The sequence below is a fragment of the Cebus imitator genome, unplaced genomic scaffold (assembly GCF_001604975.1).
Source record: "Cebus imitator isolate Cc_AM_T3 unplaced genomic scaffold, Cebus_imitator-1.0 Scaffold185, whole genome shotgun sequence".
Lineage (NCBI taxonomy): Eukaryota > Metazoa > Chordata > Mammalia > Primates > Cebidae > Cebus > Cebus imitator.
Window position 1 is genome coordinate 3,266,390 of NW_016107500.1, and position 72,089 is coordinate 3,338,478.

The window sequence follows — 72,089 nt, forward strand, 5'->3', positions numbered from 1 at the left end:
AAAGGGTGTCTCTTTCAGTGTCCCAGAGGAAGATCACCTGGTGATGGCCACAGAGAGGCACTCATGTGGTTACAAAAATCAAGTGGTCCAAGTGGAAACAAATGTTTGTGCATTTTAGAAAATTGCAAGTGGTTCCTCTTCTAGAGAGGCTGTTGGAGAAAGAGAAGACCAGAAAGGTGAGTAGAGCATGGGCCAGTGTTGTGCCTTTCACACATTCAGAATCTGACCAACACCTTGAGGGTAATGTGAGCTGTATTAAAGATTCTAATTGGGGAGAAGAGCATGATGCCATTTGCCTTGTAGAATGCCACTGGGGACGTGAAACACTTGCACAGGCAGGAAACTAGAGGCACATTAGGATGAGACAGCTCAGTGGACTCTGCAGAAGAGTGTGTGACATCAACCAAAGCAGTGCCCATGGGCATCAAGGTGGGGGATAAAACTTAAAGTTGCTTTTAATTTAGAATTGCCAGGTTGATGATTGTGTTAGGAAGTTGAGAAGGACACTATGGTCAAGGTAACATTCATATTTCTCTTTCAGCAACTACTGGGTAGAAAAGCATGTCATTGCAGAGTTGGAGAATATACTTAGGACCACCAGGAGGTTGGCAGAGAGTGCAGTTTCACTGTGAAGGGTAAAAAGTAGTAAGCTCAGGATGTATTAGGCAATAGAAAAATACTAAGCTTTAGGAGGTTCTGAGAGAGATTTTAAAGAACCAGAATTCATTATAACATCTTGATTAATGAGAAGTTGATGATTCCACCAGGATGCAGGAGTAGCTAACCACACCTAGAAAGATGGGTATTCAAAGAAAAACACTGGAGAAAGGTAATATTTGTGGTAGGGTGTCTCAAATATAGCCCCAGTGATATTTATGGCCTTGTATGATGCCCTCCCCATGTGTAACTTGCTTCTCACCAATAGAAGATGGCAAGACTCAGGAGATGTCACACTGAGATAGGAATAACACTGGGTGGACACGGGAGGATGGAAATACCCAAACAACTGATGAAACAAGAGCTAGCAAAGAAATCACAGGATAACAGAAAACCCAAAATGAGAGAAGGAAAATGTCCAAAACCCCAGTCAGGGTGACATGTCCGTAACTCTTCCAGGCAAACCCAAATAAGGGAAAAAGGGGGCAATAACCAGGGGTCCCCCAAATTTCTTTCTTTTCCAGAATGCGTAATGATTATTGTACCCCCTTATTCAAAGAAACACCCATGAAATAAGAATGCTGGGTGATCGTATGAGAAACAGAATAATATCAAGCAGTAATTTTACATAACAGCAAGGAAGGACAGGGATGAGCCTGGGCTGATAAGACCCTCACAGACAGGATGGGTGCTGGGCTGGTTGAGACGGGTTAGCTCCAGCATGACACTGAAATTGACCCATGCCCTATCCCAGAAATAATGACATGTTCAATACCATCCTAAATCCCATGTCCACCAGTGCCAGGACAGATGTGAGCATGCCTGTATTTAGTATGAAAATGAGTGGTACCCTAATTCTAAGAAATGTCCACCTTTTTCCTAGGAGACCTCATAATTATCTTACCCACTCATGAGAAGAGCCCATACAATTAGAAACCCAGACTACATTATGCATGGCCTCTTTCCTGTGTATGCCTGCCCTCCCACTCTTGGGTGTGTGCTTTTGCCGTGCAATAAAAGCTTCTTGCCTATCACTTCAGTCTGATTCATCCTAAATTCTTTCTCATGGTGGTGTTAAGAACCTGGATATTGGCTGGGGCTAGGGTCTCACTAGCATCTGGAGACCCTCATCAAGCACCTGGCAGCAGCATCTCTGACTGAGTAACGAATCAGACTGGCCCTCCCTCACCTGCTTGGCTTGGACACTGTAATAAGGCAGGTATCATGCTGGAGAGGGCCATGGGGTAAAGGATTAGGGTGGCCTTCAGCCAGCTTCCATCTAGACACTGAGGCATCCAGTCCAACAGCCAGCAAGGACCTGAATTCTGCTAACAGCCATTTCAGAGCTGCGGGGCACATCCCTCCACATCTGAGCCTTCTCAGCTCCTGCTGACATCTCAATTTGTGGCCTTGTGGGAAACTCAGAGAGAGAAACTCAGTGAGGTACTGCCCAGGTTCCTCACCCACAGTACATAAAGTAACACGTTTGTTCTTTTAGGCTGCAAAGTTTTGGGCTGATTGGTTATGCCTCAGTATATAAATAGTAAGGTTATTTAATTTAACAAAAATAGAAAATAGCGCATTTCAATACTTTTTAAAAGAATGAACAGAAAAAGAACAAGAGAAACACAAGACTTGGCACATTCTTAGCAACATGATGGAAGGAGAAAGGAATAGTATAATATCAGAGGTAGGTCAAAAGAATGAGGACTGAACATTTTCTGATTAACACCAAGTTGAATATGTTGCTTCCTCTGAATATATTAAACTTGAATATATTAAAGTTTCTTCCTTTAAAGGCTGTGGTTGTCTTACCCAAAGGAAGAATAAGGTTGTGGCAAAATAAGGAATAAGAAACAACAAGGGCATGGAAACAGGAAAATGGGGCCAGGAATGAGAGCAGCAGGTGGAGGGTTCGTTGAGCGTGCGATAGTGAACTCTCTGGGATGTCTCAAGTTAGGAATGACTTTACCATATTTATTGGTTCAAAGAACAGTGTTAGAGAGGGTGTGGGTTTGAAAACCTTAATTAAAGAAAAAAATTACAATTGTTGAAGCCGACCCGTTAGGTAGAATGGAGAAGCTTTGCAGATCTCTCCGGAAAAAGTGATGACCCATGTTGAGTCCTCACAGTCTATCCTGTGGGAGGCTGCTGTGCCTCTGTGGTGTTTATCGTCCATCAGATTCTCCAGAAACATAACGCGCGGAGGGCAGTGGATGGGATGACAACGGAAACCATCAGAATATGGCGCTAAAGGAACAGTTTGGCACCACCCTATCCTTTATCCCTTTCATGCTACCTGTTTGGCCCTTGACTCTTGGTTGCTTTAAGAAATGGTTGCTCAGTATGATTCATTTTCAGATTTTTTCCTGCCCTCATTCCTTTATGTCATATAGTCCAACTACAGTTTCTAGAAAAAGATATGCTTTTCATAAAATTGATGTAATTAAAAATTAATGTTACCATTATTAGAATTTTAAAACAGCATGTGCTTCCAATGTACGTTTGTGATAAAACTGGTTTTGTGATCTCTGGCTTGCTTTTCCCTCTAACAATGGTTATAAAATTAAAGAAAAAAAATGAGGAAGCTTTAACTTACTGGATTTGTTCTGATTTGCATGCAATGCTTTGCAAGAATAAGTAGATATTTATTTCTGCAGTTAACAATCCATTTATCTTAAAATTCTAGAGGGTATCATGAAGGAAGCATGCATACGTGTGACCCACAGGGCCTGTGGTTCTTTGACATCAAGTTGATTTTTCTGAACCCACAGCGTGATATTCTAGCACTTAATTTAGAAATGCAGCTTAAATCACAGAAGCCATAATATGTCAAATGATCCCACACTCGCAGGGGGAAACAGTAAGTAATGAAAAAGCTATGATTGCTTTTCTGTCCCTCCAAATGACAGTTATCACCTCAATGACCTGCTCCGGGCGGACCAGTCTAAACCTGACACACTAAGGGATAACGTCATCTAACAGGGTAGTTACAAAAATCAATACAAAACCCATTTCAGAGATACTCTGTGTAAGAATCCTGGTGTAATGTTCATTTATTGAATAGGCCTGGGGAAAAAAACACAACAACTTTTCTGATATATATGCCTTACCTCCCAAGCAAAGGAATTCTGTAGGTAAGCAATAATTGTATTTTCCAATCTATTACTTAAGCTTGCCATGGCTCAGGCTGGAATCTAATATATGGGTGATGGCTATAACTCAATTATGGGGCCTCCACAGAGTCCTGGTGTATTCAAAGGGTAAAGACACAGAACAGGACAGACCCCTGAGTTTCTCTTGGTGAATGCATGTGGCTGTGTGTGCCAGTGTGTATGTGAGTGTGTGTGTGCGCCCTTCTTTACAACCTCTCCTTGTTGCCTTTTTGGCTACTAAGGAATTTGAATATTTAGATATTACATTAAACTAATTAATATAATTTCCTTGAATTCCTTGCTCTTAACTTCTTGTCCCATGCATGTTAGATCTACAATGAGAGCTTTATTCCTGTTGAATAAACAGATGTGCAGAGGTCATGATTGGTTGGGAGGTCCTATTAAATGCTGGAGTCTGACAGCCCAAGCCGAGGGCAGCCACGGGCTCTTCCTCTTGCATAACGGCATGAGAGCAGCTAGGACAGAACCCCAGGCTTGGTAAACCTTGGGCTCAGCCAGAACAGCAATCATGAGAAATAGCTGAAAAACGGCACGTAGTGGGGACGCCCTCGATGACAACTTGCAAAGAAATATTCTGACAGCTGGTAAAAAGATTTTAGCTCAAATTAGTTCTACTCCTGGGAAATGCTAATGAAACCTGTTAAATCAACCTACACACCAGAATTCCAATCATCTTAACCTTCACACTTTATGACCATCACACAGTTTCATTACCTAGACGTTCTGATTCTAAATGAAGAGCCATCATGACATTCTTCAAATAACAGAATATTAACACGAGCATTGTGTGGTCAGGGTAATGCATTTTCAGATTCTTTATGCTAATTTCATAGGGCTAATATTCATTGACAATACTGCTTATTAAACCTAGTAATGAATTGGACTTTAATTATTTTTAGCTCCCGTAAAATTTTCTAAATAGGTATTTATGAAATGACCTAGAAAGCCTTATTATGACAGCTCTTGCTTGCTTGTTCAACAGGTTCCAAAATCTGGCTGATATTTTGGCTGCCATCCAAACATTATATGAATGTGGTTATTGGACCCAGAGTCACATTCAGATGCCTCATCTTACTGCAGTCAATTATAATCTGGATAGTTGTGATGAAGTCCCCACACGGGCAACAGACAACTAGACATGCATGCCTGCATGGAAAATCATAAGGTGAAAGCAAAATCCTATTCTCATGTAAAAGCCAATTTTCTATTATTACCGAGTTTGACACAATAATAACTTCACTTTAAGCTTCAGAGTGCTGCCCTCATTTCCTGAAGATTAACTTTGGATATCATTATTCTTTTAGTTTTGATGCTTGAGAGACAAACAGATTCTGGAGCCAGTTCAAATTATGGCTTCCACACACATTGCACGATGGGAAAATTAACCTCAGTTCTCGCTCCTAAAATGGGAGCAAAATAGCACTCAATTCACGGAGTTAGTGTGAGTCTCGGCTGAGTTAGCATGTGCAACACATTAAAGTCAGTATCTCCAACAGCACAACTCATTGCTATTTGAGGTAAAATATGAGATATTGTCTTCTTAAAAAAGCTTTTTAAAAAAACAAACAAACCAAAACCAAAACCAGTTACCTGAACTGCATAAGCATCTATTTCTTGGTATACACGATGAACCAGTAGGCTATTTGTCTGACTGTCAAGATCCCATCTAGGAGACAAAATGAGCAAGAATTAGAGTGTATGGCAAGAAATAAAGATGGCTGCCTGCATCCCTCCTGACTGCAGTGGCTAATGCTATAGGCTGCCTCAGCTCCAGCATGTGACCTAGTTATCCAGAACCTCCGTGAACATCCTTCTTTGGCCTCCAGAATTGGCATAACAAAACCCATGGGAACTGAACTTCGGACCGCTGCACCTGTGGACCTGGAGTTTTGCACTACTCTTACCATTATTGATAAAATATTTTGTATTTTTTATAGGTTTGAGGAAAATGGGTAGCTCAGGATTGATATAAAATAGAATGTGACCTAACACTCATATTTAGAATCTTCAAGCTACTTAGGTATTTTTTCTTTAAAGCTACATGAGATATATTCTGGTGTTATCAGTTTTTGCAAGAAAGAATTACCTTTGGACATGGAAGTCAACAAAAAGAGAATGGGTGGGTCAGGATTGATATAAAGCAGAATGTGACCTAACTCACATGTTTAGAATCTTCTAGTTACTTAGGTATTTTGTCTTTAAAGCTACATGAAATATATTCTGGAGTGATTTATTTATACAGGAAAGAATTATCTTTGGAAAGGGAAGTCAATCAAAGCAATCCAGATTGCACCTTTACAGTCTACCACACCCTAGGGATCAATAGTCAAACTAAGATAACATTGCATGACACTTTTTGCAAACACTTCTCTGTTAGAAATGCAAGTAATGCTTGAAAATGCTGCTAACTTGTTTGGAAATACAGATGACATCATCTCTGGAGAACAGTCATACTTGTAAGCCAAAAAAATGACAAGTACTAGTTTACTACCGTTAGTATATATGATTACTGGTTACTGTTGTTTTCATAGAAACAATCCAAATTTTCACCAGAGTAATGAACTACAATTTTTATGAGTATTTTGTCCCTCCCCCCAAAAAATTATTGGTTTTAAAACCACCATAATTGTGTACTTAAAAATCATCAAGAAGAAGGCCAAATAAATGAGGCATTAGTGTGATGGCAGCATTCACATAGTCCAATATGCCAGCTCTCTGGCGATTCACCCTTCAGGCTGGCACAGGAGTGGTACATGGTCTGAGCATGTTTGACCCGGCAAGAACACCGTGGAGAAAGACAGGGAACTGTTTGTGATACTATTTGCCTAATGATGCTGTTTAAACATGACATGCTTCAGTTTGAGACTATTTAAAGAAATAAACACGTATGTTATAAATGCAAAAAAATGATGCTCATAGCGCATCAGGAATGTAGCATGGTATTTAAAGGGTGTTTATCCTGGCAGTACTCAGGGGTTGGAGCAGACACTCTCCGTCCCCTCTCCAAAGGCCATGCAACCCACAGAATGGTCAAGTTTCAATGCCAGATGCTTCTGTGAAGTTCTGGTCTTTCTCCATTCTCGGAGTAAACTTTGCTTTTTCCAGGTTAATCATAATTGTTTCATACAACTTTGAAACAAGAGAAGTCATGGCTATTTCAAAGGATCCTTCAGCCATGTTATCTGGGGAATGCCCTGCATTCACTCAAGATACTTACTTGATCAGTAGATCTTAAGAATTAAAGTCAGTTGATCAACACTCCAGCTCTGGAAAGTTCTTAGAGGAACACTGCCAAGGTTTCTACCTGGGCAGCTCCTTTTCAAAGTATGATCTTAATATTAGGAAATGCTTAAAAATAAGGAAAATAAACTCTCATCTTGCCTTGCTGCTTACTGAGAGACTTATGGGAAAAAATACGTAAACACAAATGTCATGTCTTAAGGCATCAGAAAAAGCTGTCATTTTAGATGTTTACCTTGAATCTCTACAGCCAAGAAAGGTCAACAAAAGGAATAATTTTATTCCTTAATATGACCCTGAGATGCCTTCGTAGTAATTAACACTGGTCGTTGGAAAAAAATGAGTGTGAGCACAGCTCACCATTACAAGTTGTTATTCTTGACCTTAGATGATCCAAAAACAGAAAGAACACTTGCTAAATGTTGTATTTTGTAATTTAAATATTGTGCTACACTGGAGGATCAATTGTCGGTTGTAATTCTATCCTTCAATTTCATTATGTTTTATACATCGTGAGTAACTCATACTTTAGGAAAAAGTCATCCGCTTGCCTTCCCCAGCTCAGTGCACAGCACCGCCACCCACTTGGTGGCTCAAGACAATCATCAAGGAATCGTTTTTGATTCTACTCCTTCTGTCTTTCCCTGCAAGCACTTCCCTTCCGACTCCATTAGCCTTACTGGTGCCATGTGTGACAGAGTGCACATTTATCCAATAGTCAATGAATCAATTAGCTCCTGGGGCTTTCAGTGATGGAGCTGGAAAAATAGATGACAGTTTAAGCTCCTTCCCTAAGGGACATGGGGCTTTGTGCTGTGGAGACTTAAAGCAGGTTATGAGCAAGAGGAGTTAAGACTGAAGGGCGGGTCCTGTCCAGCTGCTTGTGAAAATAGTCCTGTTCATACGCAGCCTGAGTTCCAGAAACCTTCTGAACCACTGTACTCACTCTCAGGCCTTCATCAAATTCCCATCACTCATACACCTTGTAGGTGGTGTGTGAAAATTAGGAAGATGCTTAGAGCAGAGTGTTGGGACAAATTTCCCCTCCTGGATGTCACGAGGACACAGAAACAGGCCGTGAAGGGGCTGTGGTCAAGGTTTCCTGGTATGGATAGGAAGCCATAAGTGGCAGGGAGGCTGGCTCTGTGCAGAGTGGCTGGATAGGAAACTGAAGAGCATGGAGGTAGCCTGTGAAAAAAGCCATGTGCTCAAAGGAGCGCATGCATGCGCACACACACATACTCACGTGCACACACACACATGCACAAATGCAAACCCACACAAAAAACACAGCACACACAAACACACAGTACACATATACACACAAACATACACAACACATGCATACACACACAACACACATACACACACAACACACAACACACACAAACATACACAACACACACAAACACACATAACAAACACAGCACACACACCAAACGCAACACACAAACACAAGCACACACACAAAACACACACAAGCACACAACATATATACACACAGACACACACAATACACACAAACACAACACACAAAAAACACACACACAAACACACATCACACATATACACACAGACCAGACAACACACACAAGCACACACAACACATACAAACAACACACATTTAAACACACAAACACAACACACACAACAGACATACAAACACAGACACCAAACACATGACATACACATACATCCATGTGGGAGGCAGGCACACGCTGTGCAGAGCAGCCTGGCCTATTTTGATGTGACCAATGTTTTAGGAGGGATCAATCAATATTTGCATTTGTTGGTTAATAGCAAACTGTAGTGTTTGACTAGGGGCCAAAATATCTGGGTTTTTTTTAGCCTTTGGAGAAGATATGACCCTTTCACTCTGTAGTATTGGAATCTCAAATCACCATGCCCCTGTTCTCTAGGTCAGAGAAGAACCAGGAAAGAGAGAAGCTTCTGGCACAACTTTGCCAAGGTACCAGCTGGAGCCACGTTGTTGACTATTCCAGCTATTCTTGTACCTTTCTGCAACTGTAATGTTGATATTACTTAGATTTTATGCTTCCGGGACTATGACATACTTTATAAATATTCAAGGTGTGTGGTGGACTTTGACTCTTGCTTAAATTTAGACCCCAATTTGCCAGCCGAGGAAAAGGTTTGACCCTTCTGAGCGAAAGCAGAGGTGCAGAGGACAGGCCTGGATTGCCTTTTTAGAAACCGTTTGAAACTGCAAGGAACCGTCCCGGGTGACGAGGACCTGCCAGGGGGTAAACTGGGCACTTTCCACAGTCAGGGCTGGCACGTCCCAGCACATGTGCTGCATGGTTCTCACGGCAAGACTAGGGCAGGCCTCAGGAATCATGTGGAAAGCGTTTTGATCTCCTATGTTATTTATTTCCCGTAGCCAGTCCAGATTGTCACTTGGTATTATTTCATAGTGACTTATGGTGAGTTAAACTAAAAAAATGAAGTTTCCAGAACACTATTTCTTAGAGCTTTTATTTATCTATGAAGTTTTAATCAATGATTGCATTTGTTACTCTAAATAGGAAAAAAAAAAAAAAAAACCTTCTGTGATCTCTAAAATTATAGATTACCGGAGAAAATGTGCTTCACTCTTGCAGGTTTATTGTTTTATTTACTTTCAGAAACGATTTCTGATTTATTATTATTATTATTATTTTATTTTTAGAGACAGGGTCTTACTGTGTCACCCAGGTTGGAGTTCCGCAGTGCAATCAAGAATCACTGCAGTCTCAAACTCCCAGGCTCAAGTGATCCTCCCACCTCTGTCTCTCAAGTGGTTGGAACCACAGGGGTGCACCCACCATGCTCAGCTCTCTCTCTCTCTCATATACATATACATATATATATATTTAATAGGTGAAGCCTCACCTTGTTACTCAGGCTGTTCTTGAACTCCTGGGCTCAAGCAATCCTCTATCTTCTACCTTCCAAAGTGTTGGGATAATGGGCATGAGCCACTGTGTCCAGCTCTGATTTGATTTAGGATTGGTATTAAGTTCATATGTATACACACACACACACACACACACACACACACACACACACACAAATTATCCATTATCAAATGAAGAAGCAGTACTATTACCCAGGTCAGAGGTATAGAATGATAACAGATCTTTAAGTCCGTGTCTGAAACCATGAAAGATTAATTCATATGCTAGGAAATGCTGAAGAGCCCTACATTGAAAATATAACTCATTATTTTTAAGTAGGAAGAGACATATACAAAATCATTTAAAAGATAGATGTTAAAAGTACAACTCACTTTTCTTCGCAAACTGCATTATATTAATATGCCAGAAAACACACACACACACACAAACTCACGCACACATACACAGAGAGAGCCCAAGACAGGGCCAAAAAAGTCATTTGTTAACATATATTTTGTTAAGACAACAAGCTCTCCATATTTCTACCCCAATTCCCCGTGGGAGTCTTCAGTCCACAGAATGATCCTAATTGAATTTTCCCTGCCTAAATGGAGTCTGCCCTGATGTGAACTTGCTTTGAACATGATGACAGGGTGGGACGTCTCAGAGCTTCAGTTCCCTGAGACCTAGGGCCCTCCTTCTATTACCTCCGTTATCTAAACAAATAACCTTGGACAAATCAATTTACATTAATCCAACCTTGTGGTATGCAACTCCCTAGCTCCTTCAAAATGTCTCAATCAAGATTTAAATGAATTTGCTTCAATATTTAACTATAAGAGAACTTAATCTCCTACATAAAAGTCAAGTCCATTGAACATGATCTGCAAATAAATAATTCAGTATAAAAGAGTTAAAAATCTAAATGGAAAAAATAGAGATTGCGTAAAATTATATTTTAAGTTTAGAAGACTATAATTCAAAATGTCTTTATATGAAAACATAAACCAAAAGAGACAATGGCCTTCTAAATGTGTCAAGAGACGTTCTTTGTCATACATTGACAGCAGCCCTTTAGTTTCCAGGTAATTGTCTTGCATTTGTTGATGCTCAAGGCTGATTATGCTTAGCGTTAGCACAGTAAAATCTTGGCACATGTGGCAGCTTTGGATCTTGTTCAGAAATAGTCACCTTCTCACCCCTTCCAGGCTTCATGTTTTTGTTTTTGTTTTGTTTTGCTTTTAGCTTCGCCGTGTGCTTCGCATCACCTCTGAGCGGAGAACATGCCTTCCGTTTCTTGGTCCAGCTTGTGACTTGCCAGGGCCGGTGGGAAGTGAGTGGAGTCAATGCAAGCGGATGCCATTGTCATAAGAAAAGCATGGTGCCCCCTGACACGCTTTCAACCTCTGCCCACAATGGACGTATTCGAAACAGATCTAAACCAGATGCCCGGGGAAATTCTAGATCCAGCTGATGCACAGAAGATTCAACCAGCTGAGACCAGCCTATATCGACCCTCCCCCAGGGACATATAAACACAAGAGGAAAAAAGTAATAATCGCTGCTTAAGTCAATGAGTTTGGGGGAGGGGTGGTTAAGCAGAAAGGGCTAACCCATTAGGGTAGGTACGCTGCGCGCTGATGAGCAGCCCCATTTTCTTCATGCCACTAAGTCTCAGCCTTTCTTGGTCACACGCCCTCCTTTGACTACAGTCACACTCATCGTGTCTGGTGATTCAGAGATGGTCTGAATCAGGAATTCCGAATAACAAGTCTGAAACAAAGGATACAACTTCGAGAAAAAAAAATGTTTATGGGGAAGGCTTGAACCCATTTAGGATCTTAACACTGCAGTTAGTTACTTTGATGTTAGGTGTTGGCTAACGAAATAAAGCTCATACAAGTGTGGACAGAGAGCACCTGCCATTCCTGCCATGAGGCTTCCGGGACATGCTCTGGCATATTCAGGCTTTGTGGTTCTAATTCAGGGAAGAGCAGCATACTAGAGGTGGGCAGTCATGTCTCATTTCCCGTATTTCTTCAGGGGAGGCTCTCTTATCCCCATGTCATGCCATGTTATATAACATACGTTCACTCAAAAAGCAGTGGGTGCACACTTAGGCAGACATAAAGGACAACCAGCCACAAGCCTTGTTTTCCAAGACTTTTAAGAGTCTAATAAAAATGATCTGGACAGATAGACAGTTAACTGTAATTTGAATGAGAAATACAAGTCATAACAACATAGTAAGGACATAAGACAATAACCACGGGCTTATGATACGTTGGACGCTGTGTTAAATGTTTTGTATACCCTGCCTCAGTGAATTATCATAAGAATGATCTAAGTTAGACATTACTGTAGTCCATTTAGAGTTAGAAAATGAAAGTACCTACGGTTTAAGCAACTTATCTACACTGACCCGACTGGTAGATTGTTGATATGAATTTAAACCAAGATCTTTCTGACTACAAAGTGCCTGCCTGAACCTCACTGTTGCTTCCCATTGATGTTCTCTGATAGAATGTGACAGAACTGAGGAGACAGGATTAGATCCACCAGGGTGAACTCAAGCAAGACTTTACAGCCAATGGTCCATGGTGCTGATCCTAGATAAAAGTCCTAAAGTTTGACAAAATAGATGGAAAGAGATTAGGTTAACTCATTAGAAGAATTTCGCTGATAGTAGCAGAAAGGAAAAAAGTGAAGCAATGGAATTGGACTGGGGAAGAAAACGGACACAGGAGGTTGGACGCACCAAAATCACACTTGGATTTTTCATTTCACGTGGTCCCCGTGGGCCAGCCCTGATAGTACCAGTCCGTAACGTGCACAAGTTGGGTGTTTCTGCTCCACATATGTGGTAATTTTTATGTTTAATACTTCTAATTTTCTTCAAATATTTGGGGTCTGTGTGTACGTGTGTGCATGTGTGTCCGTGTGTGTGTGCTTATGCCTCTGTCTGCTAATAAAACATCACTTTTAATTTAGGCTTTGTTCAGTAATATTTTAAGTACAGCGACACTAAGCAAGTCATGAGGAGTATGAAACTTTTTTCAAGTTTTTAGATGCCTGCTTGTGTACAGTCTTTTATTTGCTCCCTCAGTTATTACTTTTTATGTCTTATTATCCATTACATGAAAATGTATATGTTTTCTAATGTACAAATATTCTATTATAACTTACAATAGAATTTGGCTCGAGATGACTAAAGTTTACCCTGGAAACTTCCCTAGAGTTTGTTTGGAAAGTTCTCTACCAATTTTTTTCACATGTTGATTTCTGTGATCAAAAGTGAGAAAGCATGTGCCCTGGTTCTGTGGGATGGAGGGAAGAGCCTGCTCTTGTACCAACATCGTCCTGTTATGATACGTTGGGCGCTGTGTTCAATGTTTTACGTACCCTGCCTCAGCGAATCACCCTTATGCACTTAGCTCTATGACCAATTCCAAAAGTGTTTAAAATAAGAAGTGGCTGCTACCTTGAATGATCCTGAGGCCAAGGATCCACAAAAGAGTGTGGCCCAGGACCATGGCTGGGGAGGACTGGCTCAGGCAGCCCATGTCACCTGCATGACCCTGGGTGGTGAGGCTGGGCTCAGGCTGGACTGGAAAGAGCACTGGTGGAACAGAGTGACCTGAGGCATTAGCTAACCATGAAGGAAGCTGAGTGTTTTCTGTGATGCTCAGAGAGTCTGGGAAAGCCTTTAGAGGATGAACAGAAAGAGGGGTACATGAAAGGATTTCATGAATTGGTTGAATAAAAAGAGAAAGAGGACAGATGGGATATGGCCATCAGAATGGGATTGATTCAGAAGCAGCCGAAACCTTGGGGCCGGGCTGAAACCAGTGGGAAGGTGATCCAGAAGCCAAAGAGGAGGTTGCCGCTACCCTGGGCAGGGCAGGTGCTTGGGAGTAAGCAGATGACCATTCCAGTGCAAATGCCTGTAACTGCTCAGAGGACAATCCCAGCAGGGCATCCTGGTGACATATTTGACAACAAAGTTACCAAAAACTGAGCATCTGCTTTTTCTGGTTTCCATTTTTAGGTGGATCTCACAAACAAATTTAAATAACAATGCTGTAAAATCGAAACCTAAAGCCTGCTTCACAGCCTCTATTTCAAATGAAATGTAATGACCTCAGTAACCAGAGGATTCACTTACTTGGCACAGTCACAAGACAAACCATACATCTTAAAGGGAAAGAACTTTTCACTGTGCTTTAAGATAAAGATGGAAGCACGTGAATTTAACTCACCTGTAAATTAATACACAGGGTGAGGGTCACTGAATGCACCTGCTGCCTTTCTTCCGAGAATCTCGCAACACTTCACAGAAATTTGAGTTTCCTTTATCCTCCAAGTAAACCTTCTAAGTAGGCAAATTAGATTACTTCTGAGGAGCCCCAAGAATTCCAAACATGTGATTGCTTTATCCTCAGCATCTCTGGCAGAGGCAGAGGTAGATTGCAGAGCAGGCAGAGGAGGGCTTCATTTTTCCTCTGACTGAGAAGGGATTTGAGGAGAGTAGATGCTTGTGAATTCCACATTTTTTTCATTAATTAATCAGAGGGGCAAAGCAGAATTAGAAAAAAAGATTTCTGATTACAAGCTCAGGCCAAAAGACTGTCTTCCGTATTATTCCAATTTTAATTTGTAAAAAAAAAAAAAAAAAAAAAAAAGTGAAATCCCAAGGGTCTGTACTGAATACATGATAATATTTTCATAGCAGAAATGTAATGACCACAATCTGCTTTAATCCCCAGTGATACTTGACACATCCTTTAGTTTTCATGTTATAGTCACAGGTTTCAAATTAATTATACATTCAGCATAATAGAGCTATAAAAATAATCCACTATGTATAATTGCAAGAAAATATTTTCTACTGCATAATAATAAAAAAAGCGTTTAAAAGTTAAAAAAATGTGATTTTTTAATGAAAAAAAATCCTAATTTTCTCCGTTTTCTTCTTTGGTTCTCAGATTATAAAAACGAACATCTTATAGAGGTTGTTAATCTTACATGATGATACTGTTTTAGACTTATTTTTCAACTTAAAAGGAAAATTTTGCTCTTCCTGAATGGCTCCTTCCTTCCTTACTGCATCACAGCAATATTTTCCTCCTTTATGCGTCTGTGGAATACAGCACTTCCTCGTTTATTCTCCCCAGCAAACAACTTGCCCGTTCCTTCCCGGAAGTCCACCCTTCCATGTGGATCTGATCCTTGCACCCTGGGAGAGCCTTTTCCCTTTTGAGTGGAAATGTCCCCTCCTGGTCCCACGGCAGCTCCTCAGAGAGGTCAGAGTGAGCAGCTCTCTAAGGAGACTGCTAACCTCCTTTGGCTGCTGTAACAAGTAGGGTAGCTTACAACAGCAGAAATCTATTTTCTCACAGTTCTGGAGGCCAGATGTCCAAAACTGATACGTCAGCAGGTTGGATCCTGCTGCAGGCTTAAGGAACAAAGCCGGTGCCTCTCCCCGTCTTCCAGTGCCTGCGGCCATCCTTGATGCCATGTCTTGCTTGCAGATCCACCCCTCCAGTAACTGCCTTCATCAGGGCATCCTCCCAGTGTGTCTCTCTGTCCCTGTGTCTTCACATGTGCCGTCTTGTGAGGTCACCAGTCATTAGATGTAGGACATGACCTCATCCAGGAGGACCTCCTCTTACCTTGATGCCAGTGGCATCCGTAGTGACCCTCTTTCCAAATAAGCTCACATGCACAATTTCCAGAGGGTAGGACTTGAGCGTATCTTTAGGTGGTGCACCATTCAATCTACGACAGAAAAAATAAGAAAAACCAGTCAATTTACCATGGAAAATTAGCAGATGGCTCCACTGAATCAAGGGCATCTGAGTCAAAAAAGCAAACACCATTCCCTGGTTGAGCTAGATGTTTTCAAAGCAATCCCCAGAGGCAAAGACAGGCTTCTACCATAAGTAAGCATCAAAAAGGAGGCTAGTGGAGGAGACCCAGACACGTGGGCTTAGGGAAGATGTAGCATAAATGCCTCCGAAAGCAAAGCCCAGCCCAATTCATCCACCCTCAGAGTTTTGAGAAATACCCTACTGTGTAGCAAAATATTGGCCTATGCAATACAAGTTAAATGCAGAGCTCTCCGCTGACACTCCTGGTCTAGTTTTGGTTGCACATATGTTTTAATAAATTATCAAGCTTTCTAAAGTACGTATTACAAACAGTAGTCATTTTTAAAAAAATCAGTATATGGTTTTGGACACCAGCAAAATGAAAACTGATATTCAACGTTCAGGATGCGGCGGTTATCTTCTGTGTTTCTCCCTAAACTGGGTTCCCTTGGTCACCCCGAGCAGACCTTCAGAATGGTGGGAAACATGGATTGCTGCACTTCCAGCAAATGGTTGATGATCTTGTCTCTTTCATCCCTAAGCAGAAGTCTGGGAGAAACGCTCACAACTGGGGTGCTTCCTGGCCTTAATCTCACCCCTTGGACTCCTGGCTTCATCGGCGCCCTGGGTGACAATCTGGCAGTGGAGATCACCACAACTGGTACCCATCTCATATTTTCTCTCTCTGCCCTAGTTTAAATTGTTTTATGTTACTTTTCATGTGAATAACTGCAAAATTTACAATGTAATTATGACTTACCAGCATTATAATAATTTTACATACAAACAGGTTTTTACTCTGTAGGTCTTTATAATCTACAACCTCTTGCTGCAATGACCTGTTTTTGAAAATGCTTTATTTACATATATCTTTTATCTCAGTGACAGCAAGAGCTTCATAACTTATTGGTTTTTATACATTTTTGTATGTGAAATATCTACTAAATATGTTATATTTTTGCACTTCCTCTCTACCCTTCCAAATTTAACAGATTTTATCTCCCGTTGTTTTACTTTTTTCTCATTCTCACAGTATTTGAGTTTAGCTCATTGGCAAGCCGCTCAACACTCAGAACTCAGCAATCAAAAAATAGGACAGGAAATAATTTTTAATGTAAATAATGTTGAGTGTGTTCCAAATTTCCTGTTCAGTTTTTGCTGAATACATAAGCTTTACATAATATAGCGTGTATGGCAAAAATGCAGCTGCATCACCTGTGGGTGAGGAAGAATGTATTTGGGTCCTTCACCCTTCTAGGGCACTCACCTCCAAAAGAAGGAAAGAGTGAAGGAGGTAAGGATTAATTACCAAATGTGTTATTTCCAAAAATCACTTCCTAGAAGTTTATCCAATATCTTAGTTCTGTGAAATGAAACAGCCAGCTCAGGCACTCAGCCTCAAAGGTGGCCTCTGCTGCTTCCTCTCCATCCTTCCTCCTGAAAGTGGCTTGGGTTCCCAGGAGGAGAAAGGAAACTGACTTTTACTGGTCAAGGAATGTGTGGTTATTGGTTATTGGCTATGTATGGGTTTTTGTGCTTTGACCTTTGATTGTAAAGTAATCAGATACATTCTTTTTTTTTTTGAGACAGGGTCTGGTTCTGTTGTCCAGGCTGGAGTGCAGTGGTGCAGTCTCGCCTCAAGGCTCACTGCGACCCCTGTTTCCCAGGCTCAAGCAATTCTCATGCCTCAATGTTCCAAGTAGCTGGGACTACAGACACATAGCATCATGCTTAGCTAATTTTTGGTATTTTTGGTAAAGACAAAGTTTTACCATGTTGCCCAGGCTGGTCTCAAACTCCTGATCTCAGGCAATCTGCTCATCTCAGTCTCCCAAAGTGCTGGGATTATAAGCGTAAGCCATTGCACATAGCCCAGATACCACTTTAAATAATGTAGGTGGCAAATCTATTTTAATATCTGCAAACCGTCACTTATTTCCTGGGAGCTTCCTCAACGTTGCTTCCATCAGCATTGTCCTATTTGGGCAGGCAGTGCATTGGGACGCTCAGTAATGGGCAAAGTCCAGCTCAGCGATGGGAGCCACTGTCTGATCTCCAGCAGGTACCCTGGACACCACAAGCATTCCCTTTACCTGATTCAAACCCCGTCCAAAATTATCAGTGAAGCTCTGGTTCTTCTGGCTCCTCAGATTTGACAGCGTGCTTGGTCCATTTCTGACGGCATTCTCTTCACAGCAGAAATGAGAGAAGAGAAGAATTTGAAATCCAATGCTTTGAACCTCAATAAAAATGATGCAGGGGGTGAATAGAAAAGAACAGTATAATCCTTCCACTTGAAATAAGCACATTCTGCTCATGATCTTATCTCACAAGATTGTGCAGCTGCTAAGTAAATTTTGAGAATCTCTACTTAGGGCTTCTTGTATTAATCAAGAAAAATATGTTCAAATTGGATAAAAATATGATTGCCGCCAAAATTGACAAGAACATCTGGAGAAGGTTTTAGTTCTCTCCTGGAGGCACATGGCTTCAATATTAGCAGGCAGATGAAGCTTGAGAGAAATCAAAGGATGCAGAAAAATTAAAGACAGTCCCACGGAATGCCTTCTCTAGCACGCTTGCACTGAACACCAAATCCTCCAGGGCAAGGACTCTTATCTTGTTTATTTTGCAAATCCGTGTGCTGAGCTTGGGAGGGCACTTAGGTGGGACACATTCAAGATTGTTTAATGGATGGAATTAATAGGTACCTGTTTTCAGAAGACTATGAATAATAAGACAGGCACAGCCTTTACCTGTTCATTTCTTCAACAAATGTTAATTGAACATCTCCTGAGTGTCTGGTCATGAGTCCCCTCAGTGAGGAAAAAGGATTCCAGAAACCAAAAAACAAAACCCTACTTGCATGAGACTTAGCTGGTGGAGGAGAGGAACAGAATAAGCATATCAGGAAAATACACATTCTTATTAGACAATGTTAAGAGTTTTAAGAACATTTCAGCAAGAATGGAGACTAAGGAATTGTGAAAAGAGAATACAGTTTTAAATAGACTGGAAAGGAGAAGTCCCCAGAAGAAAGTGACATTTGAGCAACTTTTAAAACCTAGAGAAGAGGCAACCAGTTGTGCGGTGGGAAGGATAGGCCCACAGGGTCCAGCCAATGTGGTCTGGGACACGGCAGGGGACTGCGTGGCCGCCCCAGCGCCTCAGTGGGAAGGAGCAGTGGGTGAAGCAGGGGCCCACCACGGTCCTGGGGATTGAGTATCCCAACCTTAAGAAGTCCAAGCCTGTGCTCTGCGTCTTCCCCCAACACCCACCCCACACGCCATCTTCTCCAGGTCAGCTGATGGCAATTTTCCCTTCAAGTTGCCCATGGCAGCCACCATCTTCCCTTCTCTCCCACTCACCTCTAAATCCTTAGATGAGGCTTCCCTTCAAATACATGCAGACCCGACCTCCTTCAGCCCCACAGCTCATCGGGAACCGGCCACTGTCCTCTGTGCTGTGCTGCAGCAGCAGCCTCTGAGCTGACTTCCACCCCTGTCCTCGCTGCCACCCTCCTCTGCCTGGCCCCCCAGACTGTCTTCTCTGAGAGGGGACCCCCAGTAGAGTCAGTGAGGTCCTGCCAGGTGCAGGCCCCCAGGGGCATGACTCCCAATCCTCAGAGGAAAACCAAGTCCTGCAGGGGCCTGCAAGACCCTGCGTGCTGTGTCATCCACATCCGTAGAGGTCACAGCAAGATTCAGAGGCCATGCTCAGACTGAAATAATTTGAGGAGGGTTTAATAAAATGATCCTTTACGAACGGCATGAGCAGCGGGGCCGGAATACTCCAGGGAACTGGAGAATGGCTGGGCTAGCAATGGGTGTCTGATCGCTCGGGGCTGGGGTGGGGCTGGTAGAGACGGCTGCTGGGGAGAAGCCCTGAGCTTCACAGAGGGAGGCAGGGAGACGACGGCCTCGCAGGGCAAGAAAAGGAAACCGGAAGGAAGCGAGGGGCAGAGGAGCATTGATGCTGCCATGGGATTCAGCCCAGGGGGCACAGGTAGGGCACAGAGGGCAGACCCCAGGCTAGTGGTGAGGGGCGGCTCCCTGCATGTCCTCTTCGGTGTTACTTTCTCTTCTCTGCCCTTTCTCACTCTGCAGCGGCTTCACCAGTGTCCTTGACTTCCTGAGCACCTGCCACAGGGCCTTTGAACTGACCATTTGCTGGCCTGGGCATGCATCCTCCTCACATCCTCAGGCCACCACCCCCCTCTCCAGTCACCGCCACTGCTGTCACCTCCCCAGGCAGGATCCCTGCGCTTCAATACACAGAGCCTCGTCCTTCCCACTCAGCCCAGCCCCTTCCTCGCTCCCAATTCCCTTTGGACACTCTACGTTGGCTTTTTTTCCAGAGCCCTAGTCAACCTCTGCAAAAAAACTCTACAAAATGTATTTACCAATTATGTTGATTGTGGTACTAACGCTTTGCAGGGAAACAGAAATGCTAAGAAATATATACTTGTATATATTTATATATTTAACTGTAAGCTAAATATATATATATAATATATTTAAAATATAAAATATACAAGTACATATAAACATACACATACTAGTGTGCATGTGCTTGTGTGAGTGTATATGGGTGTAGTGTGTGAGCTAATTCCCTTTAATAATAAAAGGAGATTTATTATGAGGAATTGGCTCATGCAATTCTGGAGAACAAGACCTGCAATGTACCTTCTGCAAGATGAACACCCAGGAATGCCCGGATGTAAGTTCAGGCAAGTCCAAAAGTGCAGGAAAACAGGAATGCGGATGATGTAAACCCCAGCATGAGGAGGAGACCGTGGTCCCAGCTGAAGCAGGTAGGAAGGCAGGAGAGGGGCAAAGTCCTCCTTCCTCTCCACCTTTGTGTTCTGTTCAGGCCTCCAGGGACGGGAAGAGGCCGACCCACACTGGGAAGGCCAATCTGCTGGCTGAGGCCAGAGATCCAAATGCTGACCACCCAGAAACACCCTCACAGGCACACGCTGATACCAAGTGTCAATTGATATCTGGGCACCCCCTGATCAAGTCCAGATGATGGGTAAATTGATCATCACAGTTGTGAGCCCTAAGCTAGGATGTTTTCCACCAGCTGATCCTGGGCACCTGGAGGGCAGTTGGCTCCAGAGTTAGCACCAACCTGACACTTATTGAGGGAATGGGTGACAGTGGCTGTGACTGAGTTTACTCCTTTAAGACGCAGTGAAGGCGCTGTCTAGCCCACTGGTTTAACAAGTATCTAAAATCCCAGATAAAATCAGAGAACAAATATCTCAGATTTCTCTGTACCCATAAAGCAGTCATTTTCCAAGCGTTAACTATTTGGGTAGTTTTATTAACAAACAGCAAACTTGAGTTGAATACAGGTTCAAAGAGCCTCATTAAATTCTAATCTCAAAATGAACTCATGAGGATGAAAATCATTTTAGGGAATTGAAAGAAGCAGAACAATGGCCTCCCAAGGATGTCCATGCCCCAAGTCTAAAGACCTGTGAATATGTTACCTACCATGGCAAGGGACTCCGCAGATCTGAGTAAGGAAAGCTCTTGAGATGGGAAGTGTATCCTGGCATATTTGGGGCGGGGGGTGGGGAGTGTAATTCCAAGGAGGAAGAGGGTGAGATGAGAGGATGAAGGCCGAGTTCGGAGCTAGGTGGGGCCAGGAGGCAAGGCCACTAGAAGCTGGAAAGAGAACACGTTCTCCCCTAGTGCCTCCATGAGGAAGCAGCCCTGAAGGCCCCCGACACCCAGGGAGCCCAGTGTGGACTTCTGAGCTACGTGACTGGAAGATGAGAAGTGGGTGCTGCTTTCAGCCACTGAGTCTGTGGGAACATGTTACAGCAACACAGGAAACAGGTAGGGACAGGGGAGGGGAGCTATTCTGGCCTTGGGCAGTGTCTGTGATGTCAGAGTGTCCATCGTCCCTGGGCCAGGGCCCTCTGGCCTTGGATTCAGTACAGATTTGACCAAATCTAGCAGTTGTTTGGACACGTGAAAGCCTTGGAAGTCACACATCTAATTTTGCAATTTTTATGGAGATCTCAGGGGGCAAATTGTTTTAAAATTTCAGTATCCTTGCTTATAATTCTGACTCTGAAGTCATACTGATATACTTTAAAATCTGTCAATTTAAGAATAAGTTGATTTTATTTTTTTTATTTTACCTTTCTCTTTCCAAAGAGAAAAAAGTTGATAAGATATAAATATAGGTGCGCAGCCACCACCAATTACTTAATTTGATTTTTGTCATCTTCTCAGTATGCCTGTGTGTATATATGTATGTATGTATGAGTGATATTATCATATAGACTATTAATCATTAGTAATTATTGCTATGAATGTACAGCTTTACTAATAGTTCTAATTTTAGAAATAAAGGCCACTAAAAATATCTGTGAATGTTCTAAGGATCTGCTCACACACTTTAAATAATACTTCTACCATCATACGTTTCAAAGAATCACTTCATGATTGTAATTTTCTTTTGATATTCACCTCAATTTTAAGCTGGGAAAGACCTGCCTGTCACAGTTGATTTCTTGAACAAAAATGTCCATTTTGCATTAACTTAAACTTCCAGAATGATTTGGCTATTTTGGCTTCCATTTGGAGGGAGTGTGTATGGCTTCCCTTCTAACTCACCTAGTGAGGGCGTTCTAAAACCAGGGTCAGAATTACATTCAAATCCACTTCCCTGTTCTTTCCTCTTCCTATCACAAATGTCCTTTCACACGGCCAATAGTTTTGTACAAAATGAGCTCACGATTTCATTCCTCTGCACATCTCATAGTTTTTCCTTTTTTCTTCAGTGTGGGTCAGAAGCGGGTGAACAGGCTTGCCTATGAAACTCCTGGTTTGGGGATGGTGCTCTCATTTGCTGCTCAGTTGCATGAGTATTTTCTTTCAACTTGGGAGATTTGTTTACACAGAAAATGACGCAAAAGTACCAAAAATGCAATTAAATTCAAACTTGAAATGAGTTGTGCCACTTAAGATTGATAATTTCTGGCTGTCAATAAAGAATTTTTCCCAGTTAGCTCATCTATATGTTAGGAGAGAGACAAGCTCATTGTAAAGTACAGTACAATGTAATACACGTTCTTGAAGAGAAAACATCAAGACTGCAAACTTCTTTCCGTGGGGGTAGAGGGTTAGAAGGGCATAGAAGAAATCAGGCTTAGTAGAAATCAGGCTTAGTAACTTGGCTTGACTCAGATGAACACTTATACCAATTTACACATCTGGTAAAAAACGCATTTTTCATTAGTCCTCACATTTCTCTCTTAGAGATGAGTGAGAGTCCCTCCGTCCCCTCCTTCTCTCTGTCTCTGTCTATTTTCTGTCTCTGTCTTTCCCTCTGTTGTTTCTCTCTCACTGATCACCGCTTCTCCGTCCTCTTTGATGGTGCCCAGGCCTCTTTCTTGTCTTCTTCCCCACCGACGCTCACTATTGTGATGATCTCATTCTGGCTCATGGCTCAAAAATCATCTGCATGTTGGATATTTTCAAATTCATGTCCCTGAACTCTGACACGTTCACATTCACACCTCAATGTCTCATGGACATCTCAAACCGAACAGTTAAACCACTTAATTATTCAGCTAACTGTCCATAAAGAGACAGCAGAGTCAGCCCTGTGACTCTTCTACAGCTGTGGACATCTGTTCTGCTCCAGAGTTGGGGAAGCAAGGCTCTCTGTATTGGTGCATCAATCTGTCTACTGCAAGGAAAGGAGAGTAGATTTCATACAGGCTTGGAGGACTTCCACCTTCGCCCATGGTGGCCATTATCCCTACCAATTCCCCCCTGCCCAAAATCTAAAGCACGTCTTTCAGCAAAATCAACTACCCTCCCCACCTACTCTGCTAGTGAGGCTGCTACTACCCAATCCTTCTTCTGAAGAAACTGCAGCTCCGTTTCAGTTTTCCCTCCTCAGGCTTCCCCCACAGGTGCTGGTCCACAGATGTAAGAGAGGTTAGTGCCTTGTAGATGCTAAGTGTTTGTCAAGCCCAAACTCTTCTAATTCAGAACATATTCCATAGTCTTGTATATTCAAAAATATTTTTGGAAAAGTATTTGACTATGGAGGTAAAAAAAAAAACTGTGTAATTGACATTTTCCCTTTAAAATGTCAATCATAAGCATCAATAGCACAGACTCTAGTATCCCATGTGTGTGTTTAATTCTGATGGAAATAATGTGAACTAAATGTGCCACAAGAGCTTTTTAATTATCTCTATTGGAAAAACTTCAGCAAAAGGCAAAGTTCAAATATTAAGCTAATTTATGGTGGTTGAGAAATGCTTAATGTCTAAAAACAGTGAAATAAATGTAGATTTATTATGGGTAATAATGGATAATCACAACCATTCCAATATATTCCATGATGGCATAACATTACATAAGCTACATTATATTTATTATGAACATCTGGCATACTGTGCTCTATTCAGATAACTTTAATTAAAGCTGCCTCCAAGCTCCCATATAACGCAATGGCAGCTCTAAAGAGGAGAACAGCCTGGCACATTCATGAACGACTCAGCCTTAGAAGTCAGTCACATTTGAGATTAGTAAACGGTTTCCTTTACACAAGAGGGACTCAAGATAATAGCTTGCTGAACACCTTTAACTTCAGACCTAAAACTGTAACCTCACATAGTTCTCTGTCTAGCCATCTAAAAATCGGTGTGTTGCAAGCATTCCAGCCATTCAGTGTGGCGGCTTTGTATTTGAGGTACAGAAAACCGTGGGTTTCTAATTCTTTGTGTGGAACTAATCTTTATCCTCGTGGAGGTGGACAGGTGCTTGTGAGCAGGTAGAGAAGGCTGTTCCTGCTGGCTCTGTCTTCGCTGTTGACTTTGCAAGTGAGGCCTAGAGGCTGTGGGGCTGGGCGGGAAGGGAGGTGCAACACGGCAGGTGAACTGAGGCATCGTCCAGCCGCAAATGCTGCCAGAATCCCACCACGTGCCCCACACACTTCAAGTTTCCAGGAATACAGCAGGAAACAAAATAGACATTAATGTCTCCATTTTAGCACTTATGCTGTAGTGGGGAGGAGGACAATACTCAAAATAAATGATTATTGGCTAGTGGCAAGTGCAAAGGAACAGGGAAGTGGGGAAAGAGGATGGGAAATGGGGGAGCTGAAACATTAGATTCGGGGGTTAGAAGAGGCCTCATTCAGAGAACGATGTCTGTGAAGGACCCTGACGTTGTCAGGTAATTTATCTAACACACACACACACACACACAAACACACAGAGATACACACACACACACACAAACACACAGAGACACACACACACACACAAACACACAGAGATACACACACACACACAAACACACAGAGATACACACACACACACAAATGCATACATAGCAATACATATATATGCACTCTCTCACACACACACAGGCACACATCCACACACAGAAATACATATATACTCAAGCATGCACTCACATGTAGATTCACACAGAGACACACTCAGAGACATATTCAGACACACAAACACACAAATATATAGTCAAGAAGATATACATACGCATATATGCACTCTCTCACACACACATGCATACACAGGAATACATATATGCACATGTATGCACTCATAGATGCACAGAGATACACATGTGCATACATACAGAAGAGTACACATATGTGCATATAGACATTAATGCATAGATACACAGAGACACACATGGAGACACATTCAAACACATAGAGATACCCAGCAATACACACACATACACACATACATACACATACACACAGATACTCACAGACACATAAATGTATACATAGCAATACATATATATGCATTCACACACACAGAGAGACATACAGGCACACAAGCATACACTGGAATACATATATAAACAAGCATGTACTCACATATAGATTCACATAGAGACACACTCAGACACATATTCAAACACAAATATATAGCCAAGAAAACATGTATACATAAATATACACAGGAATACACATGTGTACATGTATATACTCACACATCAATACATATGCACATACATATAGAGGGATACACGTATGTTCACATGCATAGATACATAGAGGCACACATGGAGACACGTTCAGACACACAGACATATTCAAGAATACACTCATATACACATGTGAACTCACACACACAGATCTTAGCCTATCTTAAACATGATGTCACAAGGAAAGATAAAAAGCCTTTAGAAACAACTCTTTAAACTTGGGACACCGACTGAATAAAGAGGAAGAAAGTTTCTTGCTTTCCCTAGAAACAGAACATATTTTTCCTTCAAAAGCAACAGTGGATGAAGTCCAGTAGAAAGACAAGTAAAAAGGAGAGGTGCCCTGGCTATGGTGTGGATGGAGCCCAGAGCTGGGCCATGGTGTAGACGGATCCCAGAGCTGGGCCATGGTTTGGACACAGCCTAGAGGTGGCCACAGTGTGGATGGAGCCCAGAGTTGACCATGGCGTGGATGGAGCCCAGAGCTGGCCGTGGTGTGGATGGAGCCCAGAGCTGGCCGGGGTGTGAATGGAGCCCAGAGCTGGCCATGGTGTGGATGGAGCCCAGAGCTGGCCGTGGTGTGGACGGAACCCAGAGCTGGGCCATCGTGTGGACACAGACCACAGGTGGCCATGGTGTGCATGGAGCCCAGAGCTGACCGTGGTGTGGACGGAGCCCAGAGGTGGCTGTGGTGTGGACAGAGCCCAGAGGTGGCCATGGTGTGCATGGAGCCCAGAGCTGGCCATGGTGTGGATGGAGCCCAGAGCTGGCATGGTGTGGACACAGCCCAGAGGTGGCCGTGGTGTGGATGGAGCCCAGAGCTGGTGATGGTGCAGACACAGCCCAGATGTGGCCATGGTGTGGACAGAGCCCAGAGCTGGGCCACCCTGGACTCTGTCCACAATCCCCCTGGGAGTCTTTATATCAGTGTGAGAAATGTGACCTAGAGATTAACATTTTGCTTTTCAGCTTTATTTTCCCCAATATGGTTTGGTTGTGTCCCCATCCAAATCTCATCTTGAACTGTAGCTCCTGTAATCTCCATGTATCATAGGAGGGACCCAATGAGAAGTAATTGAATCATGGGAGTGGGTTTTTCCTGTGCTGTTCTCATGATAGTGAATAAGTCTCATGAGATCTGATGGTTTTATAAAGGGCAGTTCCCTGGCACATGCTCTCTTTCCCACTGCTATGTAAGACATGACTTTGTCCCTCATTCACCTTCTACCATGATTGTGAGGTCTCCCCAGCCATGTGAAACTATGAGTCCATTAAACCTCTTTATTTATAAATTAGTTAGTCTTGGATATTTCTTCATAGCAGTATGAAAATGGACTAATACATTTCCCAAACTTTTGGAAGAACAGAGTTGTTGGGTGAGTTTAGCAATGACATCCATCTAACAGTGAATAACAAGATTGTGAAAAGTTCAGAGGAGAATAGAATCGTGAGACCTATGGACAGAGATCATCGGTAACTCTTGAAAATATAGCACTGTGATCAATCTCTGGAGCACTGTAAAAGCATGATTTAAACCCCAAGGAAGAGTGAAGGAGGGCCAACATTCAAAATCACATGGAAACAAATTAGCTGATTTTTCTTCTATGTAGGAAGAGAAACACTAAACAAATAGATGTTTTTTAAAAATACAATTTTACTGTTAAAAGAAAATCAGATCTGTTCTATTTTTTTCTAGAAAGGGAAATTCTAAAAATTCAAGAAAAGAATAAAATCTGAAAGTATAGAAAAATAACAGAAACCTATACCCATTGAGGAGATCACAAGAGATCTCTTAATTGTCTAAAATTAATGCAAATAAGTTGCCGAACACAAATAATGATGGGTTTCTCTTCTAAGGTGGATGTGCTGGAAGACATTAGGATGGGTAGCTTGTTCAAACATATGTGATCCTAGGATTTATTGACTTATATTTTGTCATTAATCTATGGTAAATTTCTAAAGCAAATTGTTAGGTGGGTTATTTGAAGGAAATTTGAGAAGTGGTCAAAGTTACCTAAGACCCTCATGGGTTCCCTAGAAGTGAGACCTGTCCAGGGGATCTGCCCTCTGTTTTGGATGAGGACATAGAGCACTGAACAGCAAAGGTTCTGGACACCATGGTATTGCCTTCTATGAAACATGTGACACAGTCTTCCATGACATTATTTGGAAATCCATAAGAAATAAAACCTGTCGTTAGAGTTGACTTGGGTGAATTTGTTGCCGGTTATAAAACTATTCTCAAAGAATATTGATCAAGTAAGCAAAATTGATATGGAGGAATATCTAGGAGGCCATTATTAAGACAATTGGATTCACGAATTTACCCTGGATTCAAAGGAATACCTTAAAGACAGTTTTATGAGAAATGTGTCTAACCAAATCCAGAAAGATTAGATAATAAAGAAGCTAATTCAAGTGGGGATATCAACTTCTTGAAAAGCTAGGAGCCAGATTAAAGGGCACAGAAAATATCCTGCAAGTGTGGGAGAAATCTTCTCTCACAGGCCTGAAGGAGGAAGGAAGCACCCTCCTTGAGGAGGCCCTGGGGGAGGGGAGCATTCTCAGGAGGGTGTTCAAATACTGTCCTACCTTTAGACAAAAAGATGGTTCATAGGCAAAAACAGTTGAAGATGCACCTGAAGACATGGCTGGGCTTGAAAGGAAAGAGATGCGGGAAGATACCAGGCCTCATGTGTTTAAAAAGAGAGCAGAGAGCCATGGAGGTTTGTAATGAGGTGCAGTCTCCATATTCCTGCCTTGTTCCGAGAAAGCTCAAGAGCTAAAGAAGAAAAAAATTCAGGTGGCGTATACTTTGTATATATCAACATAGATGTAAATAAACATCCATAGTGTTTATAAAGTATATTATATGCTAATATATTAAAGGTATATGTTTATAATTTATAATATCTTAATTTTTAAAGTATAATTTAATTAATAATATACAGCTATATAAAAAACACATATTTACCTATTATAAACTAAATATTTCATATATTAAGCATATATAAATGTATGTATTTATAGATGTTATAAAGTAAATTATTCTATCTTTCCTATTAATTTTGAATCTAACCAGAAAGAAAGATGAAGTAATGGCATTGGCAGCAAATGGTGTTGCATGAGATGGCAGGGGTCCTTTCCCACAGTATGGTGCCCCCCACACACTCTGTGACAGTCACTCAACTACAATTCCCCAGGGCTTATGACCATCACAGCACTGAAAAGGCAGCTGAGGAGCAAAGAGAGACCTCCAACACCATTTTCCCAGCCCCATCCTGTATTCATTCACCTGTTGTCCTGACAACAGGCTGCTCAGTCCCATTGAGGTGGTAGCAGCCTGAGGTAGCATCCTTGTCAAACTAGGTATGAGGTTGCCATTCCATCCAAAGTGCTGCAGCCTGAACCTCTGGAAGCCAGTGGCTCTTGGAAATCAAGATCCTACCCTAAGGTGTCCTTTTGATGACAATTCACTTTTTCTCCATGCAACCTGACTCACTCATCTCCAGTGACCACCTTGCACCTCCTATCAGTCTTCACTTTGTCCTTTGAAATGGAAGTTATGGCAACAATGATCTGGCCAAATTCTGCATCTTGGCCTCAGGGGACAGAACCTACACTTCTGCTGGGTAACACATGAGGCACTGCACATGATGCAATCTTTGTGAAACTCTGAGAGCATCCCAAGCTCTTCTCTACCTAGGAGGAACGGAAATACCTCTGAGACCTGGAGTTCTTCCTCCATCCACTTGCGGGAGGTGAGAGAGGCCAGCTTGCATTTCCAGCATCGAGTACTCTTAATCCACTGATGTTCTAGAAATCATGGAGAAACTCTTGGAGGCATTTATCTCACGGCAAATAGTGGGAAACTCCTGTTACACAGATAGCTTACAGCTCAAACATTTGTATGTAAACAAAAAAATTTTGTAAAGATGCATTAGGTCAGGGATTTCTGATTTTCACCTCTGGGACCTGGATTTTCCTGCATTTATGTGTTGTATAAACTTTTGTTGAAATTCATGGTTATATTTACATTTAGGAAGCAAAAACATATTTACCTTAAGCTAAAAAACAGAAAATCTATACTCATATTAATTGAATTTTAAAAACAAAAACAAAATAAGATCAAATTTATATTATGTCTGTTGTTTTAAGAATAATTTAGGTATTTTTGAAAGGTCACAGGAAATGTTCAGAATTTTTCAGCATTTTAAAAGCTAGAGTTTGTTTGCCTATGTACCAATAGTTTGTTTATAAAAACTTGAGAAATAAAACTAGGGTGCCATCAAAGTGCATTTTTCCCTTCCATTCCTCTTCAAAATGTTGCAAATGCTTGCATTTTGAAGTTAAGAATCAAGATCAGTTCTATCTTTCACTCTACTTACAGAGGAAAAAGTCAGAATTTCAGTTTTATGAGAACTTTTGATGAGAGATTGATTATAGGACTAAATCTCTTCAAGATTTCTAAGAGTGATTTACGTGAGAATAGACTGAAATAACTGATATTACCATCATTACGTATGATCAGCAAAATGACTGAAAGTCATGTTAGAAACAGAGTGTTATCTTCCTGCAAGTATCAACCTGTCTTCATCCTGGACTTCCTCTTTCATGGGGGAGAGCTCCTGCTTCCACATTTGGCTGAAAGATTTGACCCATTTGTCAGACTTCTCTTAAATGCCCCTTCCTCACTCAATGCCTCGGTCTTTTCCAGGAAGACCTCCGTCTTTACCTTCCTCTGTCATCCGCGGCCATCGCTACACCTTTCCACGGCCCCGGACCGGTCTGGAGGGCCCACTGCACTGTGCCTCCTGCTACCCACATCCCCATCATCCAGTCTCTAAGCCAATTCCCCTGAGGCTGTGCCATCACACCCCACCCCCAACCTCACTCCTCAGTGAGTTTGCTCTTCTAAGTCTGTCTACATTTTCTATTGCAGGAAGCAATGCTCTTAAATTCCTGTACCCCTTAACCTCACAACTCCCCAAACTTAGGTTTATTCAACCACCTCTGCCCCAAGGACGGGAGGCGCAGGGGCTCAGAGGGAAACCTCACAACACTGCAATCTTTGAAATCAGCTGCTCCCCTGATCCCTGTAGCTGGACACTGGATTGGGTCTCCCTTACGGCTCTGCCAGAGTTCCAGGAAATGGAAGCCCTTGCCTCCTTTCCAAGACAACATTGGCCACAACCTTTGCTCTCCTAAGTTGGAAGTCCTGTTTTCAGTGAAAGTTTTGGGTTCTTTTATTATTTTTTAAATTATCCTGTTTTGCTAAACTGAAACACAGCAGGACATTTTAATTATGCAAAAGTTCAGGTCCTCTGAGAAACAAATGCCAAGAGGAATAAACAAGACAAGATTTAATTAGAATTGTCTGTATGAGAGAAAATCTGGGACAGAGTCAGAGAACTGAGAGAGATGTCAGAGTCGGGGAGCCTGAGCCCCGTGAAGGAGCTGGGGTAGGGAAGCTGGCAAGAGCAGGCCTGTCTCTCCATTCCTGCCAAGCTCATCCGAGGGTCAGCAGTAGGCTGTGGAGACATGGCCTCGGTGCCATGAGGAAATGGACTTCTGAACCCAGTGGATGTCTCTGGGTCCACCATGGCCCTTACCCTGGGGGCCTATGAGTAATACAGGCATGGCCTCCATGCCTTGGGACATCTTTCTCTCCATCTCTGTGCAGCCTTTTCCTGGATCCCTTCTTAAAATCCTCTACTTGGACTTTGTTAGTGTATCTCATTCCTTCTTCCTCTCCATGTTTTCTGCTTGCTTCACACTCTGCTTGTCAGTTTTGGACACCCAACGACTTTACATTCCACACATACACCAGCTTTTCAGACCTCCTTAATATGTGGGAGAGCTATTAATTTGTGAATATCACTCTTTATTTGGACATATCATGGAGCTATCTTATTGCCAAACGTTCTTTAATAATTTTTTTGGAATTCCATGTGACGATTTGAATAGAAATGATGACCATTTTGAGGTTTATTTTTCAATGTATGGAGACAATTTATTTCCTATTACCATTGTATTAGCTAAGATAATACAATATTGGCTTAGAGTTTTCTTGCTCTTAACACTAATTAGAATTTTACTAGTGTTTCTCTATTAATTACAATGTTGTATACTGAATTCTAATGTGTTCAGTTTTTCATGTCAACAAGATCTTATTTCTATGTCTAGTTTTCTTCTGAGAAGAAAATGCTGAATTTATCAAGTATCTTTTTTATCATTTAACAAGATCAAGGAAACTTGACCCACTGAAATTATTATGATAGCAAAATATTTTCCTGGAATTAGACTTGAAATGTTCATAGTGTGTTTTATATTTCACTGATACATTATTTGCAATTTTCAAACCTATATTTATAAGAAACTGTTGACAGTAATTCAGATTAGTGTTAAACTGGCTTCAGGAAAAATAAATGAGTTAAATTCATTCTTTTTGTAACAATTGAGAACAAGAGCTGTCTGTCTCATGGGTAGTTTTTCCAACATCTCCAAAATCCCTGAGTCTGGTAATTCTCTAGGGAGATGAGCAATAGTCAGAAAAGGCAAAGTTGAGATGATTTTACAATGTTTTCTGTGTTACCAGGTTGTCCAGCTTTCCAGTAGAAACAACTTTGTGGCCATTTTCTCATGTTCCAAATAAAAACCTATGTAAATTCTTATTAAATTTGTATTACATTGTAGATTAATTTGAAAATAATTGACATTTTAAAAATGTTATTTTTTAAATTAGAAAAGGTAGCCCCTCCCTGTGACGCTCACATCTTTTCTGTAACTTACTAGAGTGCTCCATCTCGTTTAGATGGGTGAACCACTTCTGTGGTTAGGTTGATTTCTAAGTTGTACAGAGTCTTGTTGTTATTGTATGGGGATTTTTTTTTCTTAATATTGAGTATACTTATTTTGCAATCAGGTGTCTTAATCTTGTCAGTTGATCCCTTTGCATTTTCAAATAGAGACTCAAATGTTTGTAAACAATAATTTTATTTATGTAGGCCATTTGAAACTTAACATTCTTTTTTCTGCAAGTACAGGCTGAAACATTCAGTTGATAATCCCAGTAGCAGAGATGCCTGAGACATTTATCCTTAAGTACGCTAATGACTCAGTTTAAAAAAAGACATTCTTTGTCATGTTTTTAAGCTATTGTTTTTATTGTAATCCATTAAGATATTTATTTTTACTTTATATTAGAAGATAAATGTGGAGGCACTTAATATCATGATATTATGATGTGGGTAAAAGCTCCCATTTAACCTATTTGTGTATTAACAAAAATCAGTAGCTTTCCCAAGAGTAAACGGTGTTTTTAAAATTTCTGCAGAATGCAATCCTTGCTTATGAGGGTATTTAAAAATAGTCTATTGTTGCATTTGAGGTAACAGTGTCCTATCTAATATTTTTTATCTCCACTCTGGGCTATGATTGTCTGATTTCCTTTTTTGGGTTTGCCTAGCTTTGCTAGCTACCAAAAGTTGGAATTGAGCAGCATTTGTTCCTTTTATGTTCTGTGGGTGTTTAGATAGAGTAAGAGCTTAACTTTCATTTGGTTTGAAAGTCTATAATAATTCACATTTAAACGATCTGGGTGCAATGTCTTATTTTGAAGTTAATTATTTGTTTAATTTTTAATTATTGGGAGTGCATAATAGGTGTATATATTTGCAGAGTGCATGAGATGTTTTGATACAGGGATATATATGATAAAGAGTTACGTGAAACTAGTCAATTTATGAAAGAAAGATAATTTAATTGTGTCTGGTAGAGGACTTTTGGCCCCGTTCCCCAGCCATGTGGAAAGGGCCTAATTCCCGATAAGGAAGGCCCTTCCTCCTCCACAGGGAGGGTCCCTTATCTCACTCTATCCTGGCCCGGCCCAAGACCAGCGACCTTCCCACCCAGCGGCCCACTGAACCAATCACCATCTGCCCCACCAGCTCTCCCGTAACCTCCCGTCCCACAAGCTCCCGCCCGGCAGGCTTCCTGCCCAGCAACCAACCTAGCCAATCACTACCTGCCAGGTCAGCTCTCCTACCGCCCCAGGCCCTCTGTCCCTATAAAGTCGACCGAACAAAGAAAGCACGCGTGATTCCTCCCTTCCCGCTTGAGTCGCCCGGAGATCCCAATAAAGTCGGTACCGGTCACCACGCGTCCTGCCTCGAGTCTATTGAGTGCCTGCCTCCGTGGGTCGGGGTCCCACAGCCGGGGTCGCACAAATTGGACTTACAATTCCATGTGGATGGGGAACTCTCAAAATCATGGAGGAAGGCAAAAAGGAGCAAGTCATGTCTTACATGGATGTCAGCAGGCAAAAAGACAGAGCTTGTGCAGGTGAAGTCCTCCTTTTAAAACAATCAGGTCTCATGAGAATTATTCACTATCATGAGACCAGCATGGGAAAGACTTGCTCCCATGATTCAGTTACCTCCCACCAGGTCCCTCCCACAACATGGGGAATTCAAGATGAGATTTGGGTGGAGACACAGCCAAACCATATCACCACCCGACCCTCATGTTGAATTTTAATACTCAGTGTTGGAGGAGGAGCCTATCACGAGGTGATTGGACCATGGGGCAGATTTCCCGCTTTCTGTTCTTGTGATAGTGAATGAGTCTTCATGAAATCTGGCTGTTTAAAAGTGGCTGGGACACAAAGCACCAAATCCCCAGGCTGCACACAGCACATGGATCCTGGGCCTGGCCCACAAAATCACTTTTTTTCTCCTCGGCCTCTGGGCCTATGATGGGAGGGGTTAAGAAATTTACATAAGTAATGGTGTGCTGAATGGTAATATCCAAGACAATGGAGAAAATGTCTCCTGGGCATGTTAGAGGTCTTTATGGCAACCCCTCCCATCTAGCCATGGCTGAAAAGGGCCAATGTGGAGCTCAGGCTTTGCCTTCAGAGATTGCAAACCTCAAGCCTTGGCAGCTTCCATTTGGTATTGAGCCTGCAAGTGCACAGAGGAATTGGGGTTTGGGAACCTCTAGATTTTAGCAGATGTATGGAAATGCCTGGATGTCCAGAGAGAAGTTTGCTGTAGGAGTGGGGCTCTCATGGACAACCTATGCGGAAGGTGAAGGGAAGTGCAGAAGGGAAATGTAGGGTTGAAACCCCCACACAGAGTGCCTACTGGGGCACTGGCTAGTGGAGCTGTGAGAAGAGGGCCACCATTCTCCAGACTCCAGAATGGTAGATCCACTGACAGCTTGCACAGTGTGCCTGGAAAAGCTGCAGATACTTAACACCAGGCCATGCAAGTGGTGGAGAGGGTGGCTGTGCCCTGCAAAGTCACAGGAGTGGAGCTGCCCAGGACTACGGGAATCCACCTCCTGCATCAGCACAATCCGGATGTGAGATGTGAAGTCACATGAGATCATTTTGGAGCTTAAAGATTTGGTTACCTCACTGGATCTTGGACTTGGAAGGGATCTGTAGCACCTTTGTTTTGGCCAATTTCTCTCATTTGGAATGGATGTATTTACCCAATGCCTATTCCCCCACTGTATCTAGGAAGTAACTAAACTGCTTTGATATTACAGGCTCATAGGTGGAAGAGACTCACCTTGTCTTGAATGAGACTTTAGACTGTGGACTTTTGAATTAATGCTGAAATGAGTTTAATACTTTGGCAGCCTGTTGGGAAGGCGTGATTGGTTTTGTAATGTGAGGATGTGAGGTTTGCGAGGGCCAGGGGCAGAATGATATGTTTTGGCTGTGTCCCCACTCATATTTTATCTTGAATTCCCATGTGTTGTAGAAGGGACCTGGTGGGAGTTAATTGAATCATAGGGTGGAGTGTTTCCCATGCTGTTCTCATGATGGGAAATAAGTCTTACGAGATACGATGTTTTTTTTTTAAAAAAAGGAGTTCCTATGCACAAGCTCTCTTTGCCTGCTTCCATCTACTTAAAATGTGGCTTGCTCCTCTTTGCATTCTGTCTTGATTGTGAGGCTTCCCCAGCCAGAATGCTCCATATCAGGAACATTCCAATTTTACTCTTTTAGTAATGTTTAAATATACATTTTTGTTGATCATAGTTATTTTGTGGTACACTTATATACTAGATCTCATTCATTCTAATTTTATTTTGCACCCATTAACCATCCACACTTTATCTCCCCTTCTGCCACCCTTCTTAGCCTCTGGTAACCATCACTCTACTCTCTATGTCCATGAATTCAATTGCTTTAATTTTTAGCTCCTACATATGAGTGAGAATATGTGAAATTTGGTTTTCTGTGCCTAGCTTATTTCACTTAGCTTAATATCTTCCACTTCAATCCATGTTGTTGCAAATGACAGAATTTCATTCTTTTTATGTCTGAGTGATACTTTTCTTTTTGAGATGGAGTCTTGCTCTTGTTGCCCAGGCTGGAGTGCAATGGCACAATCGTAGCTCACCACAGCCTCTGCCTCCCTGGTTCAAGCAATTCTCCTTCCTCAGCCTCCTGAGTACCTGAGATTACAGACATGTGTCACCCTGTCCTGATAATTTCATATGTTTAGTAGAGACAGGGTCTCACCATGTTGGTCAGGCTGGTCTCAAACTCCCGACCTCAGGTGATCCACTTGCCTCAGCCTCCCAAAGTGCTGGGGTTATAGGCATGAGTCACCATGCCCAGCTGTCTGAATAATATTTAATTATGTATATCTGCCAACTTTTCTTTATTCAGTCATTCATTGATGGACACTTAGGTTGATTCCCAATCTTGGCTATTCTGAATAGTGCTGCGATGAACATGGGAATGCATATGTCTTCTACATACTGATTTTCCTTTTGTTGGATTCATACCTAACAGGAGGATTGCTGATTCACATGGTAGTTTGGGTTTTAGTACTTTTTAGGAACCACTACACTGTTTTTCATAATTGTTGTACTAATTTACATTTGTACCAACAATGTACAAGGGTTCCACTGTCTCCACATCCTCGCTGGCATTCGTTATTGCCTGTGTTTTGGATAAAAGGCACTTTAGCTGGAGTAGAAAAAACAGACAAATAGACCAATGGAGCAGAATGGATAACCCAGATATAAATTCATACAGCTACAGTAAATGTATTTTGGACAAAAGTGTCAAGAACATACATTGGGGAAAGAACTGTCTCTTCAGGAAAGGGGGCATCGATACTCACAATAATGAAACTGGATCCCTATTTCTTGCCATATACAAAAATCAAATCAAAATGAGGAAAGACTTAAATATGAGACCTGAAACTATGAAACTGCTAAAAGCAAACATTGTGGGAACTCTTTAGGACGTTGGACAGTTGAAGGATTTCTTGAATAATACCCTTAAGGACAGGCAACTAAAGCAAACATGGACAAATGGGATTACGTCAAACTAAAAACCTTTTGCATGGCAAAGAAAACAATCAACAATGTGAGGAGATGACCCAGAAAATGAGAGAAGATATCTGGCAATCTACCCATCTGATCAGGAGTTAATAATCAGAATACATAAGGAGAACAAACCACACTATAAAATGAATCAAATAATCCAATTAACAAATGGGTGAAACATTTGAACAGACCTTTCTCAAAAGAAGACACACAAATGGCCAACAGTTATACGAAAAGATGCTCAACATCACTAATCATCAGCAAAACACAAATCAAAGTTGCAATATGATATCATCTTATCACAGTTAAAATGGTTTTTATCTGTAAGACAGGCAATGAAGGTAATTCTTTGACAGCAGTTTTTCAGTTTTGAATTTAAATTATTTTTCAAAAATTTTAACAGTTTTACATTGTGGATGGGTAATATAAGCTGTATAATTTTATCTTTATTAATTAGTCTTTAAATAGATTTGCAGGGTGCAGTTGCAGATTTGTTACATGCATGTATTGCACTGAGAAGTGGTGAAGCCTGGGCTGTTAGTGTAATCATCACCACAAAAGGCAGTGAAGCTGTTAACAGTGTTATTAAAGTGTAATTAACATGAAATGACTACACATACATAAAGTATAAAATTTGATAAATTTTGTCATATGTATACACCCATAAAACCATCCCCAAAATCAAAATAGTGAACACATCTATCACCCCTACAATGTCCTCATGCCCTTGTTATCCCTTTCTTCTGTCCTCCTCTACACACTGAGCTTACCTTGGAGAAACCTCTAAGATGCTTTAATCTATCAATATAAATCAGTTTTATAAATAGAATCATCTCATATTCATTCTTTTTATCTAGCTTCTACCACTCTGCATAATTATTGTAAAATTCAATTATTTTGTTGTTGTAGTCAATAGTTCACAAATTTATGTTGCTGAGTAGCATTTTTTTTATAAATAGGCTACAATATTTACTTATTTACCTATTGATAGCCATTTAACTTGTTTCTAGTGTGGACTATTACAAATAAAGCCTCCAGGAATATTCATGTATGAGTAAGTCTTTGTGTGAAAATTTGTTTCATTTTCTCTTGGGTATATTGTTAGGCAACAGATAGTTCATTATATGATAGGCATTATGCACTAATTAAAAAACTGCCAAACTGTATTCGAAATTAGTTACACTATTTTACATTCTTACCTGTAAGGCATGAGAATCCCAGCACTGCCTTATTCTCACCAACACGATGTGCTCAAATATTTTTCATTTTAGCCACTCTAATGGGTATATAGTGACATCTCACAGTGGTTGTAATTTGTAGTTCTCTGTTGAACTGCTTTTTCATGTAGGCAATCAACCTCAGTACCTCCCCTTTCAACCCGGATGACACCAGTCTGTTTCTTTAATCTTAATTTTATAAATGCGTCATGTCAGTTGTTATATTTCTCTCAGCAATTCTTAGTGTGAAAAGCACAAACAGAGCAAGGGTAGAAATGTGGACTTATCTAGAGCATATCACTTGACAGGAAAAGAAGAAGCAAGGGAACTGGATTTTGTTTTATATATATACACACACACATATATATATACATATATATACACAATTGTATATATACTACATACATAATAAATAATAGTATGTAATATAATATAAATAAAAGAAGAGACATTACCACCAATACCATAGTAATATAAAGAAAGGGCGATAAGAGACTTCTATAAACAATTATCTGTCAATAAATTAGATAACCTTAAAGAGATATACTAAAACATAAAACCAAGCAAGACTGAATTAATGAAAAAAAAAGAAAATTGTAACACCACCACCACCAACAACAACAAAAGAGTAAGGAGACGGAAGCAGTAATTTAAAACCTCCCAACAACAACAAAAAGCCTAAAACAAGAAGGTTTCAAGGGTAAATTCTACCAAGCATCCATACCAGAAATAACTCCAATCCTTTACAACTCTTCTCAAAAATTGAAGAGGAGAGAATACTTTCAAATTATTTTAATAAAGAATTTTTAAGGCCAGTATTACCCTCATATCAAAGACAGATTACACTGTTAGAAAAGAAAACTATATAGATCAATCTCTCTGATAAGTGTAGATGCAAAAATTCTCAACAATATGATCACTAAATTTGACAACACGTTAAAAGGATTATGTACCATGATCAAGTCAGATTTATTGTGCAAGGATGTTTGATGTAGAAGTATTAACAAGCATGATCCACAACATTAACAGAATGTAAAATAAAAATCATATGATCATCTCAAGAGACATAGAAAAAAATGGCAAAATTTAACGTATATTTATAACAAAAAACGTCCAAGAAATTAGGTAGAGATGAGATGTACTTCAGCATAATAAAGGTCATATATAAGAAGTCCACAGTAAACCTCAGACTTAATGAGGAAAAGCTGAAAGCCTTTCTTCAAGATCAGGAACAAAACAAGAATGTCCACTCTCACCACTTCTACTTAATATCATGCTAGAATTCCTAGCAAGAGTAATTTGGGAAGAAAAAAAAAATCATACTAGAAAAAAAGTCAAATTTTCCTTCTTGGCAAATGGCAAAATCCTATGTAAAGAAATCATTAAAGCTACTAAATAAATAAAATAAACGTACAGGATATAAAATCAGCACACAAAAATGTGTCACATTTTGATACACTATGAATGTACTCTAAAAACAAATTAAGAAAGCAATTTCATTCATAATAGCATAAAAAAGAATAAAACATTTAGGAATAAATTTAACAAAGGAGATGAAAAATCTGTACATTGAAAACTGAAAGATACTAATAAAAGAAATGGAAAAAGACAAAAATAAATAGAAAGATATTCTTTGTTCACTGATTTAAAAAAATGAATACTGCTATAAGGCACATATTACCCAAAGCCATCTATAGCTCAGTGCAATCCCTATCAAAACTACAATGTACTAGGAAGAATACTTGGGTGATAAAATAATCCATACAACAAGCCCTCATTACACAAGTATACCTATGTGGCAAACCTGCTCATGTAACAATAAACTTAAAATAAAAGTTAAAATAAATAAATGTTTAAAAGCATTTTAATTGTTTTATAAAAATGAAAAAACTTAATATTCAATATTTTCATAAAAAAGAAAAAAACTAAAATTTATTTGTAACTACAAAAGATTCTTAATAATCAAAATAATTATAAAAATATTTAAAGGCATCACACTTCCTGATTTAAAACTATATTACAAGGCTACAGTAATCAAACACAATGGTACTTGCATAAAAACAGATACAAACTAATGGAATAAAACCCAGATATATAAACTCATGCAGATATAGTCAACTAATCTTTGATAGGTGACCAAGAATACACCAGGGGAAAATGAAGTCTCTTTAATAAATGGTGTTGGGGAAACTGTATATCCACATGAAAAGTATTAAAATTGGGTCCTTACCTTTCACCACATGCAAAAAAAAAAAAATTAGTTAGCTGCAAATAAAGACTTAAACGTAAGACCTCTCACCATAAAACCCTGAGAGGAAAATATAAAGAAAAATCTACTAGATATTGGGCTTGGCAATGGTTTTTTGGATATAGCATCGAAATCACAGGCAACAAAAGCAAAAATAAACAATTGTGACTACATAAAACTATAAAGCTTCAGCACAACAAAAGAAGCAATCAACATAATAAAAGCCAACCTATGGGATGGGAAAATTATTTGCAAAGCATGTATCTGATGAGGGGTTAATATCCAAACTATATAAGGGATTCATACAACTAAACAACAAATAAACAAAGCGGTTAGAAAATAGGCATGAAACCTAAATAAATATTTTTCTAAAGAAGATATATATATATATATATATATATATATATATGGGTAATTGATATATTAAATGATGTTAAATGTGTATTTTCCAAATGATCCCTCACAGATCATGAGGGAAATACACATCGAAACCACAATAAAGTATCATATCACAGCTGCTAGGATTCAATTATTGGCTAGCCATGTACAGAAAGCAGAAACTGGACCCCTTCCTGAAACCACATACTAAAATTAACTCCAGATGAATTAAAGAATTAAACATAATACCTAACACCATAAAAATCCTAGAAGAAAACCTAGGCAAAACCATTCAGGACATAGGCCTACGCAAGGACTTCATGACTAAAATAACAAAAGCATTGTCAACAAAAGCCAAAATAGATAGATGGGATCTAATTAAACTCCAGAGCATCTGAACAGCAAAAGAAATGATCATTCGAGTGAACTGGCAACCAACAGAATAGGAAAAAATTTTTGCAATCTACCCATCTGACAAAGGGCTAAAACCCAGAATCTATGAAGAAATAAAACAGATTTACAAGATAAAAACAAGCAAACCCATTCAAAAGTGGGCAAATGATATGACAGACACTTCTCAAAAGAAGACATATATGAGGCCAACAAACATATGAATAAATGCTCATCATCACTGGTCATCAGAGAAATGCAAATCAAAACCACACTCAGATACCATCTCATGCCAGTTAGAATGGCGATCATTAAAAAATCTGGAGACAACAGATGCTGGAGAGGATGTGGAGAAATAGGAACACTTTTACACTGTTTATGGGAGTGTAAATTAGTTCAGCCATTGTGGAATACAGAGTGGCCATTCCTCAAGGACCTAGAAATAGAAATTCCATTTGACCCAGCAATCCATTACTGGGTATATATCCAAAGGATTATAAATTGTGCTATAATAAAGACACATGCACCTGCATGTTCATTGTGGCACTGTTTACAATAGCAAAGACCTAGAACCAACCCAAAGGCCCATCAACGATAGACTGGACAAGGAAAATGTGGCACATATACACCATGGAATACTATGCAGCCATAAAAAATGATGAATTAGTGTGCTTTGTAGGGACATGGATGAATCTGGAAACCATCATTCTTGGCAAACTGACACAAGAACAGAAAATCAAACACCGCATGTTCTCACTCAGGTGGGTGTTGAACAATGAGAACACAGGGACACAGAGAGGGGAGGATCACACACTGGGTCTGTCGGGGAAGACTAGGGGAGGGACAGCAGGGGATGGGGAGATTGGAGAGGGATAACATGGGGAGAAATGCCAGATATAGGTGATGGGGGAATGGAGGCAGCAAACCACATTGCCATGTATGTACCTATGCTACAATACTGCATGATCTGCATATGTACCCCAGAACCTAAAGTACAATTAAAAAAAAAAAGAAAAGGTAAAACACAACATGCATTGGTGAAATTGTGGAGAAACTGGAGCTTTCCTACACTTTTGGTGGGAATGTGTATTGGTATAGCAAGTATAAAAAATTGTGTAGTCCAGGCACATGTGTGCAATACCTGAACATTGGAAGGCTGAGGCAGACAGATCACTTGAGGTCAGGAGTTTGAGATCAGCCGGGCCAACATGATGAAGACTTGTCTCTACTGAAAATATAAAAATTAGCTGGGTGTGGTGGCACATGCCTGTGGTCCCAGCTACTTGGGAGGCTGAAGCACAAGAATTGCTCAAATCCCAGGGGGCAGATGCTACAGTGACCCAAGATCCTGCCACTCCACTCTAGGCTGGGTGACAGAGTGAGACTCTCTCTCAGAAAAAAAACATAAAAATAATTTTAAAAATAGTATAGAGACCCCTTAAAAAAGTAAGACTGTAGCTACCATATAACCTAGCAATCCCATTTCTGGGTTTATGAAATTCACATCTTGAAGTAATATCTGCACATACATAGTCATGGTAGCCTTACTCACATTAGCTAAGGTATGAAAATAGCCTATGTGTCTATTGAGGGATGAATATCTATATATTATGCATATATATACACACACACACACATAAAAATGGTATATTACATCTTATATATTTATATATAATGTATTTACATATATATGATAATGTTTATAATGGAAGTATATCCTACTGTTTGCAACAACATGGATGAACCCGGTAGACATTATGCTAAGTGTAGTAAAGCAGACATAGAAACACTGTATGTGTTAATCAGTTCTCACACTGTTATAAATAAATACCCAAGACTGGGTAATGTATAAAGAAGTAGGTTTAATTGACTCACAGTGCCACATAGGGAGGCCTCAGGAAACTAACAATCATGGCAGAAGGGGGAGCAGTCACCTCTTACATGGAAGTAGGAGAGAAAGAAAGAGAAGGGAGAAGAGTTCTCAGATCTCGTGAGAACTCACTGTCAGGAGAACAGCACGGGGACATCACCCGCCAGCTCCCTCCGTCAACATGTGGGGGATTATGGGAATTACAATTTAAAATGAGGTTTGGGTGAGGACACAGAGCCAAACCACAGCACAGTATTATCTCATTTGTATAAAATATGTAAAAGTCAAATTCACAGAAGCAAAGAGTAGAATGGTGGTTACCAGGGGCTGAGGGGTGAGAAATGGGGAGATGCTGTTAAAAGGGTAGAAACTTTCAGTTATAAGTTCTAGAGATCCAGTGTACAGCATGGTATAGTTAATAATAATGTTGCAAATAACTCAAATTTGCCAAAATGGCAGATTTTAATTTATCCCATTGCAAAAGATAACTAAATGAGGTGATGAGTATGCTATTTAACTGGATTTGCTAATCATTTAAATTTATATAGACATATAGTATAGAGCTATATGAATTATTACTTTGCACTTCTTAAATATATGCAATTTTTGTTTGTATATTTTAATTTCTAATTTTTTAAATGTGCAATTATTTCTATATTTTAATAATTTATTTCAAATTATTTATTTATTTTCTATATTTTAATTTCTAATTTTTTAATTTTACAGTTTTTATTTCTATATTATTATATTAATTATATATTATTATATTATAATATATTATAATTATATATTATATATATTATTATAATAAATAATAATATAATTATTATTATATTAATAAAACTGGCAAAATTATATCAAATAGAAGAGAAATAAAGCTAAAAAATTTTAATGTTAAGAAGCAGTTGAATATAAAAATCTATGAACTTGTAAGAGGTTGCCCACAAAGATGTTCTGAAGTTTGGGGTCTGTCAATATAATTTGAAGATTGTGGCCAATTTCCTTAAAGTGCTTATTCAATAGAAAAGAAACAGCAATGTAGACAAAGCATTAAGGAAGAACAGGGTTGGTCCTAATTCTAAGACCAGATGAGATTTCTTACAAAGGTCATTAGAAAGGGACTCAGGAAAATGTCACATTCAAGTCTCCACAACATTCATAGAGTGGACAGTGACAAGTTTCCCAGGGCTCTCTCCAGTGCAGTTTCTTGATTGAGGCAAGACCTGCTTAAATCAAAGCTCAGTAAAGGGTACATTTCCTCTACAGGCCAGTCATGTAATCTAGTGAGCTAGCCATGCTAAGCTGTCTTCAACCAAGAGTACGTTTTAGAACATCCACAAAGGTGGATATTCTGAAGTACCTCAAACCTCTCAGGCATCTGTATTAGTTCGTTCTCACACTGCTATAAACATACTTCCTGAGACTGGGTAATTTATAAACAAAAGAGGTTTAATTGACTCACAGTTCTGCATGGCAAGGGAGGTCTCAAGAAACTTACAATCAATGGCAGAAAGTAAACAGGAAGCAAGCATGTCTTCACAATGTGGCAGGAGAGAGAAAGCAGGACCAAAGGCCAAACTTCTAAACACTTAAAACCATCAGATGTCGTGAGAACTCATTCACTATTATGAGAACAGCATGGGGGATACCACCCCCATGAAGCATCACCTCCCACCAGTCTCTTCCTCAACACCTAGGGATTATAATTCAACATGATATTGGGGTGAAGATACAGAGCCAAATCATATGATAATCCTTGCTAACTATTTCTTCTTTCTGTAAGCATTTTGACAGGTCTTTGATGGCAAAGAGGTTAAGAAGCTGAGAAATGAAATATTTGGATACCGCTATGTTCTTTACTATATTCAGATCCTTAGGTCTTAGTAAACTGAATTTCTGGTGTTACACAGTAGCTCTTGATCCAAATAAAGAAAAGTTGAAAAATCATGAAAACTAACTAACTAAGTAAATAAAACCTGAAGAGTCTTGAACAACTTCAAGTGTCCAAAAGGGAGAAATCCTGCTCTTGCTGAGAGGGGCACTTTGAGGTTCTGCAGTTAGGGCTGGGAGATTAGTATTTAATGCTGCCTGGTTTACTTTTTCTAAAACAATACTTAGTACTTAGCCACATTTCATAAATGTTGAAGGTTTCTTTGCATCTCTTTTTCTTCTCCTTCCCCTTAATTAGACCTTTTCTTTCTTATCTTTCACTTTGAACCGTGGTATTCTTTCCATGTCTAAATTGCCTTGGACTGTACTACTGAAACATTCAAAGTTCTCATTTTTCTTTCTTAATGGCAATGTCTAATGAATGTCCACTTATACTAGACTTCTTCCATAATAATTAATATGTAGAAACCCTAGTATTCCTAAACAAATTTTGCACTCTTCATTATTCAATTTGTATCTTTGAATTCTAAATATAAAGTTTATTTACAACTGGAGTGACTCATAGTTTAATGTATAATTTAGTCATTAAGTATACAACGTAATTTCTACAAAAACATACAATTGTGATAGGCTGCTTATAAAATGGTTCTCAATGGTCCTTGCATCCTAGTGTTTACAGACTTGTATATTTCCCTTTTCTAGGGTGAGTAGTGAACTACTGAATTGCTTCCAACTAAGAGAGCACAGGAATGTTGAGGGGACGTGATGTCAATGGCTGGGTTACAAATGTGGTGACATCCATCTTGCTAGCAGAATTTCCTTCATGCTGGCTTTGGTGAAGCTGCTGTGACAAAGATGTCCACATGGCAAGGAACTGACAGCAGCCTCTGGCCGCTAGCAAGCAAGGTACTTACAAACTTCTCCTTTGTCCAATAATGCACACATCGATACACACGTGCACACATACAAATCCTACCAATAACCATGTGAGTCTGGTTGGAGGCAGGTCCTTGTCCTGCTGAACCCCAGATGAGGCATCAGCTTTGGACAACACCTTTATTGCAGCCTCATGAGTGACCTGAAGCAGAGAACCCAGATGAAACATAATTGAGTTCCAACTATTGAGACATATAAATCAACATGGTTCTGTTTTAAGCCACTTAATTTGGGGTAATTTGTTATGCAGCAATAGCTAACTAATACTATCTCATACTTTTGCTAGTTCCACTTAAAATCAATGTTTTTTGTTAAAGACAATTCATGAAACATAGTGTTCCCAACAGACTAGTAGAAATTTAAGGTAACATTTTATGGAATCATACCATATGGTGATGCTTATTTAGACTGTTCTGAACTTTAATACTGTATAATAGTTTAATGTACTTGTCAACATTAGTTACTTAAACTATGGCTTTATAGATACATTTTTTTTCAGAAAAAAATCAGTACTAGTGAATTTGTTTGCAGAATTATTGTGCTTGAGTTAAATAAGCCATAGGTGCTTTGATTGATTACCATGGAGGATAATCCTTATATTAAGACCTCTTCTTACCAGAATCAGATTTCCATGTTTCCTATGCGTTTCCTTTAGAAATGATGTTTCTATTAAAAAATTTAGAAAAAAAAATAATAAATCATTTTTATTTCCACAGATCACTTTATCTCTGCAAGACGTGTCACTGGCTGACTTTCCTGTCTGATGATTGATGTGATGACACAGATGTCTACAAGTGTATTCCTTTTAAAATATCATGTCAGAGATCTTCCTTACAGAAGCAGCCCAGGCACCCTCTGTAGACACAGCCCTACAGAAAGTGCACTTCATCTAACACTTAGGGGCTCCCTTCCAAACAGCAGTGCTTGGGAAGGAGAACCCCGTGACCTGTGGTGGAGACGCCCAGAAGCCCTATCTGAGCCCAGTGGCCAAAGCTGCCCTGAACAGGATGCCACATGTCCACCATGCAACTTCTGACATGATGTGATGGGAAGGTCCCTCACCCCAGTAATCTTCCCAAATCTCATGTTTATAGCATATCCGTTTCATGATAAGAAAACATCAGACAGACTCAAACTAGGAGACATACTCCAAAATACTACACTAGTTACTCTTCAATAGTCTTAAGACTAAAAACAAAGGAAGATTGTGACGTTAACATAATTAGAGGATACTAAGGAGACACAGTGAACAAGGCACTGTGTGATTGGATCCTGAAACAGAAAAGAACACTAATGGAGAAACCGTTAAAATTCAAGTACAGTGTGCAGTTTACTAATAGTTTTGAGTATAATTTGATTAGTTCTGACAAATGTGACATCTTTATGTAATATGTTAGCATTAGGAAACTCTGAAAAAAACAATATACAACAACTCTGTGTTAAAGGAGTATATTTTATTGTGTATAAGGCATACAACATGATGTCACAAGCTAGTTAACAATAAAACGGATACTCTCGTGGAACAAATTCACACATGCATCATATCTAACGTAGTTATGCGTTCTTCCTACTGTGGCAAGAGCATCTACAACCTACTCACTTAGCAAAAGTCCTGAATAGAGTATACTTATCAACTGTGCTCCTCATGTTTCACTTTAGGCCTTTGGACTTGTTCTCTTACATATATGTTACTTTGTATGCTTTGACCTACATCTTCCCATTTTCTCCTCCAGATCCCCTACCCTCAGGCCCTAGCAACCATTGTTATATTTTCTCTTTGCTACGTTTTTTTGAAATCTAAATGTATTCTATAAAAAAAGATTTTAAAAACGTTATGTTGTATTGGTTGCCTTACTAATTAAAACAATGAGTAGACCTCTAGCTTTGTGGTTTAAGAATAAATTGCAAACCTCTTTCTAACTGCCTTTTCCAAGTTAAACCAGTTTTAGTTACATATTAATTTAGTATGCCTAAATGACTTTTTTAAGAAAAAAACCGTGTCATGTGCAACCATCTTCACAGACTGGAACAATTATTGTTTGGTTTACAGATTAACACAAAGAAAAACAGCAACATTTTAATGCCTCCAGGCACGCCTTGATGAAAGTCAAGTCTAGTCTTTTTGTTTTAATAAATTGATTTTGGAGGTAAAAAGGACTTTATCACCTGTCTGGTAAAATGTCCTGGAGGCTTCCGAGTTCACTTTCTTGTGCTGTTTCATGACGATCTTCCCAACATTGCAGAATTAAGCAAGAGCCAACAATGTGAAGAATCCTGACTGAGGATAACCACAAGTTTCATCAATCAGATAATTAATCCACTGAACACAGAACTCATTCACATTTTTCCTGTATTTTTTTAATCAACTCTTTGTCATGTGTGATTCTCATTGAAAAGGTCTAATACTTGTGGCTAGGAATCATCCATTTAGGCAGCCTTCCAGGTGGTGTCCTTGACCAATGGTGACATTTGAGAAGCAGCCCACATAAATGATGTACTCCAATCCAACTACCCTAGTCAGGCTTTGTAAAGACTCAAGTCAAGTCTATTTCAGTACATAAAGCGATTTTGTTAATTGAAGTCCATCTGGACTTCACATTGTATTACGATGTTGGAATCCATTTTAATTACCCATTGATCTAAATTTAGGTTGATCATCATAATATCACCACAATATGGGGTAAGGTTGAGGGTGCCACCTGTTTTTCCTAAATAAAACATATTAAAATATGTAATTGCTTCCAGCCTGCACATTGTGAGGTATAGAGAGACAGCTAATGCAAAGGCATGACTCATAAACTGCCTGTGATCAAATAATTATTTGTAACATAATTACATCAGGTAGCAGATATTAAAAAGAAAACTTATGCTTACATTGGTTTAGGGATAATTAATGAATCAATTTTAAAAGTGTAACATAATATTCTGCAATTTTAAAATTTTAATTGAAGTACAACTAAAGAAATGATAACATCTGGTAAGTAACGTGATCGTGCAGATTAAACTTTTATTTTGTGCTTTTTAATTCCTAATTACGTTATTGAACTTAAAATGTATTTTAAGGGTTTCACAGAGATTATTGGATTTAGAATCATTGTGCAGAATAACAATAAAGTTAAATGACCTATTTAAGTCCCAGATAAAGGCCTTATTCTTTAGATGGTTTTCAAAGCCCTTAGGCACAAAATTAAATAGACCAAGGAAATAACAGATTCAAATATATACATTGACATAACTGATGAATCTGACAGTCTATTGCATCAAATTTTCTACATTTCTTTCAAAAGTCTTATAAGTAAATTGAATACTCTGCTGATTGTTGAGTGAGGCTTTAAACACTAAAATTGTGCTCTATATTCTTGGTTAAATTTTAATGGCCCATTTCATTATAACCGTATATATCCATCGCTTCCAGACAAAAACGCCCTCCCCACTGAGAAGTCAGATACTGCATTGGCTAAATCATCTCCTCAGCTATAATGACTTTTCTCATCTGCAGGTGCAAAATAAAGTGCCCAGCCTACCAGACTTGCTTAGCTTCACACTGAACAATATATTTCAAGGAATGGCATGAACCTTGGCCAAATATTTCAGTCTTCTAAATTACTCATATTAGAAACCTACCATGGCCATGGTCTATAAAAATACGCCTCTTATACAAAACTCTTAATTAAGTTCATGCTTTTTAATGCACCTTCTATTTGTTTAATAATATGAAACCCCAGATGATCTAAACCCAGAATTGACTAGTTTAATTGTGTCCTTCTGGTCAGGAGCATTTCCAGTGAATGCATTAAAGACACTGAGGCTTTCCTGTGGAAACGCAGTGTAAAAGAAAGTAAAGGAAAATTACTGTATTAGGATGAGGGAAGTAGCCTCATGACAGGTTCCATGTGGCTCCCTTACAATGTGCTAGCCATCCCGGGCAGGGCTTCTCCTCATGCTGGGAGAAAGTCAGGAGGGCTTCCTGGGTGCTGCAGCATCCCTGCTGACAGGCTGCTGTGACAGCTCCAGCAGGTTTCAGTATAAAAATACAGACTATCAGAGCAAGTACTCCAAGAACATCCAACCCCTGCCACATGCTCCTTCACTTATGAAATGAATTAATAATCAAGGGGAGAAGTGAGGCAAGGAGGGCAGGGCCCATGGTCCCTCTGGAAAACATTGGAGATAATAGTTTTGAATACATCGAAGAATCAGACGCAGCCTTACACACCTCAGAAACCTCCAAGAAGCCATGTAGACCGGACTAGTGTGGTCTCCAGGATGGGATCCTGGAACCAAGTAAAATAATCAGTGGAAAAACTATTTGTTTTTTAGAACTTTTTTTCTTAAAGGAAAAAAAAGTAAAGAAAAAGAAAGAAAGAAAAAAAAGAATAAAAGAAAAAAAAGAATGAAGGAGAGGAAGAAAGAGGAAGAGGAAGAGGGAGAGAGAACGGAAGTGTTGCTTTATTGCCCAGGCTAGAATGCAGTCTAAAAATGGGTATTGAAAGCCCCTTTTATGTCAATAATTGTGCTTAATAATGGAGACAGAAAAAAAATGAGAGAAGAAAATAACAAACAAGCAGCCAACCAATATTTCATTTAAACCTACGAGGAGGTGTGATGTGGTACTGATAAGAATGTATATTTTGTGTATTTAAAGTGGAGAGTTCTATAAATGTTTATTAAGTTTACTTGTTCCGGATCTGAGTTCAAGTCCTGGATATCCTTGTTAAGTTTCTGTCTCGTTGATCTGTCTAATATTGATGTTGAAGTCTCCCATTATTATTGTGTGGGAGTCTAAGTCTCTTTATAAGCCTTATGTATCTGGATGTAAAATTCTGGGTTGAAAGTTCTTTTCTTTAAGGATGTTGAATATTGGCCCCCACTCTCTTCTGGCTTGTAGGGTTTGTGCTGAGAGATCTGCTGTGAGTCTGATAGGCTTCCCTTTGTGGGTAACCCGACCTTTCTCTCTGGCTGCCATTAGGATTTTCTCCTTCATTTCAATCCTGGTGAATCTAACAATTATGTGCCTTGAGGTTGGTCTTCTTGAGGAATATATTTGTGGTCTTCTCTGTATTACCTGGAGTTGAATATTGTCCTGCCTTGCTAAGTTGGGAAAGTTTTCCTGAATAATATCCCGAAGAGTATTTTCCAACTTGGATTGATTCTCTTCGTCACATTCAGGTACACCTATCAAACGTAGATTAGGTCTTTTCACATAGTCCCATATTTCTTGGAGACTTTGCTCATTCCTTTTTATCTTTTTTTCTCTAATCTTGTCTTNTTTTTATCTTTTTTTCTCTAATCTTGTCTTTTTGTTTTATTTCATTAAGTTGGTCTTCGACCTCTGATATCTTTTCTTCTGTTTGATCAATTCGGCTGTTAAAACTTGTGCATACTTCACGAAGTTCTCTATTGACAACTATTGACAGCTGAATAAGTTCTGGCATTTAGTTAATTACAATGTTCCAATGTTGTTCCCTTAGTTGTAACTAACGCACTATGATAAATAAAATGTTAACAAAAAGGAAACCAGGCAAGCAATATACATGGACCCTGTACTTCCTTTGCAACATTTTGTAGATCTAAAATTATTTTAAAATAAAAATTTTGTTTAAAAAGCCTACATCTGTCCTACTAGTATAGAAAATGCCACATGGAAATTGACACATGGAATACATGATACTCAGGAGCTCTTTGCCTAAGAATTTTCACCTCAACATCAGATATCAGATAAATCAAAACATAATTAACGGTTATAAAAAAATGCTAGAACCTGCCCCCATGCCCCGAAACACCTAGCCTATCAAAAATGGAAGCAACAAAACTTCCAGTTGTCTACACTGCAACATAATGTCTAATAATAATATTTTGAGAAGAAAAAATAGTGCTATCAATAAACTAAAAAATATAAGCATTCACTAAACTTTCAATACAACCTGGACAAATTGCCCTACTGGTTTGATTTTAGGATCTATCATACATTTAATTACACTCTTGAAGTGATAGCAGATTTAGAAATGCCAGAGGGTCCGTGTCTTTGCATACACAGAACTTTATCTCGAAGATTCCTGTGACTCCTCAGGTTGTATCTCTCCAAGAAGATGACTTATTTTGTAGCAGGAGATACCAGGAGAGTAATGCATTCCTTCACTAGATGAGCATTTACTGCATACCTACTATGTGAATGGCAAAATGACCACTGGGATACAAGGATTAATAAGAGATCCCCCTGACCTTGAGGTGCAAATACTTGGCATAGAAAAGGGGACATACAAAATGACAAATATCAGTCCACCAGGCAGCTAGAAATATGGACATGAACCCACATTCACTGATGAGTTACATCAATGCAAAGAAAACACACGGTGTCAGCGACTCAGGCTTTGGACATAGCTTATTTCTCGATTTTTTTCTGTTATTAGAGAAGACTATATTTGTCTCTGTAGCACATTGTCAGAACAAACAAGGCACACACACTGTTCTGAAGCATGTCAGGGCTTTCAAATTAATGAAATTATAAAATTGAACTCTGCAGTGTATCCTCGGTTGATAGTATTTACAATATGCGTTTGTCGTTAAGCACTGCATAAATTCAGGTTTTGAAAATTCATAAGAACTAGAGGAAGCTAATTTGGCACTATGTAAGTGAAATGCTATTCCATTTTTTGACTACCGAAAGCCTGAGGTGACTATAATCCCCTTTAAATGTTTGATGTGGGGCTTTAAAAGCTTCTGGTATAAGGAATCGATCCAACCAGGACATTTTCATAATGAAGTTCCTATCCAGCATGGAATTTCTGATGCCGGTGAGTTAAACAAGGGCAAATATGGAGTCCCTCGTGTCCCCCACTTTAGCACGGCTTCATCTGCTTGTTTGTTTCTCATTCTGGCAGCATTTTTGCTGAACCTAAACCATAACAATGATCTACTTACATGGCCTGTTGTGTATATCTGTCATATTAAAATCTGGACTGTTTGTTTATCATGCTGTGATCTATAGCTTTCTATTAATTTAATTATACTAAAAGATCTTAAAAGCCTTGGGCTAAGTAACATGTCAATTAGAAATGAGTTTAACTTGGAATAAATATACATTTAATACTTATAATTTATTGCTTTAAATACAAACAAAGCCCTCACTATGACACAATCTATTATTAATTGCTCCAATGACCGGAGCCCAATTAAGTAAATCCATTTATATTTTCTTCAGAGAAAGTCGATGTTCATTTCTCATAGGAAGCACTAGATGCCTACATTTTCCTTTCTCATAAACCAGTAAGGCCACAAAGCGCATTTGTGTGTAATGAACTATGTCACGTGTGAAGTCAGGGGAGGTGGGAAAGCCAGTAGCCAGGCTCTAGTCTCTTGGAAAAAAGTAACACCCAGACCAATGTCAGGCTCGCTTAAGTGTTTCACAAATAAAATATGATTAGACTCTATTACAGACTAATTAACTGCCCTTTTATGAATGTTGTCGACTCTTGGTGAATATAATTCAGGTATGCATCTCAAACTGCTGTAGTGTGTTCTCAGCAATTATACTTGGCCCGAAAACAACTCTACTGCTAGCTTTGTTTTTTTGGTTGTGTATAAAATGTTGCACATAAAAATGTCAGTCTCAGTGCTGAGAATAGATAGTTAATGCCGGGGGTCACATTTTTATGGCAAAAGTTGTAAATCTCTGAGAAATAACATTTATAGTGGAAACCCTGACACAATATTTTATGTACTCATGCTGTTCACAAAAGAAAGAATTTAGGAGTTTAGAAATTTTATTGTGTGAAACTATAAACAAATGTACACAAATCCACTTTCATTGGTTCCTGTTATTTTAAATCCTCCCTTCAAATCTGGGAATTTTTTATATCTTTATCGTGTAGTGATCTTTCACTGAAAATCTTCTTCCAAACATAATTTATTTTAATTCAGATAAAATTATTATGTTTTACTATCAAATATTCTAAACATTATTTTGCTTTCCAACATGATGCATACCAGATACCTCTAAAATTTCTACTACAGCTCAGTAAGAACTTTATTCTGTGTGATCTAATGTATGATCTTAGTTTACAAATTAAGGCATTCGGCTATTTGCTGCAAAATGTCACCAGGTCCCTGTGTCTCCTCGGAGTGGTACACCATCATGCTTAGAAAGGCAGGCTCTGGAGCACTCACCCCTCAATCTAGGACCCTATCGTTAATCTGGAAATGATGACAGTAATACCTATCATGGTATGGTATGAGATACAAACAAGGAGAGACATCCAAAATACTTAGTAGGAAAGCAGCTACCAATGACCTGTAGATATCATTCACCTAAGCAAGTGTTCATGCCTAAAGAGAATTTAGGGACATGGAAGGTAGTATATTCAACATCAGCTTTTTCAAGCTAACGTTTAAGTCTTATGTGTGGCTTTTGCCGCTGCAACTGTAAAGTCTGTGTCTTTCGTATCTAATAAAGATGAAAAAAAACAATAAATGTTTGAAAGATAGATGTCAGCTTTCCCAACTTAATATTCTATTCTACTGACTGGAATATTAATTTAATGTCTTCATCTAAAATCTTGAGGAAACATTGTTTAAAAAAAAACAACAACGCATCTCCAAAGTGGCAAAACAGCTTAGAACATGGGCAAGACCAACAGAAGCCAGAGGCAACATTTTTTTTCCTGAGCCATCAGAAACTGAACAGAAATTTCTTGGATGTTCAGATTCCACTGGTGAGAGATAAAGATTATCCTGTTAGAATGAAAAGATTCCTAGATTAACTCATTCAGTGATATCTGGATTAACTCGTTTAACATATTAGATTAACATACAACCTTATAAATAGTCATTTCCACAATGTTTTATTTTACATGCTCGTTATAAAATATAAATGCATATCAATGACAATATTCATACACATAAAATATTTAAACTTTAAGCTTCAATGGAAAGATATGTATTGCATTTATCACGTTGGATTTTGTTTATCATTTATTTGTCTGCCATGCATTAAGAAGATTATGACTCTTTCCTGAAGAGCAAAATGAATCAATCTTTACTTCTTTTTTCTTTTTTTTATTGTACTTTAGATTTTTAAATATAGATTAAATGGGATAGGTTCGAAGAAGGCCAGAGAGAAGTTGTCTCAGTTCAGTTTTCATAAAGGAAGTTCTGTCTAATGCCTGAAGTGAGAAATGCATTGTTCAACGGCATAGAAATAAAAAAAAAAAAAAAAAAAAAAAAAAAAAAACTAAAAAACAATCAATTACTTTGAAATTTATGGTTATATACGCATTCAAGGAAATTATCACAGTAAGAGAAAAGAAATTATAAAATGTGTCTAGTATTGCAATGGCACAAAGAAGCGATTGGATAAAACTCAGTCATTTATCAACCAGTTGAAAGCTTTCTCAGGGGATAAAGTTTCCAGTATTCCTAGGAATATTTTCATACTTATAAAAATTAGAGTGCATATAATTTATACACAAAAATAAAATATAAATTATGTTTATAAATATAACAAAATTAATAAAATTCAATGTATTATTGAAATATATTATTATTTTATTTTAAATTACTTAAATTTAAATGAGGTGAGAAGTTTATAACTCAATAAACTCATTTATTATTAGAAAAACATCTTGAACAGAAACAAACATTACAAGTGGAATTGTTTGGTTATAATAAAACTACATACCACCCTTTGTGTGCACATTCCCACATATCCACACTGAAGAGTTACGTGGCCTATGAAATATGTCTGTATACCATTCACAAGACTGAACCATGTAATAGCTCCACGTTTACCCCTCTCAAAAACACTTGAGTTGTAATGGTCCCTAGGTACTGAATAGGGGAATTAGAAATGCACTCAAAGCGGTCTAGTCTCAGGATGGAGCTGAGATTTGAACCTGATCTCTCTGGACACGAACGCTGAATGCTAAGAACTGTGCCCATCCGCCCATTGGCCTGAACATACAGAGTCCTTAACCAGATGTGGACATGGGCATAGGCCCAGATAACAGATACCTTCACACTAATGATTATTCACATTGCATTTTTTTCTGCTTTTAATATTTAAATTCCATCCTTATGTTAAAAGATTCTAAATGTTTATTCAACTGTTAACAACCAATCTTATCTAAATGGTGATACCCAATTGTGGCCTTGTGGAAAATCTCACATGTCTAATCCTCACTTGGATATAAAACTGCACACTCTGATAAAACAACCTACAGTGATTTATAAAATTGGCATAAATGCACATTGATAGTCTATGTTTGTTTGAATTTGTTTATAAATATTTCCACACACAATGTTTGCATAACCATATCTGCATCCGTGAATGCACATATATTTTCCTCTCCATGGATTAGAGGTAGCACTGGGTGTGTGAGGGAATGCCAGTGCGAGCTAGTCTACGTCAAAGCAATAGAATTGCACAGGGAGAGAGGAAAGAGAGCCCTACCGAACAATAAAATATTCACAAAGTAAAGCCCACACCACACGTAATTGAATTAAACAATAACGATACAGACAGCAGCATTGCCTGGGGATTAATGATCAGCTGGGAAAGTTGATTGTCCAAGGCAGTCATCAATCCCCAAGGAAACACCCCTCACCAAGGTCACTGTGACTATCAGAACCCATTCTTTTCTTCAATGGGGGCTCTAAAACCCTTCATTTTTCTTGGTTTCCTGCCATATCATCATTCCTTCAGGTGTCTGTGAAAGAGATAACTTTGAATGATGCCAGATTGAACTTACTATTTCAGAATAATTGATCTCCAAGGCATCAACCTACCAAACACATTCTTCCATGGTGGAATATTTTACCTTGGTTGAGTAATATTCATGAGTTTTTTGAGTCATGAAAATGTAGTAAACTCTGAAATAAAATTTTTGCTTTATGCTGGACCATAATGTTCTTGGAAGAAGACCTTATTAAACAAATATTCTGACCTGGCTCAGTGGTTTACGCCTATAACCCCAGAAGTTTGGCAGGATAAGGTGGCAGATCACGAGGTCAGGAGTTTGAGACAAGCCTAACCAAAATGGTGAAACCCTATCTCTACTAAAAATACAAAAATTAGGTGGGCGTGGTGGCAGGTACCTGTAATCCCAGCTACTCAGGAGGCTGAGGCAGGAGAATCGCTTGAACCCAGGAGGCAGAGGTTGTAGTGAGCTGAGACTGTGCCATTGCCCTCCAGCCTGGGCAGCAGAGAGGGACTCCATCTCAAACAACAACAACATCAACATATATTCTTAGTTTTCATTGTCATTCAAAATGAGAATAAGGACACAAACCACACAATTAACTATACTCACAACTTCTTGTCATATCATTTATATACAAATGTCTTTATATACAAATGTCTTTATATACAAATGACGTGATGAGACGTTGCAAGTAAAGTACACAATTAAATCTGACCACTATGTTGTAAAAATATTTGTAAATAAGACTGTGTAATGACTTTTCTAAATCAGAAGTTCTCATAATTGAATTTTTTAAAATCGTTATCTACCAAGACACATTTATTATCCATTAGGAACATATGTCTTGTTTATGTACTTGTCAATAAACAAGAAAATAAAACAATGTTACAGAAAATACAACAATAATTATAGTATGCAAAATTCAGTCTAAGTTTGGAATTTAACAAGTTGGATTTTTTTCAAATTCTGAATGTTCACTTGAATGATGGTGTCCTAAACTGTTACTTGTTGGACATATTTTCTGTGCCTTCTCAGATTTTTGTAGTTTCTTACGTCTCCAGTGTCCTTCATCCTGCAGATTACATAAACCCTGGCAGAAGGGCACAGATCTGGCTTCCTGGAGACTCATGAAGGTGCCAGGTGAGTCAACCCAGCAGTTCTAGGGAGTGGCTTCCCCATGGAGCACATGTTGAACCAAAGAAGTCTTTAGAAAGAGGCAGAAAACTCCATCAGCTCTCCCTGCTTTCCTCCCTCAAGGGTCTGGTCACCCAACAGACTGATTTTCCTCATGAAGCAGTGATCCCATGCACAGAATTTCCTGGGGCTCCACCCCTCCTTTCTGCCTCACTTTTCTCTGACTTCAACCACACATGTCTGGGACTGCACTTGCCAATCAAGCATCAGCATGCAAGTCTTACCCTAGTCTTCTTTCCTAGGATTCCAGACGAAGACAGCTCATATTCAATTATGCAAGCTTAAAACAAAATGATACCCATGTTTTCCATAAATCACAAACTAGTTATGAGCAATTTTTTCATCTATTGACATTTTCTTTTTTTCATAGAATTAGCAATTTTATTTATTCGTAGTTTATTTAAACGTAGATTGTAGGTAAAGTTGAACATTTTTGTATTTGGTTAATCAATTTATAATTTGCATATTACCTGCCCAATTTATTATTCTATATTCTTTCAGCCCCATTATTCTTCAATACCTTAGGTGACATGGCACTGAATTCTGTCTATCCATGTTTGTGTCTGTTCTCGTCTTTTCTTGGTTCCATAGGTTTTTGAACAAAATAAAATAGTGTTGTAGCAGATACTACTAGTTTATTTTTTACCAATTCTCCCCATCTGTAATGTAACAGGATCTAACTTAATGAACAGTGGCAATGTGTTCTCTTCATCCCGGGTCCCTTTCAGATAGAGGAACCCGATGGGGCATCAGCAGTTGTTGGGGTTGGGCTGGTGACCGTCCACTGCTCCCAGGCACCCTGACTTCCATCTTCCAGTTCTTCTAGTATATCCTGCACTCCAGAAGCCGACCTGTAGGAAATAGGTAGAGACAGAGAAGGAGAGCCCAGCAGGTCATGGGGAAATGGGGTACGTGTTCCTCCGGGCTGCATCCCTTCACTCAACATCAGAGCTCTTGTCCTACAGCCATCTATCTCCATGCAGCCCTCTGTTTCCAACACTCCATAATTCCCAGTTTGCCAACTTTTCCCGAAGAGAACATTGAGATTAGAGGCTGAAGAGCATGCCTCCCATTTACAGAGGTTAGTGGGTCTGGAGACCTGTCCAGCTCCCACTGTGTGATCTCTTCACACTTGAAAATTATTATTTCTCCATATTTTATTGCATCTTTCTTCTTTAACTGCCATTTAAAAACATCAATCCTTTTCATCTGTTCATCACATCAACTTTTTATCTTCCAAACTGTGGTTACTCAGCATTCTGTCTAAAAACACCCCGTTCCCCAACTTTTCCCAGGGAATTGAAGGCCCTTGTGTTTTCCCATGGAGTAATTTACAAAATACACCTGCCACATTCTGAGGTCCAGGTCCTCAAGCTTGAGAGACAACCTCTCTGAGTGTTTCTAACTTAGCCTATTGCTCTAGGAGTACGTAAGGCGGAACAAAAATGTTTTTCTTGGTTTTGTTTTTGTTTTAATGTGGATTTCCTCTGTTGGACTCCCTTTATGTCCATAAAGATACATGCAAGATCTTAATCAGTCACATCAGGAGTGTTTAAAGAAAAATGTTGGAATACTCTACAATCACATTCACAAGAAAAGTCATTTTCTTCTGCCACTTTGAGATGGAAATTGGACCTGAATACTAGCCTTTCCATTCGGGAATCTACACATGGCTTTTCTCTCTGAGTCCATTTAACTCACAATCTCTGTGGCACAGGGAAAGTTGGCAGGACCTCGATAACCCCACAGTAAGAATAGGCAGTAGGCACCCTGGCCTTCAAAGAACCCCAGTGTAATATTCTGTCATCATCTCCAGATTTATCTACTGAAACATAATTTCAAATTTAAAAACTGGGTATTTAAACTGGATGTTCTCAATTTTTTTTTTTTTTTTTTTTACTTTCCACATCAACAAAAATTTCATTCTTTTCTTTGGGGAGAATAAAAATACAGATCTGAAATTAAAATCAGGGAAGAGACCCCCAGGCTAAGCACAATGAGTGCTACATCCACTGACATGGAAGGGAAGACCTACCTTTTCTTGTCTTGGCTGGTTGGGAAGCTCTCTATGCAGTGTCCTCAAGGCAGGGCTGTGGTCCAGCTCATGTGACCGCTGCAAATAACAACAGCAACAATAATAATAACACAATAATACGAATCTATTATTGATCACTTTATTTACCAGCATGCTTTATTCATACCAGAGTCTGTAAAATACTATTCTGTAAAAATATTGCCAAATTCAGAGGAATTTTCCTACCAATAATACTACATTAAGTGTACTTACACAACAAAACCTCAACCAGGGTGTTTTAATTTATCATATTCGTTTCACACGCTAACACTGGTCAACCCTCACAAAAAAAATGAGGGTAATTTATTTGTCTTTATATTTTGCAAGAAGGATTTCAACAACCATGCCTTTCAGCATATCTTGTATTTTCAACTTCATATTACAATCATCATGTAATAATATAATAATATGACTTGTAATCTCATGTATTTCAATATTCATCTTGAACTTTAGCTGCCAAGATCCTTCACAGGATGAATAGCTGTATGTTGAAGAGTGTTGGAATCTAAGTTGTTTTTCAGGAGCAGCGGGTTAGTCACGACGTCTCCCCTACATTGGATCTTGTTGAAGAAAATGACGAGAAAAACAAAACAAAGCAAATAGCAAACAAACAATTGAAAAGGGAACGCTGGCATGAAATATGTGTTGACACAGAAGTCTTCTATAAAAGATTGCCAGTCATTTGATCATAAACAGGAAATGCTACAGGAATCTTTTGCAAAGTTCTTCATGGGGGAACCTACTAGGTACATTGGTTATTCCCTTTAAAAAAAGATTTTTTGGAAGAAATTTGCCTTCTGACTGAATGCATGCCATATCATGTATAAAACAAAGCAATTGTGTAGTGAGGCTGAATTAAAGCAGAAGCAGTCCTTCACCTGAGATTGTGCATTCAGCCCAGACCAGTGATCCATCCACTTCCGCCTCAATCACCAAGGTCAGGACTTCCCAGCTCAGCTTTGCCCTTGAAGTCTGCACCTTCCACGCCTTTTTAAAACTGAAATAGGAGCCACTTTTCCAAAGCAATCTCTAAACCTGGACCATGACATCTGACTTTGTTGCCAGATGAAGCTTGGGTCTACACTGTTCCAATCTCACCCACCAACTGGATCCACAACGGGTATTCTGTTATCTGTTACTACACCTTGCAGTTTCTCCTTCTTTCATTTAATAATTTATCTGTCCATCCATCCATTTATCAAAGGTCTGTCAAGCCTCCCTGAAAACACTTTGTATTCATGTTGGAAGACACAACAGTTGCCCAATGAAAAAACAGAGAAGGCCTGAGCTCTCACCAACCTTTCCTTCTAGGGGAGGAGACAGGAAAGAGCCCAGTTCATAAATATCAACATAAAGTGACAGTAACAAATGTCAGTGGGTAGAGCATAGGAAACAACCACCAAGCTTGGGTGGCTTCTGTCGATGGGGTAGGCAAGGAAGGCTTGTCTGAGAAGTGACATGGAGAGCTGAGATCTGCGGAACAAGGAGGAAACACCTGGATACAGATGGATGTGAGAGGGGGGTTTCTGAAGAACCAGAGCACAGTTTACAGGCTGGGGAATGACTCTCGTGTTCCCATGACAGAAAGAAGGCTGGTGGGACTGGAGGGCTAGAATAGAAGCTGTAAGACAGGGCCACAATTTTCAGGTAAGGGCCAAATCACCCTGGGCTTGCTGTCAAGGGAAGACAGAATGTGTAAAAGGAAGCTACTGGAAGGCAGGGGTGTATCTGACAGTGGCTTCAAAGTGACAGGGGGTCTAATCCGTCACAGATTCCTTTGACTAATTTGCTGTCACACAACCTGAAACACGGTTTGCATTTCCTACAAAGTACATCGGTCCCCTTTTATCTAAGGGGCATATATTTCAAGACCCCCAGGGATAGGTGAGGCTGCAAACAGTACCAAACTGTATGCGTACTGTTCTCTCCTGTGTATGCACATCCATGATAAAGTGTAGTTTACAGTTTAGGTCCAGTCTTCTTGCCTTTGGGGGCCATTATTAAGTTGGATAATTGCTGTTTGAACACAAGCACTGAGATAATAGGACAGTCTCTGTAACTAAGAGGGCTGCTGTAGGTGTAGACAGCTTGGCTGTGCTGAACAAAAGGAGGAGTCATGTCCCAGGTGGGGTGACACAGGAAACTGTGACATTTCATCACACTACTCACTATTTAAAAATTCTGTATTTTTTTATTTCTGTAATTTTCCATTTTTGTATCGTAGTTGACCTGGCAACAGAAACCACAGAAAGTGAAACTGCAGATAAGGGGGGACGACTGTGTTACAAAACCCTTTGAACAATCAATCATGAATGGCAAAAATTAAATAACATTTTCAGACTGGAAAGCTCAGTGTGCTTTTTTGCTGTAAAGGATGTGATGGAAAATATATTCTCCATTTTTTTTTAATTGTAGGCAAAACAACTTTTCTGAATTTTTTTTTTTTATTTTATAAAAAAGTATCAATTTGGGGCAATACATTTTGTATTTACGAGCATGACCTTTGAAAAGAGTTGGAAAAAATAGGAGAAAATAGCAGCCAACACCCTAGGGAGAGGCAGCCTCACAGCTTGTGTATTTGTCCTAAACTTGGCAAAAGCTGGTTTTGATTCTTGAGACATTTGTTTGATTGTTGGAATCGCACGATGTTCTCTCCGCCGACTTAGTTTCACAGCCGTGTTGCTGACATCCGCGGACACCCAGAGCAGTCTCCATAATTTGCTGTCGTCCTGTTTAAGAGTGTTTATGTGGCAGTTGGTAGAATTTCCTGCAATGACTTTAGAAAACATAGATACATTTAAAAAAAAATTCTGAAGGATTTTTATGTTTGTATCTTGTGAAAGGTTAACATTTATAAATAAGAAAACATAGAAGTTAATCTATATTAATCTTACACAATGCCATTTCTTCTTGAGTACAGTAAAATTCTTGTCTTGAACTATTTTTTTTTTTTTCTGAATGAATGAATTGGCCAGCAGGCTGAAGTGAAAAGATAAAGCTATAGGGATACTTCCGTGAAGTCTCCTTCCAGTCAGGAATCAGATAATTCATACATATCCTGTTTAGATTTGAAAAGACAGTGGCANAAAAAAAAAAAAAAGAAAAAAGAAAAAAGAAAGAAAAGACAGTGGCATAAAAAGTATAATTAAATTGGCAAGTGGTTATTTTTAACACATTAAGCCTAGTATTCTGCATCCAGTTGAGCAATAAAATATTGTTTTCAAATTCATCTATTTTCATTGGGCATATTAATGGGAAACTTCTGGCTTTGCCTGCAAAGACGCTATCTGACAATTATGTAGTTAACATTTTTGAATGCAATATAAAAAGATAATTCAGAACAGACAACCTCACTTTGTACTACAAAATCTTGTAGCCTGTGCAATTGTTTTTGTTCAAATTCAGCTCTTTTATTTATTTAATCCTTAACTATTTGCACTAGTTTCTTAGCCATCCAACCATCATGAACTTGTTCCTATGTTGATGCTTCCGGCCAACTGTCTCACACATGGGGAATATTATTAGGGGCATACTCTAAATTTAATGCACGGCTACAACTATTTTGCTTTCATGACGTGTGGTAATATCCATAAATAGACTCTTCGCTGTTGGCATTACTGCTCCTCTTTCCCCACTTGCATTGCCTAATTATGGCTGTCCCTTGAACAATTTGGCAAATGCTGGTATAGCGTCTTCAATTAAAAATAAATAAAGCAGAAGAATGTTCTTTCTGTATCCTTCAGCCTTAAAAAAATAAATGTTATCCCTTAGATCTATTAAAGAAATGATTCCAAATCTTCTCTTTCCAGTGCAATTTTTCTTAGGGCAAATTAAAAATGTGTGGTATCTAATCCAAATAAATATTATGCCTTCAACCCCCACACTTCCTATTGCACAAACTTCCCTAACAATTGTTTCATACAATTTTACTAAGCGTGGACACTCGGAGTCCGCGTGCTCTCTCCTCTACCACAGCCCCCAGTGCTGGGTACGGCACCTGCAATCCCCACTCTGTGACTCAACTCTTCCATATCTGGACCCCTTAGGACCCCAGTGGTCTGTGAGCCGGCATCAGACTGAAATACGCTGACACCCTTCTAAAATGATGCTAGAAAAAAGCTATCACTTTCCCGCACTGCATGTCAGTCCATTTGTTTACACATGGCAGAAAGGTGAATACTGAGGTTTTACTCTCCCCTGACTGGAATTGTTTTGAAGTTAGGTTCTTTTTGAAAGACGAAGGGTTTTACTGATGTGTGGCCTAAATGGAAGGTCACACAAAGAAAATGGCTGTCAAATCTTAGAAACGTTACATCATACTGTGAACCTTTGACAGTGAAAATAAATGGGCCAACAGTCCTAATCACTGTAGAAGGAAAAATTATGAGCAGGAAACATTTATTTTACATTGAAAGCAATTTTTAAAAAACGTGTGAGAATTCAGGAGAAAGTGGGATACAAGAAAAGTTCCTTTTCCTTTTGCAATAAAATATTCTGGGCACGTATAACTTTTTGTTCAATTTGATAAGCCTGTCTCACATGTTGAAGTGAGAGGCCTGGGTGTTAACCACAGGAGGATCAAAAGATTCCCAGAATCTGAGTCAGAGGAGCAGAAGTGACCATCCTCATGGAATGTTTCCACAATTTCCTCAGCAAAGCAAGGCTCTGCTTTTCTGTGAAATAGCTTTTACCATCCACGTCATTAAAAGTTCAAGGGTAATCCCAGCACTTTGGGAGGCCGAGGCAGGTGGATCACGAGGTCAAGAGATCGAGACCATCCTGGTCAACATGCTGAAACCCCGTCTCTACTAAAAATACAAAAAATTAGCTGGGCATGGTGGCACGTGCCTGTAATCCCAGCTACTCAGGAGGCTGAGGCAAGAGAATTGCCTGAACCCAGGAGGCGGAGGTTGCAGTGAGCCAAGATCGCGCCATTGCACTCCAGCCTGGGTAACAAGAGCGAAACTCCGTCTCAAAAAAAAAAAAAGTTCAAGGGTAATTAATTTTCTTTCTAAGCCGAGAATTCACCTGTATTTTGGCAGGTGACATTGTAGAGGCAGGGATGTCTTCTGATCACACCAAGGCAGCATATAGTAAGGGAAGGGGTTGGGTATTTATGCACCTTACAGGCAAGTTGACTTGCTTCAAGTCTCAGAGGGTTAGGCCAGAAAATCCAGGAAGCCTAACTCTCAGGACACAGGAAGGGATATAAAGAATTTCTTTAATAATGGGCAGAACACTGAATTCTGGAAATCACATTTCTGCTGACTCACCAACTTAAAAAAAATATTTCATCCACATAAGTGAAATTGGGCTTATAAATTATTGTCTCAAAATGTAGCAGAAATGCAAGAATCAAAGGAGATGAAAAAACAAGTAGAGTTTATGTTATCCTTAAAGTTATTTTTGCGATGGTTGTATTAGATTCTAGTTTGTATCAACTTTAACTCAAGGTAAAAGTTTCACCAGTTGTTGAGACTGAGATCTGCACTGATGGCCACTCCTTCTCAACTGCCATTTTTTTCTGTTCTATGGAAGATGCCCTTGGATAATATGTTTAAGACATGTCTTTAAAGTGTGCTTCTTAATATATTCACTGAATTACAGCTTCTACAACTGGAGGCAATTCAGATTCTAAGCTAGATTTCTAAGCAAGCATGCAAAGAATATTTTTAGATCAAGGGATTCCAGAAGGGTGTAGTTCGTAAGAGAGAGCGTGGTGCTTGGATCTGAATGGAAGCAGACTGGACTAGGGATGTGCAGGGCCTGTGGGAGGAAGGCCTGGATGTGGGGCCCACCTGTTCCTTGATTTCTTCTTAGGCTTAAAGAGTTAGGGATAAACAAGTGGCTTGCCGAAGGCTGGCTGCACGCAGTACATACCTGGACAGACACTCATAACTGTCAGTCATGACACCAGCAGGTCTGATGCTGTGGGGCTCCCTCCCTTGTTCCTGGACATTGAATCCAAGAGGAATCCTGTTGGGAAAACTCACAGGTAATGTGCCTTGAACACCTGTGTGTCAGGCAGTGGCCTGAATGCTTCACATATGCCATTCACTTAATTTTCACAACAATTGCATGAGGTAGTTACTCGCCTTATTACCAATTTACAGGTAAGGAAAATGAGCCATGAGAGATTATCTTCCCCCAGAAAATGTGCTGGTAAGTGTCAGAGACAGAACATGAATGCAATCATCTGGGGTCCAGAGTATGCATTATTATTTATTGTATACCACCATGAACTGTAGAAAATCATCTAAAGCTGAATTTGATTTTTAAAATCAAATTTTAAATATGTAATCTATTGTAATATAAAATAAATCTTAAAATTATTTATTAGTATATGTTATTAGCATTATTTGTCAGCATGACATTTGATGAAAAAAATCATTGTATTGTTCTGTTTTTGTCAGTTTTTAAAAATGAAAGCCGTAATACTTTTCCTATAATAAGTTACAAGATATTTGCCAAAAAGTAAATAGTAAAACATTTGTCACAGTGAAAACAGGAGCATAGATCTTAGCCTTCATCCTCACCATCATATCAAGTAAGTTTTATTCTGGCTATGGTAGGTAACAATGAAACAATATTTTGCTTCAACTTATAAATAGGGAATTAAATATGTGGCTGTGACATAACGGAAGCATCTGTCCAGCCCCTGAAGACTCGAGGAACCAAGCTTGAGTGTCTTCGAGTGAGGACTAATTTTTTGCTGGTTTTTGAATAAAAGCTTGGGATGTAGTCCAGCTGATTCTGCCAGCCCACAGCAACATGCTGTAGAAAGAGTTTTGATCAACTTTGTTAATTCAAATTCAGTACAGGTTTTAAGTAGAAGATATAAAACAAAATGGTGACATATATTTTTTGCTATAGAGAAAAGAGAATTTGAAGGCAGAGGAGGAGGAAAAAGAGAGAAACGGATGCTTTCTGCTATGCCCTGTTGGCTTCCATCTTGCTGTTGACGTTGGCTTTCTGTAGGTTCTCGGAGGTGGGTGACAATGGCCCTACTGTTGTCCCCTCTCCCGCTCTGAACCCAGCATTGATGATTTAACAAGCCCGAGGGGATACTCTTTCCTATCCCAAAAACAACAATCCGAATTTTCCTTCTGTGAATGTTTTCATGAATGAATTTGAAATGCTTTTGTTTTCGGGAAGAAAAAGAACTATGTTGTGTGGACAGTGAACAATTACTCATTATTTTCCTCGTGAATCCTGCTTTCTTCCTTGCTGGGACTAACCGCATTTCACTTTTACCTAGAAGTTTCATAGCTTAGTCTCTGACTTTCAACACCAACTTTTCTTTTTCTTTTTTTTTTTTTCCCTTTTGGAAAAGCAATTCCTTTTATCTGTCTTGGACATGGAAGTCTGTAGGTCTTTCAATTTGCTTGACCAGTTTGTGAAAGAGAACAGATTCTACAATTTTATTGATAGACGCAATAAATTTCCAGATTAACACGTCAGTAGCATCCTCATCAAATGTTAAAAACAACAGAAGCCAAAGTAATGAACAATAGGGAAAATTAGAAACGTGCAGTTGTCATTTTACTAGGAGACTATCATCTACATCGTAAGCAGGCATAACTTATCAGTATAACTCAAGGCATTTCAAGACACAGAAGCTCATTCAAGTAAAAAAAACCTGTGCTGGGACTTTCGTTGAAAAACCTTCTTTTGATTAGTGTTTCCCAGACTCCTTTCTTCTGGCAAAAGCCGCTATACATTTAAGAATGATTTGAGAGATCATGTGCACTTACGGTGTCCCTAATCTAAGCAGTTGTTTTGTCTAGAACCCAAAGGTGACATACATGTTAAATTTAGTCACTATAACTAAGAAATTAAGGAAATAGACACCATGATTAAAATTTTCACAGAACCAAAGCACGATGTGTATTAAGCGCAAGCATTCCTTGAAGCTGATTTCGTCAGCTTGTACTTTTTGAAATATAATTGTTTTAGCTGAGAAATAAAATTTAGTTAAGCATGCACTTGGCAGTCTGGTCAATGAACCCCAATATGAGGTAATTTGCCTTCTCCCCCTGGGGATATCTGGCAATCTTTGGAGATGGTTTTGCTTGTCACAACTGATAGGGGGCCACTGCTCTCCCATGGGGGGAGTCAGTGATCCTGCTAAGTGGCCTGCAGTGAGCTGAACAGCCCCTCTCAACAAAGAATCATTTGGTGCCAAATGTCATGGTGCTGAAGCTGAGAAACTAGATAATGGCCTTTAGTTCCTCTGGGCACAGCTTCCTGGTGCTGTAATTGTCAGTTCTCTGCTGTGTAACTGACATTTGTCAGTGGTGCGTGATCTAAAGGCCACCAACCTTATATTTTAGGGGTAGTGAGACCAGTAAGATAATCTGGATTCTTCTTCCAAAGTGTAGCAATGTGATGAGTGACAGAAGAGGGGCTCTGGAAGGCCTTCAATTGCCTCAGCGGGTCAATGCCACGCAGGAAATCTGCCATGTTCTTTTTGGGATTCTACCTGAGAGTTCCTCCAAAAAGACTGAGGACGAGACGTGCCTGGAGCTTCCTGACGTGTGCCTCCCCCTTCCTGCAGGCGCACATCTGGGAGACCGCAGTGTGAAGGGGCAGCACGCGGGACCTTCAGTTGAGCCTGGGTTCCACATGCCACAGCCCACAGATCTGGGGAATCTGTGCATGCAACCCACGATCTCCGGCTTGGGGTTATTATATTTATAAGAAGTACATGTTGTTTTAGATTCCTCCACATTTTCCAAAAAGAGAAAAAGCGGTCTTCACAATCCTGCCCAAACTGGGATTTCTGGGGAGTGTTCTTTATGCTTTGGCTTCAGGAGCAGCTTCCTGGCCATGCAGAGGCAGTTTTAATGGAATTATGTCTCAACTCTATTTCACATTGGGTTATATTTAGAAAAAGTGTTCTTCTGATATTCACTTTGAAGAAGTGTCTTCTTTGAAATTTTATCCCTCCTCAGAGAGATTTATACGTCCTCGGCCTTAATGACTGAGATTCCCTAGTGAGCCCTTCTGAGCTTTATATTCAGAGAGAATTGTATTTGCCACATTTACTTTAAATGATGAATCTTCATGTGGATATCTCCCAAAGCCTTAAAGCAATAGATGGGCCTTGCAGAAATCAAATAAAGAAAACTAATGAACGAAAGAACAGCCTTGATGTACTCAACAATCAATAATGTTTATTTTAGGACCTGATCAAAATCACAAAGGATGTGACTATTTAGGGAAACATAAACTGAGTGTTAGACGGGTCTCCCAATGGAATGCTGGTTTCCGTGGTATATAAACAAAAAATACAGGAGCTATGTTGAAAGAACTGACTTGTTTGTGAAAAGGCAGACTCATATGAAAAGATGAAAAGTACTGCAACCCATTGGGTGGTTTCAAATGTGAACCTTCCTCTCAGCTCTCCGCTGGCCTCTCTGTGTTTAGTTGCTCTGAAATACTTTTATTTTTATTTTATTATACTTTAAGTTCTGAGATACATGTGCAGAATGTGCAGCACGTGCAGCTTTGTCACATAGGTATGCATGTGCCATGATGGTTTGCTGCACCCATCCCCCATCATCTACATTAGGTATTTTTCCCAGTATTTTCTTCTCAGTTTAAGTTATTAAGTTGAGAATTTCGAGTTGCAAGCTGCATTTAGAGTAAAAGTTTTTTATTTGAGTTCACGATATTGTAGGAAAATACCATACACTGCCTAAAATTGGCTAAAATTTTAAGTTTTGATATATAGAGTAAGGCATACTGCTGATGACAGTGCAGATAGACTCAGTTACTTTGAGGTCAAGTTGAAAGTACATTTTGAAAAAAAATGCATTCTAGCACCTAGCAATTTATGTTTTGACATCGACCACAGGGCAAAGCTGCACATGTGCAAGAAGAGTTTATAAGAGAATGGCTTCTGAGGTGAGAACGGGTCAATAAGCTATTTTGCAAGGGCATAATCTAGGCACTATCTTGAATTCATTGATTTCTCTTAGCTTTGACGTCCAATTTATCAGCAAATCCTCTAAAAGCTTTAGTTAAAAAATTGAAAAATAAAACTGAAATTTGCTATTTAACAGCTTTAAAAAATGAGATACAACCCTATGATGTAACATAAGATGACCTCCAAGTTAGGAAGTAAGGAAACTGCCACTGATTTTATAAAATTATAGTTATTATATTAAAAAGAAATCTATGTCTTTGCATCAGTATATATCCTTGTATAGAAATGCATAAGAAAAGTCTGTACATCAGTCCTCAAAGCTGGTATCCGTGGCTTCTCCTGAAAATGTTGAGGGAAGATGACGGATTTCTGTGAGGAAGATGCCGTTGAGGTTAAACCTGAAGGATAAAGAACAAGCACTCTCAAGGTGTGGGGAAACAGCTTTCCAGGAAGATAATACAGCGAGAATAATGGCTGCTGGCTCTAAGATCAGCAGCCCTTGTTCTGGCTGTGTTCTCTTCCTGGAAATAATAACAAGTTAGCAAGGGTAAGGGTATAGCTAAGCAAACAGAGGGCAAGGGAAGATGGTCAGAGGTGGCCTAGGAACCAGCATGTTAGTAGGCAGGACTGCCTAGAGTTTGGATTCCACACTTAATAGCCCGAAAACTGCTGGAGTGCTAAACTATGTGACTGAGATACATGGCTTGACTCATTAAGAGCTCACTCCACAGAGTGTTCAAGGGTCAGGGCAGGGAGGATGGCTGGCACTCCCAGCTCTAGGTAGGAGACTATGGTGCCTTATATGAGGGGCTAATGACTGGATATGGGGAGCGGTGATCACCCCAGAAATGTATTTAACAACAGAGAGGGGGATTTCTATCATTGTTCTTTGGCTAACCACCATCCATCCACAATTATTATTAAACCCCAATGAATATCAGGCTTATTTCACAAAAATGGTTAAGTAAGTCTTGTTGTGGTGCAAACCCACACTCCTGGGGACATTATACTTGAAAAGCGAGGAAGAATAATCAACAAAGAAATCCAAGATTGGGGCCTGACTATCTGGTTAAACGGTGGTGGTATTTACAGAGTTGGAGGATGCTGGAGAGGACTGCCCCCTGCACTGGGGTCTTGTGGGCACAGTGAGTCTAAGATGCTGGGTACCTAGTTAGATACACAAGTTGAAACTCATGAGAGGAACCCAGCCCAGCAAAATGCTTTTTGTCACCACTGGTATAATTGGAAATATAATTCAATTTATGTTAAAAAAAAAATAAGAGACAACATTCAAATTATTATTTGAAGTACAAGATTTACCTGGAGGTTCTACGTATTTGCTTGTTTTCTTGGCATGGTTATTTGGGTCTCAGTGTACACTAACCTCCTTGCTGTCGGTGGAGAATAATTGCATTTTTCTTTGTGGAGGTTATTAGAAATTTGTGTATAAGTTAACACCTCAAACCACTGCAATTTTAAATATAAGAAATGGAGGAGAAAGCAGTGCTGGAACATAGGAAAATGAAAAAGAGCTGCCGATGAAAGCTCTGTAGATCTCAAAAAGTTGTTAATCAATCACCGGGTCTTTCTGGGATAACAAAAGCACCAGTAGACAAATTGGATACAGAAGCCCAGGTAAATAATGTTTTAATTATTTGCAGAGGTTATTGTGGGTCTGTGCCAGGAGAAACTTACAATAATGTTTTTTGTGAAATAAGCCCAATATTTCATTGGGGTTTAATAATTGTGTATAGATGGTGATTAGCTAAAGTGCAATAAAGTTAAATTAAGCACAATGATTATCAGTATTATTAAAGGTACATAAAATGCCTACTAAAGAAAAAAATATGGTAGAGAGATATATTTCTGATAGCTTTTCTATTAAAATCTTTATCCTGGAAAAATTTGCACTTCATCTGAAAGTCTTCTCCATACCTTTACCAAGGGCAAAGGGCAAAATATAGCTTGAAGAAAGATTGAAAATTATGAAAACAAATAAGCTTAATGCTTGGTTGCTGATTCCTGATAATCTTTTAAATGTGAGATGCTATTTGTGGCTTGATTT